This window comes from Mytilus californianus, unplaced genomic scaffold, assembly GCF_021869535.1.
Source record: "Mytilus californianus isolate M0D057914Y unplaced genomic scaffold, xbMytCali1.0.p SCAF_2, whole genome shotgun sequence".
In the NCBI taxonomy this organism is placed as follows: Eukaryota; Metazoa; Mollusca; class Bivalvia; order Mytilida; family Mytilidae; genus Mytilus; species Mytilus californianus.
Window position 1 is genome coordinate 82039122 of NW_026262668.1, and position 66949 is coordinate 82106070.

At 32.0% G+C, this 66949-nt stretch overlaps 1 protein-coding gene and 1 long non-coding RNA gene across 2 annotated transcripts; both read left to right on the plus strand.

Moving 5' to 3' along the window:
- Window positions 1-272: 272 nt before the first annotated feature.
- On the plus strand, window positions 273-26973 carry LOC127728329 (uncharacterized). Its single transcript, XM_052235677.1, has 6 exons — window positions 273-455; window positions 1138-1184; window positions 17208-17316; window positions 21491-21555; window positions 22866-22922; window positions 25089-26973. Exons 1-6 carry the CDS (start codon window positions 361-363, stop codon window positions 25535-25537), a joined length of 822 nt encoding a protein of 273 aa, XP_052091637.1. The 5' UTR covers window positions 273-360; the 3' UTR covers window positions 25538-26973.
- A 15828-nt stretch (window positions 26974-42801) lies between these two features.
- On the plus strand, window positions 42802-51636 carry LOC127728357 (uncharacterized). Its single transcript, XR_007994093.1, has 2 exons — window positions 42802-43167; window positions 50905-51636. It is a non-coding gene; the product is annotated as an uncharacterized LOC127728357 (long non-coding RNA).
- The last annotated feature ends 15313 nt before the right edge of the window (window positions 51637-66949 follow it).

Here is a 66949-nt window from a genome sequence, read left to right on the forward strand (position 1 = left end):
TTGCAATCAACGCTTTTATTGTCAACTTTCTTTTTTGCATGTTATATGATTTAAAAAATCATTAACGTGTAGGATTTCTACGAATTTAAATATTTTAAAATACCATTATTGTTATAATTCAGCAAAAAGGAAATAGTCTGAAACATTTCAATTCAACTCTTAGTGTTTGTTGAATGCGGACATCCGATGTATCTTTTTTGTTTTGTGTTTTGTTGTACGATCATGACAGTTGTATAATATAATTGATTATAATATATATTAGTTTCTAAATCTATAAATTCTTCCGGTTTCTTTGTAGATATAGGTTATACCTTCATTTGTTCGAATACTAATGGTTTTGATGGTATTTTCATTTGTGAAATGATATCGCTACTCGTATTTGTAGTAGCATATGTTGTTGATGAATCTGCATGCTTAAAGGGACTAAAAGTATGCCGGAACATCCTGACTGAAAGGTATTGTATCATTCACTAGTCAATGTACGGAGAGTGCGAACCGAAAAAATGCTTGTTTGGTCTATTTGAAACAACTATATGATTGACTGCTGTTTTTCGGGGAGCCGATACAACGGTTAAATTCATGCTGATACAATTAACACCACATACACGTTTAATGGATGGGAAGGAACATCAATTATTAGATATAAGAAGATGTGGTATGAGTGCCAATGAGACAACTCTCCATCCAAGTCAAAATTTATAAAAGTAAACCATTATAGGCCAAAGTACGGTCTTCAACACGGAGCCTTGACTCACACCGAACAGCAAGCTATAAAGGGCCCCAAAAATTACTAGTGTAAAACCATTCAAACGGGAAAACCTGTTAATGAAACATTTCTAGGTTAGCATTTCCGTACATTGATTGTAGTAATTTTTCAGTGAAATAAATGTCTGCAAAATAAAATTAATGATACTACTATATTTTGTTTTTAATAATTTTTGCTTTTAGTTCTTAAAATATGCTAGTGATAAACATAATTTTGATAACAATGTAAACAGCTTAAATCCTAGTTCAATTGCTAAGTACATTTTGGATGTGCTTTTTACACAAGTTTCATAATCAAATAGAAATAACACTGCTCTTTTTACTGTTTCTTTCATGAACATTATTTGATTCTTAATTATTTTTAATTTAAAGATATTATTGTTGCTCGGGCTATGAAGAAGTAAACAACGTATGCATAGGTGAGAATAGCTGTATATATATATTTTTTTAATTTGACCATTGTATAATCGAAGGTGAAACAGGTATGGATAATGGACGTTATTGTTACATTTTATGAAATTTAATTATGTAACTCAGAATATAAAATATCTGCATTTTTTTTACAAATTTTCTTTTCATTGGAATATATATATATATTACATTTATATCTGCCGATTAGTTTATATAATGGCAGATATGTTGACTATTTGTCTTCCTAAAACGGAGAATCCTTCTCTGGGAAAATAGTGGGGTAAAACCAACTTCACCTGCATATGGGATATACATTTTCCAACTCATTCGGTATTCAAGAGCTTGCAGCTGCTACTCAGACTACATAAAACGTCACTAGCGTCTGAGCAGAAAGTTGATGAACCAGGGTTATGTCAAAGAACATTTCGTCCTTTTTCTAAAAAAGTTCATCGGAAGATACCAAGACCTTGTTGATAAATATTCCGTATCAACTTCACAAATAATGCATGATGGTCTTGATGTATAGGTTCTAGGTACTGACGTTGTTTATCATCAAAATAACGTGCTATAGTGTTCTTTTATTTTTTTTTGTAAATTATTGGCCTTTATTGTATGGTCCATTTTTGGTAATGTCCTCTTGACGTGGCTCGGTACTTATACATCCCTCCATTGTGTGATAGTGCTATGGTCATGTTTTGTATTCTTATCTTTCATTTTTTGCGTATGTGCTTTGTCTATATGCCATTTCGTTTTTCTTTGTTGACATATTTGTTTGTTTTATAGTGATTACGATTATAACACAATGTTGACTGCTGTACCCCTATTTTTGACATTTTACCTTTTATGTCTGTGTTGTTCACACATTGTTGTCAATATAATGGAATTGTATGCGACTGTCATACAAATGAGAGGTAAATTTAGAGATTACAAAACGGCAATCGCTTAAAATTGAAATAAATTGAACTAGATAATTTAAGAAGCAAAATTGTCGATACATAAATGTTATATATTAGTCTGTTGCTTATTTGATACTAATTCTCCTTTTATCCACTGAACTTATGAAAATGATAAATCGCATAAAATAAATTAAATATTATTCTTAATTTGTCTCCGTCTTTCGAACGTGTCTGTCGCGAAAAACATTAATTTTTTTATTTGAACATTTATATAAAATTTGTGTTAATAAGGACACTTATTTTAATTATTTTTCTGTTAATGTAAAGTGCATTACTTAACATGATTATACATGTATTTGCAGAATTTCAAATTAATCTAATTAATAAGATAATCGGTATTGTAAAATTTTAGAATCCTACTTGAAAACAGATGTCTGCGGGGTTTATTCCTTGAATGCCAACATCCCTTGATCTACCGACAATTCACCTGTAAAATTATGTTGGCGTTCGAGGAATTAGTCTTGTTCCTCCCACTTTTAAGATTATAATAAACAATTAATTTCCCCATAGGCGACAATGATAGCCTTTTTCGAGATACAGACTTTAGAAAGCTGATTTTTTTAACGAAACCTTGCTAGAATTAAAGAAAAGTTATTAGGACAGTATTTTTTGGTCCAAAAAATATAGGTTCGCGTTGCTTTTCTTAGCGTAATTTGTACTTATCTCCCATGCCTATCAATTTTGCACTTAAAAATACGTGTCTCATCCTAGCGTTTAAAAGACATCTCAGTTCCGTTAGGGCTAAGGAAAATAATTTATTTGGCCTTTGGTATAATGCAGAATGCACGAAGTCTCTAATTACAAAAAATAACGGGCGCACATATCAACCAATCAGGATTAGCTATACTCTTAATTCTGAATACCATGTTATGCTCATAAAATGGCTGCGCCCATAAAATCTAATGGTGTATTGTAACCTATACGCTATTTAATACTTTCTAGAATCATGCAATTCATAGTTCGTTAGATGCATAAATATATATGCCACACAAAAATCATCTTCAAAACGTTCTGGCATTACTCTCTGAATTTTCACAATTTTTTATCAGAGGTAACCCCAGTCAAAAAATGTGAAAAAAAAATTTCTGATTTTTTTAGTAAATGCGGTACTGCTAAAAAGGGCCTGAAGATAATGTCCACTTTCTCCAATGATTCTTTATATGTCATCAAGTACTGATTATATTGATACCAAAACCGATCCAATATGTAACTACTACGGTGAATTTTGAACAACAGTTTTAAATGAAACCATTTTCGTATAAAAGTACATTTTTGAAACAGACTATAGCATTACAAAATATGAAAAATGTGTAAATATTTGTGTTGAAACATCGAAAACTATTCGTTAACAACGAAATGTCATGCCTATTCTAATTTTTATAGTCTGCCATTCGAGTGAACATTTCAATGTTCGAAGGGGATCGTTTCTGTACATTTTCACTGAATTTGGTAATTTCGATAACAGCACTTGGATCGAGATTGTCATGTTTAAAAATCGATTTGTATATCCAAACTCTAGACGTGTATGTGCTTTTTACAAACAAATCAGCAGAAGTTCAGAAAATGACATATTCTCTCCACAGTAAGTCAAAAGTCGAACACACCCTTGTTTCTAAGATAAAACGCTATACAAATATGAAACAGACTATAGCTTAAAAACTAGTTAATCAATAATTCATTTGTCACCAAAAAATACGGTTTCACATCAAATATCAAGTAAAATTACTGTTTTTGACACTTTTTGAGCACTATGATAAAGAAATGTCGACGCTGTATAGATTATAATAAACAATTAATTTCCCCATAGGCGACAATGATAGCCTTTTTCGAGATACAGACTTTAGAAAGCTGATTTTTTTAACGAAACCTTGCTAGAATTAAAGAAAAGTTATTAGGACAGTATTTTTTGGTCCAAAAAATATAGGTTCGCGTTGCTTTTCTTAGCGTAATTTGTACTTATCTCCCATGCCTATCAATTTTGCACTTAAAAATACGTGTCTCATCCTAGCGTTTAAAAGACATCTCAGTTCCGTTAGGGCTAAGGAAAATAATTTATTTGGCCTTTGGTATAATGCAGAATGCACGAAGTCTCTAATTACAAAAAATAACGGGCGCACATATCAACCAATCAGGATTAGCTATACTCTTAATTCTGAATACCATGTTATGCTCATAAAATGGCTGCGCCCATAAAATCTAATGGTGTATTGTAACCTTAATCACCCTAATTGTCAAACAGTTAAATAAGCAAAAAAGGCAATGGACTTACTGACCTTAAAATAATATAGTCTGTTCCAAATATATTTCAACATGTTGGTGTATCAATGAATAAAATTTATGCAATCTACATGGGACAACGTAATTGTTTATATGGGGTTTTTTCGTGGAAAGAAAACGTATTTTAATGTGTTTTTTATTATATAAAAAGTGAATTAATTTCTTATTTGATTGTTCTTTTTTCATAATATTAGGCAATTTGGTGTGTTTTTTTATATACTTTATGTAAATATTTTCCACTTCTTGTTCTTTGTTGGAATAACATTAAGGCTAAAAATATATATGATATTTGTTTTGTTAAAGTCATATATATTACTTAAAATCATAACATACATTGCATTGACAAAATTCAAATTACAGCACATCATCATTCACAGTAAACGTTATAATGAAATAAATTATCAGTCTTTTAAGGGCAGATTTTTATAATTATCTATCAATTTATTGACTTGGATGCAGATTTAAGCTCGCTTCATGTCACATATTATTTTTAATTAATCATAAATCTTAATTTTTGGTTATATATAATGATAAAAAAATATCAAATGGTATTATTCAACAAGAAGATAAATATAACAGAATCCTTATTTTATTATTAAAACATTTCACTAATGTATTTTATCAAATATTTTAAGCATATGTATTTAATAACTTCTATACTTTCTTAAAAAAAAAATCATTTTTAATATTATGACATAGAGATTAAGCTAAAAGTCTTTGCATTTTTTCTTTAGGTATTATTCCACAAGAAAATGGATATAACAGAATTATTAGTTTATTATTAAAACATTTCACAAATGTGTTTTACTAAATTGTTTAAGCACATGTATTTTATTCTTTCTTAAAAAAAAATATTTTTAATATTATAACAAAAAGACATAAAGACATAAAGACAATATTTCAAAGTTTACAGGTGAATTACAGGTAAACATTGTCAGAACAATTCAGAAACAAACTTTAATTACTAAAACAACAAATACCCTTATCTTTGTATAGGCATCAGATTAAAAGTTGGACAAGACAAGACAAGACAAGACAATTTATTACAACTTAGGCACACGTATGGTGCTACAAGAGGATAACATTTATACATTAACAATTACATAATTATACATTTGAAAGCAAGACACACAATAAATAAATTAGAGATATCATACAGTAGAATTGAAATATACCATATTTGAATGATTTTTTTGCAATATTTTGAATTGCAACGTGAATAAAACTTTATTTTAACACTACATTGTAACATGGTATAAATTATGAAAATATCTTTTCTAAATGTCTTAAAAACGTGCACAGTTTTGTTAGAACTGGCACATTACACTGTGACAATAGACCTATGAATTTTAATTGGGAAGGATTTTTTGTGCAATTTGTAGGTATATACATTTCTCTTAATGACATAATTTGTTCATTGGTACATGTTAAAAAATAATGATATTCGTCACCAATTGTATTTGAATTGCAGTGACAGCATATACGATCCTCTTTTGGTGTATTTTCCTCCGACCAACTTCAAGAGGGATTTTGATATTTGAACATCTAAATCTACTGTAGATATAACGATCTGCCACTTTAAGATTGAGTAAATATTGCTCTAAACAAAACATAGTTTTGTATGACGCATAAAAAACACCTCTAGACGAGTTTGTCATATCAGCAAATAGACGCTGTCCGAATAGGTCAACTAATCTCTGTTTTATTTCTTTTTTAATATCCGAACTTTTGATAACACCCTGTGCATTCCACACAAAGGAAAATCCTGTATCATCTAATATTTGTTTCAGAGAGGATAACCATTTAAATGAGTATTGACCTTAATTATGTAAGTTATACATTAACCGATACAAAATCCCGGATAATTTGCTACTACCGCTTTGCACTAACCTTGACCAAAAGCAAAGTAATTTAGTTTTGATATTAATTATTAACGGAAATCTGTCAGTTTCCCCATAGACCACATAATTTGGTGTTGTTGATCTTACATTCAAGACCCTCTTCAGGAAACTTAAGTGCACCTTTTCAATCATTTCAACATTCTCATGACCCCATATTTCCCAGCCATAAAGTAAAATTGGAGAGACTGCAGATCTGAAGGAATGTTTACATTTCTTAACTTGTAGTATAATGCGTATAATGCGTACAACCAGTTTTTTCTTTGATACATTAAAATTACAATTGTATCTCATTAATAATCCCAGATAATTATAACTGTCCGTGAGCTGTAACACCTCGCCTCTTAATATAAATCTCAGATTTCTTTGACGCTTCGCCTTCTCAAACACCATTACTTTTGTCTTATCAATTTTAACATTTAGTTTCAAGTTAGCAAAGTATTCATCAAACTTATTTAACATTCTTTGTAAATCGTCAGCTGATTCTGCCAGTAATATTGTATCATCAGCATATAATAATAAAAACAATTCTAATATACATGCCAAGTTCACTTAGACAGTATTCATTTACCTTTTCTAAACATGTTATATCATGCTGAATAAAATAGCTTTCAAGGTCATTAATGAAAAGAGCAAACAGAAAGGGCATTTTGAAAGTAATTCAATTTCTTGTGCAAACTTGTCTAGTCTATTATTAAGTATAGCTGTAAATACTTTACCTAAATATGATACCAGTGTTATACCTCGATACGAGTCTGGATCTTTAAGATCTCCCTTATTCTTATAAATGGAATTAATTATTCCCATTGACCAGATTTCGGGTATAATCCCTGTGTCGAATACGAAATTGAACAACTTGACGTAAAGAGGTAAACATACAGACACAGAACTTTTAATATACTCGTTTCTTATCCCATCATTTCCAGCGGCTTTATAATTTTTTAAAGTCTTAATGACTTTGATAACTTTTTACTCGGTAATAGCCCATTTAAAATTTCATCAAACTCATTAGACTGTAGGTTAGGTAATTGAAACACTCCCTCTTCATTTACCTCACTTTCATTTAGCTTCTTAAATTGAACTGAAATTAAAGTGAAATTGAACTCTCCCTTTTTGTTTCAGAGAAAATCTATTTAGAACTTTCCAAAATTCTGTCGGGTTATTTTTTGATATATTACGAAGCTCCTTTTCTGTCTTAAACTGATATTTTTGAAGACAATTATTTATTTATTTTTTATATTCCTTACGTGCTCTTTCCAGTGACTTCTTATTATTTATACTTTTATGTTTATTATATTTTATATTTTGCCGAGTGAAATTGTTTTCTTTTCAATTTACATGACTTACCAAACCATGGTGTATTACCCTTTTTGACCCCATGAGCTTTTTTCATCGGACTTTTATTAACAAAAGTTCCAAAAGAATCGTTAGCTGCCTGCGAGTAAAAATTTGTTAAACTAGTTATAAATCCGTTTATATCATGATCATCTTTTTTGAAGGATTCCAATTCATTACACAAATCAAGTATTTTTCTTCGTTCTTTCTTATATTTTCGATGAATTTGTGTTTATCCTGTTCAATTCATTTTATTGACGTCTTTTTATGTGAACTCTTTTCCTCTACTACTAAATTGGCCTCTGTTATTAGTTTGACATGTATGCGGTTGTGTACATCAGATGATAATGCATCAAACGGAAAAACCTCAAACTCTTCTATATTCTTAAAAAGATTTGACGAAACTATAAAATAGTCAATTAAAATGTTGTCTTTCATTGTATCCTTACCTATACCCTTATCTGCCCCAGTCCTTCCCGCTGTAATATTCAAATTATTTCTCTTACACAAGTCTACTAATTTATAACCCTGAGAATTTGGACGCATTTTATCTGCTGAAAATCTTTTTAGTGGAATTTTTAATCAAATCAGATTTTGGTAATCATATAAAAAATCGATAAATCTATCGTTTAAGTTTTCATCTAAAACCTCTACCAAATTTTCATCTGGACGACAAAATTCAAAAGGGTTCCAGTTCTGGCATTAAAATCGCCAATAAATGAACACAATCGTTCATCATCTCTAAGTGTTACCATCTCCCTTTCTATTTCCTCGAAAGCATCTTTTGATGCATATCTGCTATTTTCCGGTGGTATATAAACACATCTGATAAACATGTTTGATTGATTTGAAATATTATTAAGTTGAATCCATTGAACAAATTCACTGTCGGTTTTGATGAACTTGATATTTCTTTCTATTAATTTACTATAAATGACTGAAATGCCACCAGATTTTTTTCTTGTATTTTTTTTTTTACATTTTGAAAAAGAAAGATACCCATCGGGCAAATACAGCATATCAAATTCATCAATTTTTGATTCAATACATACTAGAATATCGTATTTTTTAATAGTTTCAATGAATTTGGGAATAATTAATTTAGATTTTAAGCCACATACATTTATACAAGACACTTTTAACCCCCCAGATTCATAGTTTAAAAGTTCAGTAGAAAACTAATCTCTTGTAGCGGCGTCGTCCTACATATATCTATTGTCTTCATTGTTCGTATCCGATGACTCGGTTCGCGTTAGTTTAAACGGTATAGGTGGTATTGGAGGACTTCTATTAATTTGCTGTTGACTGTTTTTAACAGGGCACCTCTGTACTCAGATGCTGTATTCTATTCTGATCCTGTATTTTGATACTGTTTACCATTGATAAATAGTTTGTCTCGGATCATTTTAACTTGCTTCCCTTCTTGTCAAGCTTTTTTAAGAACCGGGTAAAATTTTTTCCGCCGATTTTCGATCTCTTCAGGGAATTGTTCATTTACGCCAAAACTCTTTCCTTTTAATCTTTTTGTATTTCTTAGCACCGCTTCTAAATCTTTTCTGTATAGAAACCTTGCAATAATAGGCTTTGTACCATTAAGTCCTGGCTTGCCAAATCTGTGGACATTTCCAAGTTCTACGTGGAATTCTATTCCAAGTTCGTTGTACATAAAGCTTCGAAGCTTTTCTTCACAGTTTTCATTTTGGTGAAAACCTAGCCCGGAGAAAATAAGATTGTTGGGAGAAACAGGATTCCGGTTACATCCTTGTTTGCCCACTTTTAATTACCGCAATTATCAAATGGTTATATAAACCAAAAAGACAAAAGATTTACTGATTGGAAAATGGTATAGTCTTTTCCAGTTTACTTATGTGGCATTTTTATACTGTAAAATTCTATAGGTTAAGTTTGTATGCAATTGATGCATATTAAAACGTATTTTTTCTTCATACATTTGGTTGTGAAAAAAATAAAATAACAAAAAACCGAACTCCAAGGAAAATAAAATCGAAAAGTCCCTTATCAAATGACAAAATCAAAAGCTCAAACACATCAAACGAACGGAAAACAACTGTCATATTCCTGACTTGATACAGGCATTTCCTTATGTAGAAAATGGTGGATTAAACCGGGTTTTATAGCTAGATAAACCTCTCACTTGTATGACAGTCACATTAAATTCCATTATATTGACACCAATGTGTGGACAAAACAAACAGACATAATATGTAAAAATGTAAAAAAATAAATAAATAATAAATTGATTTTGATATATATTTTTAATAGCACTAAAACAATTAACATTGTCAATATTACATAAATATCATTAGCACTTAAATTTATCATTTAGAATGTATTTAAAGCATCAAATCTGATATGCAAACATAACATTGGAAACAATTGCAATTTTCATGTACAAGAATGTCTTTAATTTAAGTGCAGAACTATAACCTAAAAATGTGTTATAATAAATTAAGATAAAGATGAATAGATAGAAATCTGAAATTTTTATTAGTTTATAAATATATTTAAAATTCTTATGACATTTATCTCTTTTTAGCTCACCGGTGCCCCATTTGAGCTTATGCCATCACTTGGCGTCCGTCGTCTGTCGTCGTCGTAAACTATTTCAAGAATCGTCTCCTCTGAAACTACTGGGCGAAATACCTTCAAACTTTAAATGAATGTTCCTTAGTGTATGTAGTTTATAAATTGTATCCGAAGTTTTGATCCATCAACAAACGTGGCCGCCATGGCTAAAAATAGAACATAGGGGTCAAATGCAGTTTTTGGCTCATATAGCAAAAACTAAAGCATTTAGAGCAAATCTGAATGAGGTAAAAATGTTCAATAGTCCAAGATCTATCAGCCCTGAAATTTTCAGACGAATCGAACAACCCATTGTTGGGTTGCTGCCACTAAATTGGTAATTTTAAGGAATTTTGCAGTTTTTGGTTATTATCTTGAATATTATTGAAGATAAAGATAAACTGTAAACAGCAAAAATGTTCAGCAAAGTAAGATCTACAAAAAAGTTTTTATATGATAAAAATTGTCAATTGATCTTTTAAGGAGTTATTGCCCTTTAAAGACTATTTTTCACAATTTGTTCATCATGTTTGCTAACATTTAAAAATCTTCTCCTCTGAAACTACTGGGACTAATACTTCTAAGCTTTAACTGAATGTTTCTTACGGTAACTGGTTTATAAATTGTATCCGAAGTTTTGATCCATTAACAAACATGGCCGCCATGGCTAAAAATAGAACATAGGGGTCAAATGCAGTTTTTGGCTTTTATCTCAAAAACTATAGCAGTTAAGAGCAAAAGTGACATGGAGTTAAAGTAATGAATAAGTCAAGATCTATTTTCTATGAGATTTTCAGACCAATTGGACCACCCATTGTAGGGTGACTGTCCGAAATAGTATATTTTTATGAAATTTTACTGTTTTTGGTTTTTATCTTCAATATTATAATAGATAGAGAGAAAGTATAAACGGCAAAAATGTTCAGCTAAGTAAGATCTACATATAAGTCAAATGATCAAAATAGTCAATTGCCTCTTAAGGAGTTATTGCCCTTGAAACGTTATTTTATTTTACATTTTCTCGTGCAAGTCTATTACTTTTTCATAAATCTTCTTCTCTGAAACTACTAAGCTAAATACTTCCAAACTTTAACTGAATGTTCCTTAGGGTATCTAGTTTATAAATTATAACCGAAGTTTTGTTCCATCAAAAACCATCGCCGCTATGGCTAAAGATAGAACATAGGGGACAAAAGCAGTTTTTGGCTTATATTTCAAAAACTACAGCAGTTAGAGCAAAAGTGAAAGAGAGTTAAAGTGATAAATGGGTCAGGATCTATCTGTTATGAAATTTTCAGACGAGTTCGACAACCCATTGTTGGGTTACTGTTGGAAATAGTTTATTTTTATTAAATTTTACTTGTTTTGGTTATTTTCTTTAATATTATAATAGATAGAGATAAATGGCAATAAATGTTCATCTAAGTAAGATCTACAAATAAGTCAACATGATAAAAATATTCAATTGACCCCTTGAGGAGTTATAACCCTTAAAACGTTTTTTTTCACATTTTTTGTGGAAGTCCAATTACTTTTTAAAAAATCTTCTTCTTTGAAACTACTTTGCCAAATACTTAAAAACTTTAATTGAATGTTCCTTAGGGTATCTAGTTTATAGATTGTATTCGGGGATTTGATTCATTCATAAACATGGTGGCAGTTTCTAAAAATAGAACATAGGGGTCAAATGAAGTTTTTTGCTTTCATCTCAAAAACTAAAGCAGTAAGAGCAAAACTGACATAGGTAAAAGTGTTAAACAGGTTTAGATCTACTTGTCAAGTAATCTTCAGACCAATACTGTCCAGAAATAGTTAATTTTTAGGAAATTTTACAGTTTTGGGTTATGTATTATCTTTAATATTATTATAGAAAGAGAGAAAGTGTAAATGACAAAATTGTTCAGCAAAGTAAGATCTACAAATAAGTCAAATGCCTGAAACTGAAATTACAGCCAGGTGAGCGATATCAGGCTCTCATGAGCCTCTTGTTTAATTATATTTTTAGTTTTTATTATTATATTTTTTTCCTTTTTAAATCTCAATAATTTAATTTTGGATGTAACGCGTCTTCTGATTGGCTGACGTTGTTGTGTTTATCAGCTCATAGACATAATTTTGTCATATGACTGTGACGTCATCAACGTTTTTTCATGGTTTAAAATGGAATTTATAATTAAATTATAAGAAATGACTGTAATATTTTTTCTATCTATTCGAAATAACATAAAAATTGTGGTGCACACTTTAAAATAACACGCTACGCGGGTTATTCAGTGTGCACCACATTTTTGATGTTATTTCTTCATAGACCGAAAAAATATTACAGTCATTCCTTAATTATTAATATTTTAATAACTTTTATCTTTTTTTTTTAATTACAAAAATGTTAAAGTGTTCTTTTATTTGTCTTTATTAATATTACTTTTACTGTTTGGTCTGTTTTTGGTGATATACATTTGACGTGGCTCTGTATTTATGCATCCCGTCATTGTGTTGTTTGTAATATTTTTCATTTTTATTTGTGTGCTTTGTCCGTGTGACTTTTTATGTTTCTTTGATACATATGACGTGTCTCTGTACTTTAAACATCCAGCCATTGTGTTATTGTTCTATTATAATATTTGCATACTTTGAACGACAAAATTATTTTATATCTTTACCTGTGTGACGTCTACATTATGACGTCAAACACGCGATTCTACGCCAGAGTTAATGTTAAAATTACGATTCGGTCCCAGTGCTTAAAATCCCTCGATCCTTTATGGGTTGATTTGGCATACATAAATAAAATACAAAAATAAGTAAGCAATGAACGGGGTTGTTAAATGTGATATATGCTATTTTGTGCTTCTTTGTTAAATATTTGTTTCTTTTTGTTGTGATTAAGATTGTGACACGGTGTTGACTGCTGTACTCCTATTTTGACATTTTTACCTATTATGTCTGTTTGTTTTATTCACGCATCGTTGTCAATATAATGGAACTTGATGCGACTGTCATACAAGTGAGAGGTTTAGCGCTATAAAACCAGGTTCAATCCACCATTTTCTACATAAGAAAATGCCTGTACCAAGTCAGGAATATGACAGTTGTTGTCTATTCGTTTGATGTGTTTGTGCTTTTGATTTTGCCATTTGATGAGGGACTTTCCGTTTTGAATTTTCCTCGGAGTTCAGTATTTTTGTGATTTAACTTTTTATAGTTTTTGTTATAATATTTTTCCTTTGTCAAATCTCAATATTGAATCAATTTTCAATAATAAATATGTATTCTTCATAAGATTTTACAGGTAAATTTCAGGTCAATAATATGCCTAAATTAAGAAACAGACTTTAATTGTTAAAACAACAATTCCCCCCTATGTTTATATATATGCATGTTATTAAAAGTGACATCCATTCATAAAATGTTGGCATTCGAGGAAGACACCGTCTGTGACCCCTGCTGTTTCGACTAGCATGTTTTCTAAAGATATCCGCAAATTTCAACATGTGTTTGGTCACCTGCAGGTGTGAATATCAGATAAAGTTGTCTAGTTCAAATTCGTTGTTAAAACTTTCCTTTAGTATATCATTGCATATCAGTAATAGTGTTTTCCGGGCAGCGTCCTCTCCCCCTTTTTTTATTATACCCGGAACATTATTGTAAAATTGCTTCTGTGGAACATTTTTGTGTTTTTAGTCGGTATGCAATGAAATTTTGGAAAAATATGCTGATTAGTTTAAGAAAATCATTATATAAATTCATTAGTAAGAGCTTTGATCTATTGACTTCTATCTAATAACTTTCAAGTAATCTAGGACTATATCATTATTGATAGTGTAATCGTCCCAAAAGTAATGTATAGAGTTCTTAGTGGCGGAGCATCAATCAGCGGGTGGCGGTCAGTTTAAGTTCTTATGCTCTTTTAATATAAAAAAATGCCCCTGATTGAGTCGATTTCATAACTTCCCGAAATGGAGTCCAAACGTATGGATATAGCTTTCGTGTACCTAATCTTCATATCTTCATTTTTTCGCATAGCAAAAGCTCTTCTAGGACAATAAGTGTAGCGTGTTTTATGATTTTTAAACAAAATGCACCATCGCGGGGCGAAGGTAGCATTAAGGGTTGAAGGCCTTTTTGAGAAAAATGTCTCAAAGAAATCGTGGCTGAAAAGTTAGTGAAATTGATAAAATTCAACATACAATTCTTGGAGATAAAACAAGAAAAAAAGCAGACTAAATTTGTTTTTTTTTAAGAAAAATCGCTAACTAACTGAAGAAAATCTAAACAGAACTGACAAGGCTACTGTCGCATTCAATCTTCAATCATTAATTACAAAATACTGTATAACCATCTTTAACTGCTTATTGGCATCATTTTGTGGAATAATTTGTTTTACATTGGTGAAGAGGAGACTATTTGCTTTGGCATAATCGAAATATATACAAAATTCTTAGTAAAACATATTGTGTTCGTTATTGATTTTAGCAGCTTCATTTCTGTGGTAATACAATGTACGATGCATTTTTTTTTGGTGAGAATGACTGATTTAAAGCACAGTCAAGCTAATCTGATCTTTACCAATGTCGTGTGGGTGTCCTTTTTGTCGTGTAGGATATATAAATACGCCGTCACAGCGTTTCAGAATTGGAACGATAAATCAGTAGTATTGTGCTTAAGAGTGTCACGCTCTTTACCCGTGAAAGAGCATATGAGGGGTCGGTAGGTGTCCTATTGTAAGGCAAAATGTCTGTCACTACCAAAAATTCCCCTTGTGTCTGTTCAAATTTCTCTCCCTTTCCCTGGGTAAACCACTTTGCAAAATCTTCTTAACTAGTATCTGGACAATAATTACATGGAGCCTTTTTGTCGTTTGTTGCTGTATATTATATTTGTTTTTCTTTTATTGTTTTGTAAATAAATCCGGCCATATGTTTTCTCGTTAGAATTGTTTTATATTTGTCATTTCGGGCCTTTCATAGCTTACTTTGCGGTATGGGTTTGCTCATTGTTGAGAAAAATAATATTAGAATTTAAACCATTCAGGTGTCCTTATTTCCAATTTGATGACAGGGAGAATAGCACTAAATGTTATGTTGAAGTATATAAATTTGAATTTAAGACATTAAACTCATACATTTTTAAAAATAAACTTTTTTCACCTGGTGTCAAAAAACTTATAACAATTATAATTTGTACAAACTTACATCTTGTACGCAACATATATATAGTTATTAACGTCTACGTCATTTGATCTATGGTGGAGAGTTGTCACATTGGCAATCATACGACATCTTCTTTTTTTTCTATATATTAAAAACATTGGGGATATATATATTTATATAGAACTTTCGGAAAAATTACGCCTGTATATATATTTTTATGCTTTTTTACCGTAAAATGTAATACATAAGATCAAAATAACACCAATGACAGTAGAAAATACTAAAACCAACTTAATGAATATTCCATAAAATAAAACGAGAATTAATCTGTTTGGTTTTTACTGTACGAGATTACCGGGATCGACTAACTAAAAGTACATCAATATTTGTTTAGTTATGAATTAAAGTATGAAAAAAGTACATGCAAGTAACAACAAAGACATTAAATCTATACTGTTAACTTAATAACCTTTATCAATTACTTTATTCAAAAGACCAATAATTCGACTTGGAGGGTATCTAAATTTACGAGCTATATGGCAAAAAAAAAGTCATCGTCAAAAACAGGAAATTTTGGAAAAATCTCCATTATAGTGAATCTAAAACTAGAGTTTTCCTGGTATTTTCGACAGTAAAATTGCCAATTTGACTTTATTCAAACGCTCTGATAAAATTGAATTAGGGAAAATAAAATTACAAATCAGCAGTAATGTTTTATTTAAAATCTTGATTATGAGGGCCCCGCCGAATGGCGGACGCCATATAGTGATCAGTCTGTCCGTCCGTCTGTCCGTCCGTCTGTTCGTCCGTCCGTCCGTCCGTAACAAATTGTGTCCGCTCTATATCTAGAGAACCGTTATGATTTCAAAGTTTATACTTGACATGTATATTAACCAACACCAGAGGGTGTGTCATAATGTATGTACAACTTCCTAGGTCAAAGGTCAAGGTCAAAAACTTTGGTTTTAGTTGACAACCCCATGTCCTATGGTAAAGACCGTGTCCGCTCTATATCTTGAGAACCATTATGATTTCAAAGTTTATACTTGAAATGTATATAAACCAACACCAGAGGGTGTGTCATAATTTATGTACAACTTCCTAGGTCAAAGGTCAAGGTAAAAAAACTTTGGTTTCAGTTGACAACCCCATTTCCAATGATAAAGATACAAATTTTTTACCACACATTATTCACAGCGGGGCCCACAGAGATGGCTCCCATCTCAATGATATCTAGTTGTATTTGATATAAATTGAAGGGAGGGTGTGTGGTATAATTTACAATGAGACACCTATCCACCAAAGACAATTGGACAAGGTTGTGAACAGTAACAGGGCGTAGGACGCCCTTCGACAATCGGAAAAACCAATATCATTCAAAAATCTATAAGAGGTCCCGGGATGACAAATTGAGAAACAACCCAAAAGAGAAAACCAACTGTCTGATTTAAAAAAATACTTTATCACAAAATAGTATTATAAGTTCTATAGTAGCAGTCAATTCAATTTTAAATACAATCCAGATTACAGATCTGTATTTATTATAGCGACAAAGTTTTATATACTGTCGAAATGTGCATCTGGTGCAGTAAAATTGGTACCGTAAATGTTATTATATTGATTGATTCTTGGTTGCTTAATGTTATTATAGATATATTAGTTATTTCATTTTGGATTATTTTGCTTATATATTATATTAGGGGGGACCTTGTTTTCTTTTCTTTTTATTTATTCTAGATTGAGGAGTTGGTTTGTTTTTGTTTTATTTATTTGCTTTTCATTGCATGTGTATCCTTTTGTATGTGCTTAATGGTCAAGTATTTTTGCAGAATGTAAAATTGGTTATGCGTCAATTGAAGGTCAATCGTGCATGCCCTGTAATGAAGACAGATTTGGTAAGCGATGCCTAAATCGTTGCGAATGTGTCAGTTGGCAAAGGTAAGTACTTAAAAATAACCGATTATTTCTAAATTATAAACGTATTTATAAGATATTGTTAATGGGTGCTTGCTGCTAAAATTCAAATAACATTTTCACAAGTTAGGTCATGTTTTAAACAACATTTACAAAATCGGGTCACTCCATTTTGACATGACCCATTTCTGTCTTTCCATGCATAGTAGTATTCAAATACAAAAGTGAACAATATAGCAAACATTTTCCGCCTGGGTAGTTTGGACAATACAATACATGTACTTACATTTTTTTTTATATTTTGATCATTTTCCTATTTGAAAATGACCATGACCTACGGTAATGTCAATATTTAGGCCTTAAAAGTGTACAAAACAATTGCAATATTGTTAAAAGGAAACAGTAAATATAAGTATCAATAAATATTTCGGATAATCCTTCATCAGTGTGATCACGATGATGTAAATGAATCATATTAATCTATTTTTATTTCACTAAAACAATCTCTAACGTAATATAAATTAAAAACCGAACCACGCTTGTATAATTCGACATGCATCCAAAATGCATAGTAATGTGCGATTTGAACCGGTATAATTCTAACATTTCACAATTTACGATGGTTATGTAATTCCAACAGAAACTGCGTATATATACATCCCCAATGAATAGCGCACTGTCCGATTTGAATTGGTATAATTGTAAATTTTCAAAGTTGACGAAGGTAAAGACATTACGCACGGTATTGATACCACTGAGCGTTACACGGCGTTCTGAATAAAACAAGAATGTTAACGTTGTTCCAAAGAACGTTTCAAACATGCAAGCTTTTGACTTATGTGAAAATCCCGCCCAATGCAACCGGGGTATGACATTTGCGCCGATTTTAAAAAGTTTCAATCTTTCATTTGCGCCGATTAAGCACAGGTTAATTACAGGTGAATGTTATTTTTTAGTTATCAATATAAAAACCTCTTCCGTTAGCCAGTTGTACATATGTTATAAATTGTCAATTATAACATGTATATAACTGTTGTCCCCTGCAAATAGATTGTTGTCGTTTTCATCTGGCACATACACTGGTGGAGGAAAATCCAGTCTGTTGGTTTAAGTATACATTTTTAAACAGAGTATAAAGACAAATCAAGTGACACTGGTAAATGACTATCTCAATTTTTGGGCTATCATTCCTTCCCCCAGATGAAATCGAGGACTGCTTCACGTTTGACATTAGGTCTGAAGCTCCTTCTGGTGACAGATGTCATGCATTCTTAGACTACGTATTATTAAAGTATTTATAAATGCTTAAATTCACGTTATTCACCTTATTTCTGGGCAGCTACACCCCTTGAAAATTGTAAGAGGACGAATAACAGTCCTGTATCGTTTCATTCGCATAAATTGACTTCTATTGCTTGAAATCCTTATTTCACCTCCCCGTGGTGAGCAGGGGATAACAGCTATATACATGTTATAACTGTCAACAGAAGAGATTTATAATGATAAATAAGAAATAAGAAATAACATTCACCTGTAATCTACCTGTACACAATCGGCGCAAAAGAAAGAAAAAATCGGCGCAATTGAAATAAAAAATCGGCGCAAATGCAAAACGCCGATGTAACCATATAATTTACATTCTTTAATAAGTATTCATTTTGCAGAGATATTCGAAGTTACTTCATTATCTTTTTTCGTTTTTTTCCAAGCCGGGGTTGGCATCAATAAATGCAAACATTGCTGATATCCAAATTTCCATAGAATTTAAAAAAGGAATTAAAACTGTGTCAAAATTGTTCCCATCAGCAATGTTTAACACAAAATAACAGTTTAATGTCTTGAATGTATGTAACATGATTTAAAATATGTTTGTATATCATTTAGCGTCTTTCAGTTTCAAAATACTGAATGTTTTGAAACTTTTAAAACTGATTTTGAAACTATGAATGACACAAATTCAGGGCCGGAAAATTGACACTACCTCTGTACTCTTATGACGAGCGTGATTCCAAAATATCACATTGAATGTCTTCATTTATAAACTTCGATGTCTTATTTTCTTAATTTACTTTTACTGTTTGTGTATTATCAGTTTCTCCTTTTTCTTAAAATTAAGCAATGTTCTCTTTGCCGCAAGACTTATTCAATCTTGGCTAGTAAAATTTTTAATACTTTGTTTTTTTTCCTGTCTATTTCTTCTATTATATGTTTCTTTTTGTTTGTTGGTATTTGGTAATTTATCTCCCTCAATGTGAACCAAAAGGAACAAGTATTGGTAAAACAATCTTAGGAGAGCTGATTCATTTCACCCAAAGGAAGAGCGGAATATTGTTTTTACATAATCCTCCATCCGCCAAATAAAATGACGTGCAAATCATTACAAGTTTCAGGAAATTTTGAATATTTTATGTTGAAAAACGAAGACAGAAATGGAGAATATGTTTGCGTTGAAATCGTCATTTTCGTGGGTTTTTTTGCCGTTTAAATATGTTCATCCAATGTAATTTGTGTTCATCCAATGAAATCTTGGTGCATACGAAATCAACTAAGTAAAACGAAATAAAAAATAATATGCATTTCGTCTTGTAGGAGCCTTTGATAGTTCACTATATGACATTAGCCTTACTAATTGTTGAAAGCGGTACTGTGCCCTACTAGTATCTGTACGTACATTATAGATCGTGCTTTGATCTCTGGTAGATAGTGGAGACCACTATCTACCAGAGATCAAAGCACGATCTATAATGTACGTACAGATACTAGTTTTGGCATATTTTATATAAATTTCATTGCCGAAAAATCCGGGATTAAAAACTTATCATCAAAATCTTCCAATTGGTACTCCGCTACAAAAAAAAAAAAAAAATCCCTAGGTCGCCTCATTACAGAAAAAAGTACAATGGAGTTCAAATCTACTGTTGGAGGTTGGATTTCAATTTCCACAATACCAGAATATATATTCTATATGAAAAAAAACGTTTCCTGTTTTAAGAGATTAAGAACGAAATCGGGACTATACCATAACAATATGGTTTTAACCTATTTAAAAAAAGTGACTGTCTATTTAGCCAAAACGAAAGATTTGAAGGACACTTTCTGAACTTGTCCTCTTATGTTTTATTGTAAAAAGTTATTGATGACATACCTTTTTATGATTAAATTACTGTATATACTTCCTAAATAAAACTCCAGATTAGAGATACATACTCGGGGCCCTTTATAGTTTGCTTTGCGGTATGAGTTTGCTCATTGTTAAAGACTGTACGGTGACCTATAGTTGCTAACCTTCTCGTAATTAGGTCTCTGGTGGAGACTTGTTTTCGTTGGCATTCATTGAAATCTGAAACCTGTCTCCAAACATGTACATATATATATATGAATATAGTTATTTTCACCACCTAAACGCTGTTACAACAGCTATATGAGTATTGAAAATTTGTATACCAGCTGAGAGATGCAAATTCTATAAGAAGACAACGGAACCCCACCTTCAAGGGAAAGCAAATTAACTATAGAAAGTAATAGTCGTCAAGTTTGTCACTCCTTTCTGTATGGATATAGTTATTATAGAAATTCTAATATCAAGGTCTAAAGAAAGACATTGATCACCATCATAGTCAGAAAATGTAAGAGTAAGATACATTTGTTTATTTCGAATAATCAGGATCCTGCAAGTTTTGTTCGGTGTTTTAGGGCTGGACATATTTTATAAACACTCGCCTATTGCTCAAAACCGTATGCTTACCTCTACATGTATCTTTTATATCCCCGCTCCGAAGCGGATGGTATAAAGTAATGGGCATGCCTGTTCATTCGTATGCCCTTCCGTCCGTGCGTCCTTCAGTCCCATTTTGTATCCACTACTCATATGAATCAACCCTAACAGAATGTTTTTGAAGCTTTCACAGAATCTTACTCCCAAGATGTACTATTGCACCTCACATATGATTTCTTAATACAAATTATTTTGGGGTTAAACTTTAATGTGGCATAACATTGATGTTTTCATAATGTCACACCACAGATCACATTTGTATCAGCTTAACCCCTGATCTAATTAGAATATTATATATGATGAAAAATGGTCTTCCAAATCAACAGCAAGTAATATAAACTTGTAAATTGTTTAAATGAAACATGTATATGTATTGGTTCTCTGTTGCCGCAAGTGACTTGATTTACCATTTTATTTCTCTAGATGTGATAATGTTAAAGGTTGTGTACCAGGAGTTGGAACTGCTTTTAATACAACAGCTGGCAATGGTATATATATATATATGCGTATATACAATTTTAACTTTTACATAACCATTAAATATTCTATCATAAACGACCAATCGTAACTCATCAGCATGTTAAATAATGTTCATGACTCAAGTTGATAGAAGATTGTTTGAACTTTTTCAAAGTTGCGTCGCTTCGTAAGAAGTATTCCACAGTATTTTAATCAATATAGGGATGGTGATTGTTTTTGCGCAATGTTGAAGCTTAAGATTAACAATTATATTTATAAGTAAACAGCAAATCATTGGTAGCTTAAATATTAATCTTTAAATTTAAAGCCACAGACTTCAAAAAGTAAAAAAAATAATGAAAGTATATTGTTAATAAGTATCAACATTATTTTTTTATACCATTTTTCACACAAATTTTGTTTAACATTCCCAATTTCCCAGTGGCAGTCCAAATTTTCCCGTCCTTCATCCCGGTTGACTTTCCTCGCATAAACTACGTACATGTATTGTACTTATTTTCTCGTTCTGAAAGGCTTGGAATATTTGCCGTTGGACGTTAAGCAAGCAAGCAACAATCAATCAATCAATGTTTCACACTATTTACTGCTCTTGTTATTGAACACGACGTACAGAAAAGTGGATTTTAAGTATCAAAACTATATCGAACATTTATGTGAGCAATTATCCACATTGATAAATGGAGAGAGTTTGAGATTTGATTTGTTCATTTGTTTGCCATACTATAATAGCGAATAATGACTCATTGAAGTTTTACTCCTTGATTTATTCATTTTTCAGTATTTTTTGGTGACAGCTGTGAAGTGTAAATCACGTTAAATTTAATTGCATTTGATAGGGAAATATGAAAAACATTCAAATTGAAATATCTTTTTACTCAGAATATAACATAATAAGATAAAAATCTCTATTTGTTAGCAGTCTAAATTCCGATTTTGCTACTGTAATTCTACAAAAAATCTTAGACAGTTGGATGATAAGGGATGTCCACAATGAATCAGATAAGCAATGATATATACCTTATGTAAAGATCTCCATGGGTTTATCCCTCTTTTACTATGGCTGTGGCGCGTCAGGCTTTAATGTTACTAACCACATATCTGCAGTATGTCCGGTATTGGCCAATGTGAGTTATGCATGTGTTATAAATCTTAGTTGATAAATAAAAAAAAATGTACACGTCTTATTTTCGGCAAAATTATCCGAGGACTGTTCATCTATCATGTAACTGTGTTAACTTTCCTGACTTCTTCTATACTTCAGCAGATTTTTTTTATTTATTTCCTTGAATGAATGATAATATTGTTATCTTGTTTGCAGAAAACATCGCAAATGTTACAGACGTTTCTATTGAAAGCTCTATGGAGACAACCACAGGTAAAATGAATCCATTTTGTATGCTATGGGAAAATTTTTCGAAAATACTTACAATTTTCCGTGTAAAATATCTTCTTGGTAAGGCTGTTGTTCATATCTATGTTGTTAAAAAAAATCTATACATGTGTAAAATGACAATTTTTGGGCAAATGTGTCAATTTCGACAGTTTTATGACGCCATATTAACAACTATTAAATGTGATATATTTGCACCAAAGTGTCCAGATTATATTACATTACACAATTTTCCAAAAGACAAAACGTCTGGAATAAGTTTATAATTTCTGCATTTTCAGGGGCCAAATCGTACCTCTTGCATTACAACCCGAGTTTTTGAAGTTCCTAATATACGATCTTTTGGAGACGAAGCGCCCGTCTGGCGTACACAATGTTAAGCCTGGTATCTATGATAAGTTTATTTCCTCTATTGTGAAATCACCGAATGCAACTTATTAACTTTTTGCAATAGTATTAAAACCACTATCAACTTTTTGCAAAAGTATTAAAACCTTTGACTTCTTTCACATAAGTATTCCTTTGTATTAGCTACGACCCCATCATCTTTTCATTGATTGTGACTATACCGAATTAGACTTTTTTTATCACCTAGTTTGCACTTACCATAAGCAACACGACGGGTGCCAAATGTGAAGTAGGATATGCCTACCTTTCCAGAGCACCTGAGATCACTCTTAGGTTTTGGCTGGTTCATGTTGCTCAGTCTTTAGTTTTCTATGACGTGTATTGTCGACTGTTATTCAAATTTTATCATTTTTCTTTTTGTCATGGTTTTGTCGATTTTGTCTTTGACTTGTGAATGGTACATTGGTATCTTCCGCTTCCTTCTTATTACCGAACGGTATATTTTATGTCATGGGCAAATCGACAGCTGCCACTAGTGGAGCAGAAACCGCTTATTATGAGCAACTCGTTTAACCTTTATTTTGGTGGGGTTCGTATTACTCAATGTTTAGTTTTCTGTGTATTATTTTGTTATGTTGACAGCTTTTTTTTTTATTCGTCTTTAACTTTATGCCAAAGTGTAGTCTGTTTTTGTCGATTTTGTCCAACAGTGAGTATTCTTTTCTTATTCATGAGGATAAGACCGATTTTTCATCTTTTAGACGTTTGACCATATCAATAAGTCCATTTAAATTTCTTGGTTTGTTTTGTGGTTTTAAAAGGATCTTAGTAAACGAGGGCTGTAAAAGTTTAATTTCACACTTTGTTGTAGAACCTCGTGTCATCCTGTAACGCAGAGAATCACCAGCTCAGTAGTCGCCACTTCTGTGATGACATGAATTATCATTGATTTGTAAATAAGCTGTTTACAAAACTTTGAATTTTTCGAAATACTAAGGATGTTCTACCCCAGGAAGAGATCACCTTACTTGTATTTGACAAAAGCTTTTGGGATTTTGAGTCCTCAAAGCTCTTCAACTTCGTACTTTATTTGGCCTTCTTAATTTTTTTTGATTAGATCAAAAACTTTATCCTGGTATCTGTGATGAGTTTGTTTGTAGTTTATGAAATGCAGGAACAGTTTACATGATATCTCTTTAGCTTGAACATCGTGTACTTAATTTAATAAATGTTTAAATTTGACGTCTAAGATATTTTTATTTTAGTTCTTTAAATATACACAAAAACAGTTGAAAGATTGGAACTGGGACACTTTTTTTGTCTCATCTTGTATTTTGCATCTTTTAATCAACATTCACAAAATTTAACTTGAATCACCCTAAGCAAGAACAGGATACCTGTAATATGCAAAAAAGAATGTTCCATACAGAAACCAAAGTTCTTATCAAAGTAAATCTATGTAGTGAATAATATTTAATTTCAAGAATGTACGTTAAGTTGATTAAACATCTTTTAAATATTTTATTATATTATTAAAAACTTTAAAGTGTTCAAATTCCATTAGGATTTGTCAAATATCTATTTTGAGAGTGAATTATATATAGTAAAATTGATCATACCTATTTGGATATAATTCTTACGATATTGGATTGTGGATTTCCGGCTTGGGTCGCAATTGATTGATTTCCCGTCTTCCTGTTTTTGTTTACCTACCAAAAAATTGATATCAAAATATACTTCATATACATCGTATTCATTATTTTATTAAAGCTTTTTCACATTTCTATGTTTGATCTTCGGTAGGTTTTTCAAAAGAACATTTGCTGATATATTCACTGGTAGCAACAAGCATGATCTTCGCCGTTGGGACGTGTTTTGTCTGTCGTAGATTACAGAAAAAGAGAGCAAGAAGAGAAGAGACTGCAAATGAGACAAATTCAACTCCTATTCAAATAACAAAGTCTGGGAATAATACATTTATTAGCATAGAGGAGAACTATTTGATGAAAAACACTTTCACACATGAATCAATGAATCCCGTTATTGAAACAGAAGAATCAAAGTCTCCAGACAAACAGGAGACAGACACTGACGAAGACAGTAACCTCCATCCTTACAACAGCATTCTAAAACCAGAAACCAACGTTGGACAAGGAGAGCGTTCTCAAAAACCGTTTCAAACGTTCAGAGAAAGTTTGGCGGAATCAACAGAAAATATAACAAACCACTTGGATCATTATACAGAGGACTGACAGCTTCAAGACAGGTTTCTGTGAGGATGGAAATAGTAATGCGAACAAGCTATCGAGAATGAAAATGTTATGCTTGATTTATCATCTTATTGTCATTTTATTTTGCCTTTTTGTATTACTATTTTTTTTAAATTTCAATGGAATCTGCATTCTCAGAAAGGGGTATATGTTGTGTAACTAGGTATCTTGGTATAACTTAAACATATTCTATTCAGAAAATAACTGAAAGCTAAAACCTATATACGTCATTTTAAGCAACATGACAATAAATGTGTACCAAGACAACTTCTATTCTAAGAGAAATAACCCAAATTATATATCAATACCATCTCACACAACCATATTAAAAAAAAGGTCATAATATAGTAATGATGGATAAATACAAGTGTTGTGGCGATAACTATGACGAAAACTGACAGAACTTCAATTATTAGGTGTGAGATATATATATATAACTTGTATCGAAATCAGTTGCTGAATATCATTAATATTGTTATATTGTATCAACCAAAGAACAAATTTAACCAATTGCGATTTATACTGTTTGATAGTCCAATTACCTTGGATAAACAAAATCTAGGTTTTTACCTTATTTTCATATAAATAATTACATATGAAGTGAAAAAGAAATACAAATAAACATAATAAATTAATATATAAGATGGGTTGTCAATAAGAGTGATCATCTGATGTAATATACACATGGCAATACTGTTTATGTTGTCTCAAAATCTTTTGCACTACCATAACGAAGATTTTTCACATCAAAATTGACAGCAATTTCTTTAGTTATGAATACCATAAACTGGGCTTAAATAAAAAAAAGTGACTTGAATGTTCAAATTGGTCACCGCATTGGGGGCAATGTGATCTGTCAGACTATTGGCTATGTTGAACTATTCATGTGTCTTTTGTTAGTCTGTATATAATTTCCTTTAAAATGTATTAACAGATGTACTCGATTTTGCAGGTGGGGTAAAGCCTTCTATAAGCGTATAATACTAGGTAAAAAGCTCTTTTCATCAGATACGGTATTACAAAAAATTATTCGCAGATGTTTGTTGCATTATGTTATATGTATATACGTTTTCCACATGAGGTTGAATAATTTCATACAAATATTCCGGAGCATGCCCATTTACTATATTTGCATTTTGGTATCTTCTTCGCCTTTTAAGTTGATACTCGATCAGGCAATGACAGGTAAGGCGACGTTATGACTTGTGTTGACTTCAGTCGTAAACAACATATATTGAAGTGTACGATATGATACTGCTAAAAAAAATAGAAAGTCGTTTAATTAAGAAAATAAATAAATGATTGCATTTTTCATAGACTCTTCCATCTGTATCAATATCTAGATAAAGATCTAGATGAAACAAACTTTTCTTGTCTGTAGTATCTTATACACACATTTAATAAAACAATAATCAAGATCACAGGCTTATAATTTAGTACACCAGACTCGCCTTTTGTCTTAACAAGACTCCTCAGTGGCGCTTGAACCAAAACAGTTTGAAAGTCTAAATTAATAAGTTGAATAGCACTGAAATTCAGGCGTCACGCCAACAATTCACCCCTCGAATTTAGAACATATGTAATAGAAGCCTTACTCTGACAAACAATAGTGTTTTAGATGTTCTTGTTTACTTTAACTAGCAAAAGAATTTACGTGAATTAAACTTTTCCTTAATTAGACATTTTGACATTCATGTAGAATTAAGGATAAACATGGTTTTCTCCAAGTTAAACTTAAAGTGAAATATTTAGAGAGTTGTATAAAAAATTTAAAAACAATTTGGTAAGAAATGTAGGGACTTTTATGGTTGTTTTGACACCTGAAAACCAATAATTACCAAAAGTAATGCCAAATATTGTTAAGCCATCATGGCCTGTGGGTAAAAAAAAACCTCCGTGTTTTCAAATGATTTTAACATCTTGTGAACAGTTAAAAGATAAATGTAATATACGTCAATGATACAGCAACCCAACGACACAAATAACCAAAAGACAAGTTTCTGGACACTCAAAAATATGAGTAGTAACCACGAATAAGATTAAGATTATTGAATGAAATGAATCATCAATATATATAAAAATGAAAGAACTTGACATTCTTGACTTTATGGAGTATTTGTACAAATTTTTCTCAATATGAGGACAAGATTTAGTCGGCTAGTAAGACCAATTAGAACATCGATGGTTTTTTGAAACTTCTGTGTACCAAACTTTCAGTTGTCGGTTGAAACGTATTCGATTGAATGTTGGAACAGTCGATTAACAAAGTCAAGTTAAAATGATGTCTTCTTCGATGCTCAATGTATAAGCTATTATAACGAGTGTGAGGTTTAACAAACTATACGTTAAAGTACAAATTTTAATTCATTAGGGTCCAGAATCCTCCTAATACAAATTGGAATTCCAGTATCTACTGTTAGAAATCGGGATACCCAGATTTGTACTAGGAGGATCTTGGATTGTACTAGATGATTACATAAAAACACACCATAATAACAAAATGAAATAAACTTATGATCAAAACTTCCTAATACAAAAAGAAAAATAGGGTAGTTGCGAATTTCCCCTGAATTTATTCTCCCCAGCAGAATTTTTTTTTATTCAATCTTTACTAAAATCCACAGTACCATATGTTCAAATTTGTATTCTAAGGATTTAACAACTATTTCGTGTATTTCAAAACATTTGATAAAACTATAGATACTCAAAGGTGGTTCAAAACTTCAATATTGATAGATTTGGCAAATTTTGAATAATAATCAAAAGAATATATATATATATAAGAAGGACATTCTTAATCAATACCAAAATTTTATTGCAATTACATGTATTTCTGTATATTGTCTTTCAGACAAAAATCAGTTCATTAAGTTTAATGATGTCCTTTTATAAAAAAAATTGACAAAACATGTAAAATTTCCAATATTGTCTTGAACGGCTGTATGTAGCGTTGAATTTCATTCTTATTCTAAGGAAATATGTAAAATTGTTGGTGATTTTTTTAGTATGATATTATTGTATACACTCTTTATTATTGAATTCCGTCAGTTTTAAACAACTTTCTGATTTTGACACTTTATGTGAAACAAATATTTGCCCTACCTCTATTTTGTTACAATTTATCCCTTATTTTGTCATTTTGATTTGCTGATTTCATTTCACTATTATATTTACTTCGATTCCTAAACTTTTCAGTAAAATAAATAACAAATCATCATGATATTAAAACAATGCATCTTCATTAATGAATTTTTACGTTTTTCGTCATACAAACTACAATAAATAATTTAATGTCAACTCAAGTTTTTTTTGTATTCACAACCATTTATGAATGAACTAATATAGTGATAATCACTCAATATAACACAAACCAACCAAGCTATAAAAGTATATTGCAATCTAAACACGGGTTTATTCTTTACTTCTAGTGTTGCGAATGCCATCATGTCTCGTGCAATTTTTCAGATTTCCGTTTTTTAACTGAAGCGTTGCTGCTGGAATATGTCATCACTTGAAAATAATGCATCCACATTTCCTGGTAGGAGTAGGTTCGTCCTTTCCTGATTACTAAAATATATAAACAACATTAACCATACTTTCCATTTGACATTTTGTCATTTTGTTCATGTTGGGTGAGAGTACTTTGACTGTTTCTTTATAGTGCAGATAGGTATAAAGCCATTTTACATCATGAATATAGATGGAGTAAAAACAATTATTTGTATCCTGATCAAAGTATACCAATGAAAACTGATATTTATTTGTCTCGTGGGAACTGTGTAGATTTAATTAAGTACATATTGATCTCCCACATCAGTTAGACTCGGTAGTTATAGTACTTCGGAACTGACATGATTTTTGACATTCTCAATTTTATTTTATTATCTAAATTCTCCGTTAATAAATTAATCAATTATAATGATTATACTGAGGTTCCAACTACCTCATGCAAAGTTGACCTTAGATTATGGTCATGTGTTTAGGTCTTAAACATTCTTGGCGTTCAAAAGTTTGGGGTTCAGAGTTTCTGATGGAGATAAATCCAGAAAAGCGCTTTGATTAAGTATTGTTTTCATTTAGACACAACTTGTTCGTATTACACGTTATTTATTTTGATTCTACGATAACGAAATATTGTTCAAAATATTAGAAAATTTCAAGTGAAAGTCAACATTTTTGACAAATATGAAAGTATAATTGAGACAGCTATCCATTCTGTTAAAAAGACTTATTTTTGCAGCACAGATTATGATACTATAGTAAGCTAAATAATTTGTAATAACAAATGACAATAATTTATACATATATACTTTTTCTAAATTCAAGAGTCTATCCTAAATTGAGGTAAATTATATGGCCTTCCAAATAAGTTTCGATTCCTAACATCACTGAAGAGACATTAATTGTCAAAATGCGGATATGGTGTACAAATGTTTGCACCTCATGTTTGCGATATACCATCATTTCCGCAAGCTTATTGTTTTCTTTTTGGTAATAAATTATTATAAGATCCATTTTGATACATCTGATGATCCTTTATTTGGCAATCGCCAATGGCAATCAGCAGGATTTAAGAACATCAGTTGTTCAACCTGCTAGTCAACTGTGTTTTGTTAAAATATACTTTTTCACTTTTTTGGTCTTTTGGAAAATGTTGTATGTGCTGTATTTAGATCCCTCTACCAAGAAATGTGTTTTGCTTGCACACGTATAAAAAATGCGGTTTTTATCCAACGCAATCATAGGTTTGAACGTTGTTTTCAATATAGACTTGTTTATATTTTTTCGTTTGGGCTTGTATTATATTTGCCTTCGGGTTTATATGATCCGTTCATCCTATTTCGACTCTTTCAAAATTCAAGAGTCTATCCTAAATTGAGGTAAATTATATGGCCTTCCAAATACCGTTTCGATTCCTAACATCACTGAAGAGACATTAATTGTCGAAATGCGGATATGGTATACAAATTTTTGCACCTCATGTTTGCGATATACCATCTTTTCCGCAAGTTTATTGTTTTCTGTTTGGTAATAAATTATTATAAGATCCATTTTGATACATCTGATGATCCTTTATTTGGCAATCTTCAAAGGCAGTCAGCAGGATTTAAGAACATCAGTTGTTCAACCTGCTAGTCAAATGCGTTTTGTTAAAATATACTTTTTCACTTTTTTTGGTCTTTTGGAAAATGTTGTTTGTGCTGTATTTAGACCCCTCTACCAAGAAATTTGTTTTGCATGCGCACGTATAAAAATTGCGGTTTTTATCCAACGCAATTATAGGTTTGAACGTTGTTTTCAATATAGACTTGTTTATTTGTTTCGTTTGGGCTTGTATTATATTTGGCTTCGGGTATATATGATCCGTTCATCTTATTTCGACTCTTTCAAAATTCAAGAGTCTATCCTAAATTGAGGTAAATTATATGGCCTTCCAAATAAGTTTCGATTCCTAACATCACTGAAGAGACATTAATTGTCGAAATCCGGATATGGTGTACAAATTTTTGCACCTCATGTTTGCGATATACCATCTTTTTCGCAAGTTTATTGTTTTCTTTTTGGTAATAAATTATTATAAGATCCATTTTGATACATCTGGTGATCCTTTTATTTGGCAATCTTCAATGGCAGTCAGCAGGATTTTAGAACATCAGTTGTTCGACCTGCTAGTCAAATGCGTTACGTTAAAATATACTTTTTCACTCTTTTGGTCTTTTGGAAAATGTTGTTTGTGCAGTATTTAGACCCCTCTACCAAGAAATTTATTTTGCATGCACACGTATAAAAATTGCGGTTGTTATCCAACGCAATCATAGGTTTGAACGTTGTTTTCAATATAGACTTGTATATATACTTTTTCCTACACATATCACATTTTTGATTTTGAGTATCCTTGAAAGGTGTATTCAAGGGTTTGAATATGCATGAATACTAGTACGTAAAAATATACGTCAGTATAAGAATTTTTTATAAACAACCTGATGAGTTGGTTGGCACAACATGCATCTAAATAAAAATTACACTGTATGGTACATGGAAATATTTATTCATCAATTATTCAATTCAACTAAATGATAATCATATAATACATTGGTGATCATAATAAATCAGATTGAAAACTAACACACAAATTGATAAAAAAAATAGTAATTAGAATACAAAGGAAACTGTAAAAATTCTGTTTAAGTTTTCGATTTTATTTTTTATCGTTTTGTTTGCTTTTGACTTGTTTATTTATTTTTAATTATTTGATTGGTTGGTGTTTTTTTTTTATTATTGTAATGCTAATTCAAACAAATATATAACGGATGAATTTATAATAAACAATTTCACTTTCCAAATAATTATGAAATTATGTTTATTTATCTTCTAGTATTAGAATAAGAATCTTAATGTTATGTTGTATAACAAATTGTACCGATCCACATCCTTAATCTTTGATATTGATTCAATTCATTTATTATTTTGTGTGTTTTGTTTTTATTTATAAGCATCATTATTAATGATTTTTGTGTTATTTGAAAATAAAAACATGCATTTCAATAAATCTATGCATCACCAACAAAGCTTTTTAACTGATGGCGCATCACATTTGAAAGCTTTACTATGTATATAAACTCATCATAGATACCAGGTTAAAATTTTGCACACCAGACGCGTATTTCGTCTACAAAAAACTCACCAGTGACGCGCAAATCAAAAAAGTATTCTAGGGTGACAAAAATCATTGCATTTCAGTACAGTTTTTTTTTATCATTTCCGCACAATGCTTTTACGGTGTGTAGGGGTAAAATGTTAGTGAAGTTGAAAAGTTTGGAAGAGTTGATTTTCAAATTCAGTTAATGTATATACTTCAAAAATCATATATGCGAAGGGAATTATTTCGTATTGCTCTAAATAAGCTATCAGGCATTTTGTTTTTGTACGCTCAGTCATTTATCGTCCCGAAAAAGCTTCATATTTGAGCTGCAACTGATGTTTTACAATATATTTTTATATATTGTACTAACTCTTAAATGTTTTATATTCTAAAAATTGTTTAGTTTATTTTTCCCGTTTTTATGATGAATTAAATTGCTCAAATACAGTACAAACTATAGCTAAAAAGGGCTCATCCTTCTGGTCCGAATTTTTTAGGCAAATAGAATTTAAAGATTTTTGTTTTAATATAAATATTTTGATATACAGTTGAATGGTGCATAAAATTTCAGTCTGTGTTAAGTAATATTTGCACAATATCGTTTTCATACATTCATGGAAACACACGACATACTACGACTATACTTTTCAATGTTATCATGATTTTCTTTACAGTTATGCACCAACAAATTCATCATTAACCGTTTATGTACCAGTCTCTTATCTGGACGTACATTTATAAATTAAAAAAGGATAGGTTGAGAACTAGACTTTACTACAATAGTGATTATTTCCACTTTCCTATCGCAAACTTTCCATTTCTATGTAGACACATTCCAACAGCGCCTTCATATGGCGTATATATCTCCCAGTTGCTATTACGTTCCAGACCTTGTGTTTTCTATCATCATTTCCTTGATAGAGTGTTGCAGCTTACAAGGAAGCTTTTGAAGCAAAAGTTTCTCTATTAGGAAAGTTGAAGTCATCCCTTCGAAAGTGTACGGACGCCACCATGATTTGGTTGACTGTAAAGGTTTATCTGTATCACAAATGACCACATCTTTACGTGGAAGTCACAATTCCATCCTGTATTCCGCGATCGTGACATCACCGAATGAGACTTTGCACCGAATTTATACTTGTCATGAGCAACACGACAGTTACCACACGATGAGCAGGGTCGTTTTCAACAAAACTGGCGTTCAGATATATGTAATTCGTCAAAAGGCTTATCATACAGATTATATAAGGATAAGTTTGAATTCGAAAAATATTTAGATATATTACCAGATAGAGATAGGGTTATATTTTGTAAATTTAGAACTGGTAATCATAGATGGATAGGTTTAGATAGACAAACAAGATATTGTAATTTATATCAATGTCAAGAATTAGGTGATGAATTTCACTTTCTTGTATTGAAGATCCCTAGACTCAAGAAAGCTGTTTTTGGATAATTGTTATTGTAACAGAATAAATGTAATCAAATTTTGTAAATTATTGCAAACAACACATAGAAATAAGTTAAAAAATATATGTAAGTTTATAAAGGTTATAAATTCACTAGCAGGTCTTCCTGGTTAGCCTTCGTCTATCTGTTTTTCTATTATAATGATTGTATAATAATTGTAACATTCTTATCTTGTAATGTGCACAATTTATTTTGTATACTATGTATTATTATTTCATTCTTTGTACCAATGTGTATACAATGGTTCTAAAAGAATAAAATTGTCTTGTCTTTTCTTGGATCTGCATTACACTTACGGGGCACCTGAAATCTACTCAGTTTTTCGTGTTGGGTATTGTAATGTTAATACCCGATCCAAGTTTTGGATTGAAAGAGGGATACACGTTTGTAGTTGCTGGCTTTATATCTGCTTCCTTTCTTAAATATAGCTGCAACATTTTCTTGTTTCCAGTCTTCTGTTACTGGCCGGATCTATAACATTAAAAACTATGCATAATAAAGGTGATCAGTACTTTCGTCTGCACATTCCTTCAGAATCATCGGAAGGTATTTATTTGGACCGCACGCTTTGCAGGAGTTGCATATGTTTTTAAAATATTTTTTCTATTATCTCTGGCATTGGTGGATATGATTTGCTTTGGTATATTATTGTTATCTTCTTCAATAAAGGCTGATTGATATTGTCTGTTCAATGTGTTAGCTATGTCTATGGCAGTATTGTATAAACTTCCGTTGCCTTTAAAAGTAGATATATCCGTATTTTTTCAATGATTTTATGTGGAGGATCATGCTGTTTACCTCCTACTTCTAATATATAGAAATAAGAAGATGTGGTATGAGTGCCAATGAGACAACTCTCCATCCAAGTCACAATGTGTAAAAAGTAAACAATTATAGGTCAAAGTATGGCCTTCAACACGGACCCTTGGCTCACACCGAACAGCAACCTATAAAGGGCCCCAAAATGACTAGTGCAAAACAATTCAAACAGGAAAACCAGCGGTCTAATCTATATAGAAAACGGGAAACGAGAAACACTTAAGAACCACATCAACAAACGAAAACTACTGACAAAAGTTCCTGACTTAGGACGGGTGCAAACAAATGCAGCGGGTTTAAACGTTTTAACAGGCGCCAACCTTCACCCTAACCTGAAATAGTAGTGTAACATTACAACATAGAAAGACGTTGTTAATATAGTTTCAGTAGGAATTACGTTTAGTCTTGAGTACCATTTTGTCGTCTAACCCCTATATTTCACCAGTTTTATCTTCTTCTTTCGGTTGCATAGTATACTCTTCCTCCTTATTCAAGCTTTGTCTTTTATTCTACCCATGGTTTTCAGGTAACGTTGACTCTAGTTATCTTTTTTTGGTATGTTCATCTCTATTAGTTTTATAAGGCTTATTTTAAATTTTGCCTTTTTCCAGTTCGATAAATTCCTTTTCTATGTCTCAAAGTTTTGTTTTCATTGCATCATAAATCACTTTCTCGATGTCTAGACTTCTCTTATTGGAAGTTTTGCTTTGCTTTAATATCACTCACTAGACAATGATTGACCAATTAATTCTTGATGGCAACAATAAAAAAAATTTTTTTGAATGATACAAGTTACATCATACTTTTCTCATAAAGAATAAAAAGTAGCTAGTATCATTCATTAACTTCACGTTCCGCTATATAAATTATATCCTCTCACTAAATAATTCAGAGTTTGGTGACTATGTTCAACACATCTATCCCATCGAACTTGAAATAAAGGATACCACATTCACACTTAATATTACGGACACTTCCAGGAGTTGGTTGACCGTTATGGAAAATCTGTGTCACAGATGACCACGAATACGTCCCAATTGTCGTAGTTCCAGGAAATCCTGTCCTTTTTTCCTAGATTATGAAATTACCAAATGAGACTTGTCACTGATTTGTACTTACCATGAGCAACATGACGGGTGTCGCATGTGGAGCAGGATCTGCTTACACTTCATGAGTTCCTGAGATCACTCGGGGTTTTGGCAGGGTTTCGTGTTGATCAATCTTTAGTTTTGCTATGTAGTAATTTGTTGACTTGTTAGTCTTTTGTTCGTTTTTCATTTTTTTCCATGGCGTTGTCAGTTTCCTTTTGACTTATGAGTTTCGAATCGCCTTTTTTTTTTACATAGTACGGTATACAGTTTAAGTTAGTTATTTTCGTTTGCCACCGTATTGGAGTTCAACTTGCGCAAATTCCTTCATATATCAACCAAGTTCTAATTGATACACTTACCGCTACACTTTAGAAAAATATGTTGATAAATAATCTAAAGCATCGTGATTTTTTTTAATTCTTCAATCTAGTAAGGATATCTGATCAGACTCCATCACGTGTTTTAGTTAGGCTAGCTAAAAAAGATCATCAACTAGTTTGTTCTCCAACTTTGCGGCCAAGGAAAAAAGTCTAACTCAAACTACGTAAGCAGAAAACTATCTGTAATTGACTTGTTTATTTATTTTTATTTTCCTATCTTTAACATGAATATTTACAAGTTACAATTTTGATCCTTCAAGTGATTTTCGTAATTTTTTTTTTTTTTTCAATTTTGGATGGAGTCTTTTGTGTATTTGTTCTGTGCAATTTATAATAAATAATTGTCTTGCTCGAAGAAAAAACCTGCAAATCATTATTATCTGTGAAAAATGCTGCTATGGACTGAAATATATTTTATCAATTTATCCTAAATTTACTTCAATAATTATAATTTGTTTTTCTTACTCAAATGAGATAGTTTTAATCAAGTTGTATAGAAACACCATGGCACAAAAGATGTTTGCCATACTTCCTTGTAGAATGTTTTCAGAGCTTGATATCATCCAATCGTACGGTAAATAAAAAAAATTACCTCTTTAATTTCCCAACAACAGCCACGTCGTTAACCATCGGCACTTAATATTTCCTTCAGACGAAAATCATGACGTTTTATTTGGCAGTTAAAATAAAACATGGAAACCGAATGTCATAAGAAATTTTTTACTAAAAAAAAGTTGCAAAAATTAAAGGTCTTAGTCTTTAATTTTTTGTTATTTCAGAATGAATGATTCTTTTTAAATATAAATACTTCGAATCATTAAATAAATCTATTAGGTTTTGCTATTTCTGTTTTTATGGCATTTTTCCTCGTGTTTTATATTTGGTACATGTACATGAAATACAGTATATTACAATTTTAAACATACGCATATAGTCAATAAACATATATATTAATACCAAACAGCCTTTAGAGGCTTATGATGCACTGTACATGTACTAAATAATGTAAAAGTCAGTCAAAGATTTTATTGATATAAAATCCAAAATCTGGAATGTCATCAACACACAAACAAAGAACAAACATTAATCATTACAATCAATTATATGTACATAAAATGGTAGTATATATGTTTAATATATCAATACAAAACTTAAAAAAATATATATATATGAAAAGATATATAGAATTTTGTAATTTTTCCTCTTCTTTCTATTTGACTAAGAAGGTACAGTTTTACTTAATAGTAATACAATTTATTTAATATATAATTAAGGAATGACTGTAATATTTTTTCTGTCTATGAAGAAATAACATGAAAAATGTAGTGCACACTGAATAACTCGCGTAGCGGGTTATTTTAAAGTGTGCGCCACATTTTTTATGATATTTCGAATACACAGAAAAAATATTACAGTCATTTCTTATAATTTAATTCTTAATTCCATTTTAAACCGGAGTAAATCATGAAAAAACGTTGATGACGTCAAGGTCACATGACAAAATTATGTCTATGAGCTGATAAACAAAACAACGTCAGACAATCAGAAGACGCGTTACATCCAAAATTAAATTATCGTAAAATAACTTAACCGTTATTGAACGTCTAAACTTGCACATCTCATTGATACCTTTTATGCAACATTTACTGACATCATAATATTTACTTCGAAATATGAGATGGAATTTTTCCAATTCTTAAAAATTGAAAAATGGTAAAATATCTGAAATATTTTGAAAAAAATATTCCGCAACTCATTGAGTTTGGTACATTTTATGGTGAAGTATAATTCATCTTCAACTTCAAATTTACATAGGGGGCATAATCTGTTTTCTAAATCAATCTTTCTATGTCTGCCTTTTTCAATCATAAGGGTACTATTACTTATCCTGATTCTTACAAAGTTTGAAATATCAGTTTTGTCTGTATCTAAATTTAAAAAGTTCTCCATTTCAAATTTCTTCTTCAAATCCTTGTAGGTTCTTAATTTGTTTCCTCTTTTATCAATATTTTTTAATGAAATGGAATGGTCCCAGAATTTTATTTTTATATAATAGCAAAAGTTAAACGATTTTTACCAAATGAATTTTATTTTTCCCATGGTTAAATCCAACTTTTTCAAATAACAATTTCAATTTTATTCCATACCAGTCTGAGTTATTATTAACATGCACTAAGTCTTGATGAATAAATCTAATTTAGAATCATGTGCAAAACAGTGTAGCCGAGACCATTGATTGGCGCGCTAAAATATCCCATTGACTGGGTCAGATTAGGTGAACGTTCGTCTGTAACTCCCACAACTCACGACGTATTTATTATAAACATTTAAACTGTGGGGTTGCCAAAGGGTCTCAGTATATATATACGAACTACAGTGCACGGTATATTATATACATATTTTATTTGCGATCATAAAATGTACGAAGTCGTCCATTACTATGTAAATTGGGTCGATTAAAAAAAAAGCTGAATATGTTTCTGTTGCCAAGGGTTTTTCACAAGTATAGTAGTTAGCAGAAAAGATCATCAAACTATACATTGTATACTGAACTGCGGTCAAGCTTAGCGAAAGGTCGTGCAACATAATCAGTCAAACAAACTTTATTAGATTAACTCGTTAAGGAACGATCGTTTTCATTTGTCAATTCAAACATTCGACCTCACACCTGCGAAAATAGAACACGCGAACTATAAAGCTGAATGGACTGATCAGTATTCACGTAGCCGGTCAAGGTCGTTAAAAACTTCCATCGTCGTATTCACGTACATGATTGTGTTCTTGATTATCCCATGGCAATTCTAGCTTTTATACATGTGCATGTAAAATTTTAAACTTTAATCTTAACAGTCACGTCGAAATATTTAATTCAACTGTCTCCTCTCAATTGGTTCTGGATTAAGGGAGCTACCATTTTATTTTGATTGGGGTGGGGGACTTGGATGAAACATTTTGTCCTGATTTTTTTAGTTGTTATCTCTGTCCTGTCTTTCTATTTTTCAGTCTGTTAGGTCCTGACTATATTTATTAGTTTATCCTGATTTTTTTTACATAAATCGTCATCCTGCCTTTTTTTGTCAAGTTGCTCACCCTGCCTTATCTTTTATTCAATGGACTTGATGAATTAACGTTGTACTTGAAGTGAAACCGTACTTAACTACAAAAATAACCAAATTACATACTAAAGATATTGCTCGATTTTTATAGTAAATGGGTTTGTGTTATAAACTGTTATGTTCATTATTCATATTCTTTCATAAGTTTTAGGATAGTGTGATTTTTTTTCTGATTTAGTTAACTTGATTTTGAAAAAAAAATCCCGAAATTCTAAGTAAATTCAGAACATGTAACCAGCCATGCTTTGTTTAGAGAAAAAATGGAGATGGCAAACCATGGCACAGTGGAAGGAAATGTACTTTATAAACTCCAGCGATATACTTTCTTAATTTATAATTAACTGTTTTGCTATCCTCGGTTGAAAATTATATATTGTAAATATTTAAATAGTTGCATAGAAAACAATCATTTTTAAACAGTGTGGTTATTCACTAAATGTATTGATAAAAGGTGACTCCATTTTTGTACATACTTTTACAGTAGTCATCCTTAATTTCTTAATATTTCGTTTATAAGTTTATCATACATGTATGATTTTGTATTTCATTTTAATACGCACGCATGCCACACGTTACTTTGGCGGATAGTTCAACAATGTTATGCAAAGCTCTATTCTTACGGTATGAAATTAAAGGATAAATTTTCAACCAATTAAAATCGAAAACAGTACATTTATATAGTTCCTTATAAACTACGACATTTCTTACAAGTATTTATTTATTTTTTAGTTCCACACATGCAAAAATAAAATCTTCGCCGATGAAACATTTCAAACCTTTTTACACCAACATGCCTTAACTGAATTCATTTGAATTTCGTGGTGACCATGATAGTACATTGCATAGTACATCTATATTCACGTGCACACATGATACGATCTTTCGGGGACAATTTGCTCGTTTATGACACGTCATTTCTGAATGACCAAACGCTTAGCTACTTTATTTTCGTTTTATAGCATGAAAACAATAAAAGAGGAATGTGCAACCCATCATAAATTTGAAATGGATCAGTATTATGAGATCCTTATTATAAGTAACTACGACATTGTCAGAATAATAACCTAGCGTCAATATGAAAGAAATTAAAGTGGTTCATACATTCATCCGTATAAAAGCGGCACATGTATTTTATTTTATCCTTATATTTTTCATAGTGCGGTACAAGTGCTGCATGCATAAAGAATATTACTTAACACAAATTATTAGTATAATATTTCGACCCCACTATTTGAAATTCACAAAATACTTATTTAATTATTTCGACCAAAAATCATTGTTTTTTACGTTCGTAGTAACGTAGTACATTCCATTGTCGGTCACCTGTGTCAATTCATGTGCACACTACAATTGTTGTTGTATTTAAATCTTTCGGCCAATGAAATGAGACGTTACAAGTTGTTTGTTTGTGATACGCCAGAATGTTATCAATGAATTATCAATCGCTAAACTTGACTGTACCTATTCAAAAACGTAAATGCAAATTTCACAAGGCTTGATCCAAATAGCCTTTTTACTGTCTAATAACTTGCAAGTACGAAAAAGACAGGAAAGAAGTATATTTTGTCTATATGTTTTGTGTTTGCACACTTTTTAAAGTTGATCATGCATTCGTTCTAAAATAAAATTTTGACCAGATAAAAGTTAAAAGATGACATAATTGGACAACCGCAATTGTTAAATCGCTTTGACGTCCGAAAAAAAGATAATAATCAACACATCCATTGTAACTTTTAAAGCCAGTTAAATCCTTTTTTGCTGAAAGAACGTCCGATATCATAAAAATTCATTATCAAAACATAACAAAAACACAAGTAAAGAACGTTTAAGTATTCAATATAAATCAAAACACAAAGGTTATTCCTGATTAGTATTTCGAATTATTTTATTTAGGCGTTGAGACCCTTTGGTGACCCCACAGTTTAAATGTCTATAATAAATACGTCGTGAGTTGTGGGCGTTACAGACGAACGTTCACCTAATCTGACCCAGTCAATGGGATATTTTAGCGCGCCAATCAATGGTCTCGGCTACACTGTTTTGCACATGATTCTATAAACTATCTGGATTTGAATTGATTACATGATGCCAGTAACCTACACAAAGTTTGGTAGCATCAACAGGACATGGGATCATACCCAATTCTCCCAAAACTGCCAAATTTGATGCAGTTTTGTTAACTCCTAAGATGTATTTAGCAAAGGAGTAGGCCCAGTAAGACCCTTTTTTGGCCCCAAAATATAGCAGTTTTACAAAATTGTTAAAATGTAAGTTTTTAGCTATTTATTGGAAAGAAGAATACTTCTGTTACATAAATATGGGCTGTTTTTGACAATACAATGCACATGTATCGGGTACTAGCATCATTAAGTCATGCTAAATTACTGAAATCTTCGAAATTTTAGCATTTTGGTTAATTTTTAGACGGTTTCCGTCTGAAATGGAAGTGGCCGCATTTGTGTTCATTCTTAATATTCAAATTTAAGTTGTATTTGATAATATTGCATAACATATATAAAGGTTGAGAATGAACACGGATGCGGCCACTTTCATTTTTGACAAAAACCATCTGAAAATTCACATATTATGGCATATTTGATAGATTTTTCATATTTAAGCTTGAACTTGAGCGTCTTAAATGACTAAATCAGTACAAATCTTTCACATAAACTAATTGAATCGACTGAAGTAGACACTTAAGTGTTTACAAAGTGTCCAAAATATTACATTAGATGAACCTGAATTTTGAGGCCAAAATCGGCCCTTACCGGACCTACTCCTTTAATTTTTACAGGTTGATATGAAAGATATCTAGACTCCATGGAAGCATTATTTTTTCATCAAAGTATCTGAACATAGAACTTCACTACAGTAAAGCAGTATAGGTTTTACACATAATGTTTGCCCTATTAAAATATATGTTAAAATGTACAATTGTTCCAGTTAAAGAATATTTTAACCAATTGCGTCATTAGTGATATATTTGTGACGTCTTCAATGTTTGTGACTATCGATAAAATGTTATTTTTTTATATACTTAAACAAAATTTATGACAGTTTTCTGAAAAATATTCAGTAGCGCCCACAAATATGTTTGCTGAAATATTCTTTATATACCATATTCTTTACTTTTCAATCAACATTTCAATGGGCAAGGGGTGGTGCCACATACAAAATCATGAAATAAGGTCGACAAAGGTGGCGAATTTCTAGAAAACTAAAATGAAATATATTCCTATTTCAGGCTAATATATTAATGATACACAAAGCAGACATACAATTTTTTTTATTATACTTTCACAAATAATAATTTGTGTACTTGCTTCTCATTATATCTGAGGCTTAAATCATCTAGATAGTTTCAATATATCAGTTGTGTTTAATAATGTGAAAATAAACGTGAAAGTATCTAAATAATTATTGGTTTAATAACCTATAAAGTCCAAAAAGAATAATCTTTAACAAGTTTACAGGAAATAAAGTTGTATAAATCTGTACAAAAGTTAAACAACTTGATTATTATAACATAATCTTTTTAGAAGTTCCTTATTTATAGGATTGGTATATTACGACATGAAAATCATGTACCGTGTATTTAATAGTAGAAAGGTCAGAACGGTTAATTGTTATACAAGTCATTAACTAAAATAATTTAGATCTTGTGTGGTCATTTTACTTGTGGTGTTTTCCCCTTATAAGAACATACGGAATGTTCATTGGATACGCACCCATTTACTTATTTGTTTATCTCTGCTTGATACGTAACAATTACAGAATTGTTTTCTAACAACAATCGTGGTATTGGGAATTAAGCGGGATTTTCTAATGAATGGTTAAGATGTGAAACGAACGCCTTCGCAACCAACATATAAACTAATGACGAATGAGCTAAACCATATATAAATGTCTGACATTGTAAAAAAAAATTGTATGACCTTAATAGATATGTATATAATATAGCAAGTTCGCTATGTCTATATGAAGACCTTCTTAATCTGAAATTGAATAATGTCTAGGAAAATAGCTTTAAATATACATATATTAATTTTGGCAACATTAATTTGCTGGCATGTAGAAGGAAGGCATATATCAGGTAAGACTTATAGAGACATTGTAATTACTATTTGAAGTTTTAGGATTTGATAACAGTTATTGGGGGGTTCAGAAAAGTTGACATTTTAATAATTTTCATTAAATAATATGAACTCTTCAGAAAATGGGTTCTCTTTTGGGATATTGGATACTCATGAAACGATTCGACGAGCAAGGTTAACTTTTGGTGGGGGAAGGTTACTCATGAAGGATTCGATATAGACGGTTAACGTTTTGAGGTGATTTCGTATTAAATATTTTTAAATAACCGTAAACAAATTCTCATTTAACTTTGCTGTAATAAAGTCTCCCAGACAAATTTGGCTTCTCTGATTAGGCACTTCATTGTTTTTATACTCCAAAACGTTGAGTGTATTTTTCCCCCAAAACCTTCGAACCGTTATTCCACAATCACGTGTTATACGTACTGAAATCAGAATCATACATTTCTTTTGCAAAGTCGTTTCTTTTTTCTGATTTTTTCCCTTTTTTAGGTTGCTATTTCTATGCTGTTTTTATTTTCCTTTTCAGATTTTGATTTTTGAATTTCATAATCTTAATCATAATAAAAATAAAAATTTATAAAAACTTTAAAAATAAAATTCATTCAATCGGGTTTTATCTTTATTTTTCTTTTGTGTTCCAAAATTAATCTAAACTAATATTACTAGTATTAAAAAAAACGAAATGGATTCAACATAAAACACGAAACTAATGGTTTTTGTTATTTCTTTTTTGAATCTATCTGATTCTTTTATAATAGTTCAAAAATATAAATTTCTCATTTTCTTTGTATTCTACTTTGAAGCCGCTTCTACTGAGAGTCAGATGTTACGGATGCTATCCGGTACGGTTTTAATCTAGAATCCACAATATTAAAAGTTTCTTTCATTTCTTCGAAGTCCTTTGACTTTTCTTTTGCTTTTGATACTTTGTATACTTTATCCAAACCAAATAGCTTTGAGGTATTTTTGTTTGTTTCAAATTGTTTGTCCGCTTGCTTGCATGCTTTAGTTATCAGTAACTAATTGAACAAGTTTTATTCGAAATATTTTGAATTGATTGGAAATATTTATTTCAGAAGAAAATATTATTAGAACTGACTTTTAGATTTATTTCATTGATTTTATTCAAGTTTTTTTAAAATAATTTGGCGATTCACGCCTAAAAAGGAAGGTTAACTTCTATTTCAAGCAACATCAAACGGAATATGCGTGATGGTTTTATGTTATATAGATCACACTTACGTATAATGATAACTGAATTAACTGGTAATTTAAAATTATAGCTTCCCCTTAACATTAAAAAAATAGAAGGAGGTTTTAATGCGTGTGGGGTGTAATATTTGGAGATGCAAAGGAACCGCTTGAATCAAACAAAATTTTCATTAAACTTTCGGAAAATTTTCCGTTTAGTTGTATTTAAGCTTCAGGAACGAATTGTTAAAATACTAAGTTCGGTCGAATAACGTACACCACTACCAACACCTTCTTAATAAATGATATCGCGGCACTCTATGTTCATAAACATCTGTTCAAATTATACTTTTCATCATTCTATTCTTATCATCATTCTGTAGATGATTTTCCCGCCAATGTGACAATTGAGAGAAAGCTCATGCTATTCTCATTTTCTAGCACCGGGTCGATACCGCTGCTTGTGGACTGCTAGTCTCCGAGGGAATCACCAGCGCAATAGTCAGAGCTTTAGTGATGACATAAATAATTCCATATCTTTCTTCGTTTCTTCTCTTATATCAAGAAATTATTAACGACGTAGACTCCAACACTCTCATGCAAAGTTTACTAAAATGTAGACTCCAACACTCTCATGCAAAGTTTACCAAAACGTAGATTCCAACACTCTCATGCAAAGTTTACCAAAACGTAGACTCCAACACTCTCATGCAAAGTTTACCAAAACGTAGACTCCAACACTCTCATGCAAAGTTTACCAAAACGTAGACTCCAATACTCTCATGCAAAGTTTACTAAAACGTAGACTCCATCACTCTCATGCAAAGTTTACCAAAACGTAGACTCCAACACTCTCATGCAAAGTTTACTAAATCGTAGACTCCAACACTATCATGCAAAGTTTACCAAAACGTAGACTCCAACACTCTCATGCAAAGTTACATAACACGTAGACTCCAACGCTCTGATGCAAAGTTAACCAAAACGTAGACTCCAACACTCTCATTCAAAGTTTACTAAATCGTAGACTCCAACACTCTCATGCAAAGTTTACCAAAACGTAGACTCCAACACTCTCATGCAAAGTTTACCGAAACGTAGACTCCATCACTCTCATGCAAAGTTTACCAAAACGTAGACTCCAACACTCTCATGCAAAGTTTACCAAATCGTAGACTCCAACACTCTCATGCAAAGTTTACCAAAACGTAGACTCCAACTCTCTCATGCAAAGTTTAACAAAACGTAGACTCTTTCACTCTCATGCAAAGTTTACTAAAACGTAGACTCCAACACTCTCATGCAAAGTTTACTAAAACGTAGACTCCAACAATATCATGTAAAGTTTACCACATGTGGATTTGCTATTCTTTATACATATTTTTTTGTTATAACGCTCCTTAAGTATTAAAGTATTTGTACTTCCTTGAGTTTCCAATTTTGGTTGGGAGTTCCTAATAAAGGTTAATCCAGAAAGCGCTTTTGCGCAACAAATTTATAAAGTGTCATTTTCATTTTCATTAGATTATTGCAATAAATGTAGTAGTATGAAATCAGTGTTTAAAGCACGGGGGGGGTCTCTTCCTATATGAAGGTATATACATATGTGCCGCTGGAATGGGTCCCTTTTTGATACGTCAAATATATCAATGGGGTGCAATTTTACCGAGGAAATTTATCAATAGGTAGTAATTGACCAATTGTGATATATTTAGGTACTATTTGAGCTGATAAATATATGAATGGGTTATGATTTCGCTGTGAAATATATGTATAGGTAGGGATTTCACAATTATTCAATATATGAATGGGGGGTATTTTGGAAATCCCAGCTGCACAAATGTACCCAAAATCCCATGTTAAGAACCCCCGTGGTTTAAAGCCTTTATTAACTTTCATTTCTCAACTATGAAATTTTGACAAAACAAATAAAAGTGACAAATGACCAGTTAGCAGCTTAAATCACTAAATTTTGATGTCCCGAACTCCCGACAATAATGCCAGGTGCTCATAAGGTAAGCACAGTACCCTGCTTCGCATGTAACACCAAAAGTATTCTCATGTACTAAAATTTAGAAATGCATTATCACATTATAGTTACAAGTACAAGCTGAATGTCTTTTGTATGTTTCTAAACAGTACCAAGTTTTTTTCCCTTGTGATAAACATTTGTCATGTGTAAATGTACATTAAACAATGTAATGCAAAAGTCATAAGGCATGTTGGTTAATTGTGTCATTTTGTCATGGGGTGTGGGGGAGATTTAATAACTGACTACTAGTATATGATATTGGTTGAGATCATTGTCAGAGGCCAAATGACGTAGAAGTTAGCAACTATAGGTCACCGTATTGCCTTCAGCAATGAGCGAAACCAATATCGCATGGCAATCGATTACCTACAAGACAAATATAATACAATTCAAACGAGAAAACGAACTGCCTGATTTGTGTACAAAACATTAAACAAAAACGAATATGATATACAGCAAGGCTTCGGAGTTGGGACAGGCACATACAGAATATGGCGTTATTTATTTATTTATAAAAGTTAGTCATTTTTCAAAATGTCTTTTTTGTTTGCTATACAATTTTTTTTAAGGAAATGCGTTTATCATCAAACTTTCTCATTTAACGTTTAAAATGGGCACGATTTAATTTTTTCATCTACAATATATGAAAATTCCAACTATATTTGGATCAAAATTTGCTTATTTTCATAATACTTCTATTATAGGCGTTAATACTTTTCCTCCTTATAATTATGGTTTACATTTAATTCTGTCAATTAGGAAGTTAGTGACATTTGTTTATAGAACTACAATCTTTATATCAAAGATATGAATTGGGATTGTATTTCAAATGATATTATTCAATTGTTTCCTTTGTAATAGTAATGAGGACTAAACTGTTTTAGACGGATTTAATCAAACTGTAATATCAGTTAATATTATTTTCATAATTCTCGGCAGATTTATACTTTCCCCGACAGGTTGATTATTTTTGTATTATAAATGTGTGGTTTGTTTGATCCCAGTTCTTCATTTGTCAAAATTCAATTATGACGTCAAATGTTATTGCTTTCCACTGATTTGCTTTTGTGACTTCACGGAAAAGACAACCATGCCATATAACGCCACAAAAAAAAAATATATATATTTCAGTAGAAAAAGTAAGTTTGAGCTAGTCTACAAATTGTGAAATATCATCAGAGAAACAGATTCTTCCATCTCATCTCGCACATACGATATTTCTCCAATCTCCACAGTTAAATTTTGAATATCTCGAGTAGAAAAATTTCGTATAACACTCGATGCAGTGGTAGATTCTCTATGTATACAGTAATTTCATTAAAAATAGTTTAACCGTATATATGAATGTGTGGTTTTTAATCTAAAGATTTAAACGGTCGATCAATTGTTATTTTAAGAAGGTATTATTCGTCCGTTAATAAGCTTGAATAAAAGGAGATTTGTTTTATACCAGCAACAAGCAGCTTAAAAAAAAGAACATAAAGTTCTTCCCCACCCACCACCCCCCCCCCCCCCCCCCCAATAAAAAAAACCTAATGACTAAAGGAGAAGGTATGAATAAGGTTACTTTTTTGGTACCTTGAATTAAAAAATCACACTATTAACAAATCAAAAGAAAGTATAATTATCTTATATATTAGGAAGAATATTTCTTTGTAAATCACATGTTGATCAATATAAAACAAATTAATTTTGTCTCAGCCTCTGCACACACCTGGATACGCCCTCATCCGGAGCGCCCAAAGCTGAAAGTTTAGAAAGTCAAAGATTAATAAATACATATAGAGCCATAAAAGCCGACAGATTCTAACAAAATTAAAAATCCATTCCTTTATACATAGTATTATAACATAAAAAGTCCCTACTCGTTTTACAGTCATTTTCTTTCGCAAGTTATAGGAATGACTTAAAAGTAGCTTCATTTAAAAATGATCAGGGTAGGTACCGGCATTATTTTTATACGTAGGAATAAATTTTAGGGGTGGGATCTACAACATGATTCATACTTTGACCTTTACAGAAAATGCTTGAGGACCGGTTGAGTGGGACGAAGAAATAATTATTCAATTTTTCAATAGTGCACTGTGCACTTATTCCATACAACATTTAAGCATCACATGCTGCATTCAAAATGAAAAACTATCAGAAGTTTGTAGGCGTCGACAGTGCAGGTGATAAATGTATTTCTATTTCAATGAATGAAATTTTTTTTAATCAAATAATTTATATTACTTCCATGGGTATTCTTTTAAATTATGAGGTTTAATTTCAAAATAGAGCACTCTTTTATTAAACCATGTAAAACAACTAGAAATCTCATTTGAAAGAAAATTAATTGACAATCCTTATTTTGGTCATCAAAAGAATTTTTATCTTGATCACACATCCTATATAGAAAAAAAATGATGTACTTTTTTGTCGTAAAATATTTAACTGACTCTATGTTATTTTGATTACATATTAATTTGTTTGTTAATTGTTTACCACATCAATCATGGTTAATGTTAAAAACATTGACGTCTCCTATAAATACGCAAACAATTATACATGTATACATTTTGAAAATCTACATTTGCACCTAGTGAACCTAGTACTTCTGATGTTATTCCTTATGATAACTATACATTATATAAATATATTTATATAATAATAATCAAATTACTTTTTCGTTTATATAAAAGTATATAGTCAACAAAATAAATTATGTAAGGCGATATAAGACCATGCATTTAGCATATAACACGATACCGAGCTGAACATGAGGCTGTAAAATGACAGCAAACAGTTACTGTTTACTGGTCATATATTTATCAGTGACATTGTTTAAGCAACCAAGAATCAAAAACTCTCGAACGTCAAAAGTGAAAATCATAATTTGTCATGAGAAACGACATACTAAAACTTGAAAAGTATTCGATTAAGCATTCTTAAATTATCACAAGGAATTAACATAAAGTGTCATTATCCAATCAATAACGGCAAAAGTGAAAATCATCAATATCGAATTTGATCTCCAATTTGTCACCAGTAAAATCATCTTTAATTAAATAATCGATGGAAAAACGGTTATCGCATAATTGTACGGAAACAACTGCAGCCGTTCGCCTACCCACCCATCCACCCAACCGCCGTTCTATCACAAATTGATATCCTGATTTTCCGGTCAGAAAAGCCGCAACAAATTGTCTATTCATCAAAATCATTGAGATCACAAACGCAAAATATTCTATTCGCTATATAGTTGATTTCATTAATCTTCTTTTTCCCAAAAATATTTAAAGAAACACAATTGAACTTAAAATTAGGTAATAAAACATGGCCTTATTAAAACTCTAAATTCCTTCTAAGATATTTGTATGATACATTCTCATCTTCGAATTGGGTGCCGATTTTTTCATTTTCCGTAAAAAAATTACCTTCTTCTCAATAACAATGTATTTTCTCACTTCCCAAATAGGAATGATTTTATGAATTATGTGCACTCGCTTTGAAAAATATTTGTTTTTCAATTTATGTACATAAGCACTTTTCCATTATATATTTTTAGATTTTATGATAATTTTAAATTCAATCTTGTTTGTCATTAATTTGGTTGACTAGTACAATGTATATATATGTTGTGTACAAATTGTAATGTTGTACAAATTATAATTTGTACAGATTTTTTGTACAAGTTATCAGTGATTTATGAATCGCTTAACACAAATGAATGATGCAAGTACACAGTCTTTTGTTTTGCTTATTTCTGTCATATTTCCATGAGTACATGATACAGTCTAAATTGAACATTGATACATCAGAGACATATAATACAATATGTCTCTGGATACATAAAACATTATAAGAACACGAAAAGACTTTTTATGGATATGATTTTGGTATAAGGAGAAAAATGAAAATATAATTTAAACCATTCAGGTGTCCTTATTTCTAGTCTGAGGACAAGGAGAATAGCACTAAATGTTAGGTCGAAGTATATTAATTTGAATTTAAGAAATTAAACTGAGACATTTTAGAAGATAAACTTTTATCACCTGGTGCAAACAGGTATGTGTCAAAAAACTTATAACTTGTACAAAAACCCTGTACAAATTATAATTTGTACAAACTTACATCTTGTACACAACATATATATAAGCACTTTCTTGAGAACATGGTAACATTTTGGAAAGCAAAAGAAAAAGATTGCAGTAAAATAAAATATGCCGGGAGGGAACGTTTATCAAAGATATCTAACAGTTCCATGCTGCATCAGTTAATACGATTTTGAAAGGATCTATATCATATATACGGAGGCTGTGTTAATGTGATATTTTCAAATTGTAAAATTCATTAACGTGCCTCTATCTGGCCGATTGGGATCAACATTTCCATTATTGAAGACCATTAAGTGACCTATCAATGCATTTTGTTATCGTGGTAATGGGATTTCTAACTCATGATATTTTTTTCATATCTTCTTTTACTCAGTACTCAATATATATTTTACACTGCTTTTTTTTCTTTTCAGATGTAATTACTTTACATAAAAGACAAATACATGGAACGAAATTCCCTTTCAGATGTCCACAGGGTGTTAGTCACCATGACTGTTACGAAAGTATGCAAAATCTGATGTCTGTTTGGATACGTAGGCTTATGACTCACCCAGAGAGTTAAGCTGACAATAGAACTTAAAAAGGATTATCAAACAAAGATATTGTCGCTTAGAACCGACCTAAACAAAGTGATTTTGATTAAATCATTCTTTACAGCTTTGTCTTGGAGTTTTTGGGATTCCAGCAGTATTACAGAAGTTTAATTAAATCGTACAAACATGTGCTTATAAGCACTTATACAACTGATGTATAGCGAGAAGTATGAAAAATACGACCGCACGTGTAAATTATAAAATTACGACCACACGTGTAAATTATTATAGTACGATCACACGTGTTATATATTTACTAATGATATAGCATGGCTGTGATATATGATTTGTTTCTTGCTAATCAATTTTCAGATAGATCTCTGGCAACGTCTGAACATGATTATTGGTAGAATTATTGTAGAAAATTTTATAGAAAACATTTTCAAAATGACTTTGAAATAAGCTTAACAAGCATTAACTGAGATTGTATTTTCAGAACTAATTTTAATTGTTAATACTGTTGATACATGAAGAAGACTTCATAAGTATGATTTACTTGTGTCTCATCTACTTTGCTTCAATTTAGCTAATAAAATATGTTTAAACTACTAGTATTGATAATATTCACTTGTCACTAGAAATAAATCTAATTGGTAAAACGGACATTTTTTGTTCAGAAACCATACTTTTGGAATTCTGAAATCAATGAACTAAGAATAAAAAGTTATTACTTAATGAACCATGCATGCATTGTTTTTTGGAATATAAAATTAGATTGATTGGTTGTTCTTTGCTTAACGTCGAGTGGCAAACGTGCATGTTCGGGACGATATTATTTAAAATTAGAGGATATGATATGAATGCAAATTAGACAACTGATATTCTCTACCAGAGACACAAATGACGCATAAGTTAGTAACTATAGGTCACCGTATGGCCTTCAACAATGGACAAAATTCATACCACATAGCAAGCTATAAAGTTTTATGAACAAGGGAAACATAAATTTACATTTCTTTTCTTATTGTCTGTTCATATCTAGATTTCCCCCACAATAATAGATCTAGACAACTACAAGAACACTGGTGTTAAACTGATAATCGTAACTGGAATTACGACAATCCCAATATGGCGACGGCAGAAATATGATATTCATATGATGAAGACATAATCTTTCAATCAGTTTAATTGAGGTCTAGAGCTGGCATGTTAGTAACTGCTAGTAGTCTGTTGCTATTTATGTATTATTGTCATTTTGTTTATTTTCTTATGTTTCCTATTCTGACATCGGACTCGGACTTCTCTTAAACTGAGTTTTACTGTGCGTACTGTTGTGCGTTTGTTTTTTCTAGATTGGCTAGAGGTATAGGGGGAGGGTTGAGATCTCAAAAAACATGTTTAACCCCGCCGCATTTTTGCGCCTGTCCCAAGTCAGGAGCCTCTGGCCTTTGTTAGTCTTGTATCATTTTTAATTTTAGTTTCTTGTGTATAATTTGGAGTTTAGTATGACGTCCATTATCACTGAACTAGTATACATATTTGTTTAGGGGCCAACTGAAGGACGCCTCCGGGTGCGGGAGTTTCTCGCTGCATTGAAGACCCATTGGTGGCCTTCGGCTGTTGTCTGCTCTACATTCCCCATTTCCATTCTCAATTTTAAAATCTTTTCAGTCATTTTTCTCAAATGTAGCCCGTTGTTGTCAAGAGTTACTCAGCAGTGCACCGTTACGATTCAAATATGATGTAATGGTATAGAAAAACCTTGCAGCTGAGTAACTCTTGACAACAACGGGCTACATTTGAGAAAATGACTGAAAAGATTTTACCTATTTCTGCCGTCGCCATATTGGGATCGTCGTAATTCCAGTTACGATTATCAGTTTAACACCAGTGAAGAAAAACAACACTCATATTAATATGCCGACAAGGTGAATAGTTTACACTGTTTGGTACCCTCAAGATGTCACTCTGGTCTTACTTTTGTTGTTGGATTGCTGTCTAATTGATTTGTTACCCACAACTCCTTGTATAAATAAAAAAAAAATGTGAATGATATCACGGAACAGAAGAAACATTATAATAGCGTCGCCTTTATGAATATCTATGTGCACTACATAACAATCTCTAATATATATTCAATGTCAAACTTCAAATGTGTACTAATTATGTAATTATGAATATAAAAAGAGGGATGTGATATGCTAACCAATGAGACAACTATCCACTATAGACCAAATGACGAAGATGAAAACAAATATAGGTCACTGTACGACCTTCAACAGTAAGCAAACGCCATATATAAAAATAGGAAGATGTGGTATGATTGATAATGAAACGACTTTCCACAAGAGACCACATGACATAGAAGTTTTAAACAACTATAGGTTGCCGCACGACCTTCAACAATGAGCAAAACCCATACCGCATAGTCAGCTAAAAAAGGTCCCAAAATGAAAAATGTAAAAACAACTCAAACGAGAAAACTATAACGGCCTGATTTATGTACAAAATAATGAACGAAAAACAAATATGAAATACAGCAACAAACGACAACCACTGAATTACAGGCGCCGGACAGGGGACAGGCACATACAGAATGTGGTGGGGTTAAACTAGTTTGAAGGCGCCAACCCTCTCCCTAACTTGGGACAGTGGTGTAACAGTACAACATAAGAACAAACTATTAAAATCAGTTGAAAAGGGCTTAAATCATCAGATCGATACAAAGCAGACATACATCTAATAAAAACACAGACCGGATGTGGCAGGGTACTTATATATCCCCACAACTAAAAAGACGCTAAGGACAGATCTGAGAGTACCTGCAGTTACTGACAGCTAGTTCAAATCCAATAACAACTAATAAAAAAAAAGGAATCTACGATTAAAACATCAATCAGTACACATGCAACATCTAATGGATTTAGTGTAAAGATGCCATTAACAGTCAGAGAAAAACATGACCTTGTGTATAGTAAGCTATAAAAGGCCCATGCATGACAAAATGTGAAATAAATCAAAAGAGAAAACCAATGCTAAATGCTAATGCTAAAGTCAATCAACGAAAACAAATATGATGAACAGCAACCAATAATCATTGAATTACATGCTTCTGATTTTAGACAAGCATATATATAATGTGGTTGTTAACCATGTTTTTGAGTGCTTGATCATCCACTTAACATAGGACAGTGGTGAAACAGCACAACATAAAAAAAACTATAAAAAATCAGCTGGAAAGGGCTTGACTCTTCTGATCGACACAAAGCACAGAAAAAAAACTATCAATTAAACAAAACAAGGGTACCAATTCAACATTATTCGCAGTAACTGGAAGCTAGTTCAAAGCAAATTTCAATTATATTAATAAAACCATGTTTTTCCACACATCCCATAGGTTTAATGTAAAGACCCCTAAGCATTCAGAGAAAAAAACATGACCTAGTGTAATGCCAAAATATAAATATCGACAGGATGTAAAACTGTATAAAGTGTTCAGACCTATTTATAACAAAAGCCAGATTTTGTTTGTTTGTTTGAGCACATGAGTTCACCCCCGGATTTTAGTAAGGTTTGTGTTGCTCAATCGTCCCTTTTGTCGTTAATTTTTATACAGTATTCCAATTTGAAACTGAAATATCTAAATATATGGAAGGACAGTTATTGCAGTTTTAAACTAATGTGAAGCTATCCCTAGTAATACCAATCATGATATATTGAACCTGCAGTGTAATGGTTATCTTCAGAACGCAAGCCCCTAAGTGTAACTGTCATATGTGTTTAGATCTGTTAATGATGTATTTCGGAAGTAATTTTTATCATAACTTAAATTTCAAAACAAAATGAATATATCATTACTAAAAAAATAAAAAGCAAAAAATATTACATTATTCTAATCATAAAAAGAACATCCATGTCCAGCGCACAATGTAAAAACAATAATATTGTCGACATCGCGATATCTACAATCTTAACACGATATCGTGTCAACATTGTTACATTGTATGAACTCTTATTTATTGTTTAGTTTAAACATATTTTATTTGCTAAATATCAGCAAAATGGATGAGACACAAGTAAATCATACTTATGAAGTCTTCTCCATATTACAATACAAGTATATATACAATAATAACATTATGAGCATGCATGTAAAGCTAACAAATTCATTAAATATTATACGAACTATAAATAAAAAGAAAAAAGAACAAGAAGAATGGAAAAGGAGGAAAAGAAAAAGAAGCAAATTATATTTTCTGTGATGTTGACTTAGGTTTGATGGTGATGATCATCCGTGCCGGTAGCAATAATATTTTATGAAGGTACTAGAAATCTGTTAGACCTTTTAATAAAATCTTGAACATGTTTGAAAATTAGGAGATTTTGTTCATTCGAAAGTTCAAGATCTCCGCAAGTTAATAGTTTAGTATCAATAATATATAGTTTTCAGTAAGCCAATTAAGATTGTTAAGTAAAATTTCTCTACATGTAGTGTATTTTGGGCAAACTAAAAGAAAATGATGAACATCCTCAATATCAGACCCACACTGACACGAAGGATCCAGTATAATGTTAGCTTTGAAAAGGTCAGAGTTCAAAAATGAAGCGGAACATCGCAATTGAGTCAAAATAATATTCAGTTTCCTCGGACCGTACATATAATACGGCGCAACTCTACTCTGAACACTTTCATTTTTCAATTCTCTCTTAAATTTAGATATAGAGTCGGTGTTTCGAATTTTTAAGTCAAGCTTATTCCATTCTCGTATTGTGGATGGAATAAAAGATTCAGTGGTAAGGGAAAGTCTACAAAATGGAACAATGATATTTTGACCGTTTCGCAACGGATAGTTGGTTGTACTTTGTATACATGGGGGGACAAGATTACACAGGTACTGAGGTGCATGTTTTTTATTTATATTATAAAACATCTGTAATTTTCTTCTTCTTCGTCTTTCGTATAAAGATTCCCAGCCAACCTCAGAGTACAGAGTATCAGTTTTAGTGAAGATTGGTAGACCTGTTACAATTCTTGCGGCTTCCAATTGCAAATTTTCTAATTTATTTGAATAACATATCCCACAATTATCCCACACTTCCGTGGCATTTATTGTTTACATCTTTGACAACGTTAACATCGCGATGTATACAATGTAGTAACGATATCGTGTTTACATCGCGATATCAACAATGTTTACGCCGTTTACATTGTAAGAACTATTATATACTGTTTAGATCATTGACATTGTTAACAATGAAGTAACAATATCGTGTCAACATCGTTTACATTGTAACAACTCTTATATACTGTGTACATCGTTTATATCGTTAACTTCGTGATATTTTCAATGAACTAACAATTATGACTAATCATAGGAGTTATTGCCAATTAAAGGCGACTTTCCCGTTAATTTTTCAATTATTTCTTATCAAAGAATTATATCAAAATGTTGACAATATCGATAAAACATCGTGCACTGCACATACTTCAAAAAGGAACTACAAAAATAGAAGTCGCGAATTATTCCATATAACTGAATGTGCATTTTGTATCACTCAATATTCATTTCATTTCACAGACTATGCATTTCATATCATTGAATATGTATTTGGAATTTCTTGAAGTAAGAAATAATTAAAGTTGGAATAATACAAAAACAAAAAAAAACAAAAAAGTTACACTGAACAGACCGAGATTTAATGAGCTAAACGACAAAAAAGGACACAACAAATAATAGCCAAATCCATCTAAGGTCAACTTTGCCTGAGGGAGTTGAAACATTAGTTTCTTAATAATTCATAAATTTATAAACGGACCATTTAAGAATGGTTTGTTATAAATCATGTCCGTACCGAAGTACTGACTATTGAGCTGATGATAATCAGATAGTCCACCAGCAGCGGTGTCGAGCCAGTGCTGTACAAACAGCACTTTATAAATTCCATGCGTCCGAAGCGTTTTTCTTGATTTACCTTCATAAGAAACGCTCAAAGCCGAATATTTGAAAGCCAAGGATGTATAAGAACCGAAACAGTTGAAGAGCTATATGACCAAAAGGATAAAAAATAATAGCCAAATCCAAATGTCAACTAAGTCATTGAAAATGTCAAATAGATATATAAGGACAGGTGTAAATGAAACGAACATATCACTTCTATTAAACGCTATTTCTATATTGTATCTTAAAAAGATGTTTTAAGCCGGGTATGTTTGTTATTAACTCCTTAATATACGATATTTTTTAGATAGTCCTCATTCCCAAGGACAAATCTGACCTAGATTATCCAATTCAACCCAAATGCTTTCGGAAAAGAAAATGTAAGAAAACGCATACGACAAAGGACAAATATTGGACGATGGTGTAGATAAGGTTAATATGTTGACTTTGGGACCAAGAAAGAAAGTTTTGAGAGCTGGAATGTGAACTATCTGAATAGGAATAGAAGGAGAATTGATATATAGGAAAATGAGACTGCATGATAAGGATACAACAAAAACAAAATAAAGACATATCGAAGCCAGCATTTGGTCTTTAAGAATAGACATCAAGGTCAACCAAAGTCTAGACAGGCAGCACGACTGTCATTCGGTATATCGAGAAAAATGATCGTGAAAGAATAAATAACGGTAGTCAAGTACTGCGATTGGATCGTGAAAGATCTGTTATAGGATCGTGAAGGAAATCTTATCGAGAAGACACATGCAACGTCAATAAATAATTTGATTTAATCCATTATGATGACAAATACTGGAAAAATTAAATTGTCTGTCAAAATGGTTCAATATTATGATCAGTATCCGAGAAAAACCAAAGGCCTAAAAATACACCGTTTTTACAAAACTACAAAAGGCAGATTGCCCTTCGAAATTTCAGAGAAAAAAAAATGTAAACAGACATGATTTTTTTCAAATTTTCAATGCATAAACTACATTTCTCTTAAAAATATCGTTCAATATTATGCTGAAAATAGTTCTTTTGATTTAGTTTAATCAGAAACTTTACAAAAACGGTAATATTTGTAAAAATTTGATATTCAAATCGTGAAAGATCGGGTACTGCATTTTGATGATCAAACAAAGACGCCAACAAAAAAGTTTTTGAAGTTGATAATACAGTCAGTGTGGTAATGCATAATTACGGAGCCCCGGGCCCTTTAGTGTCATGTAAATAAAAATGTTTTCGTTTGTCGTATATTTAATCTGGTGCGCACCAGTTTGAAAAATCGTGCACACGACTTTGAAACTCGTTTGCAAGACTTTCAAACTCGTGCGCACGACTTTCAAACTTGTGAGCATTACTTTCAAACTTGCGCGCATGACTTTCAAAATGATGTGCACGACTTTCAAACTAATGCTCACGACTTTCAAATATAGTGCGCACGACTTTAAAAATGTCGTGCGCATGACTTTCAAACTCGTGCGCATAACTTTCAAACTGGTGCGCATGACTTTCAAAATGGCGCGCACGACTTTCAAAATGGTGTGCACGATTTTCAAACTCGTGCTCACGATTTTCATGAACTGGTACGTACGACTTTGAAACTGGTGCGCGCACTAGTTTGAAAGTCGTGAGCACCAGTTTGAAAGTTGTGCGCACCAGTTTTAAAGTCGTGCGCACCAGTTTTTGAAAGTTGGGCGCACCAGTTTGAAAGTTGTGCGTACCAGTTTATGAAAGTTGTGCGCACCAGTTTTCAAATGTCGTGCGCACGAGATTCAAACTCGTGCTCATGACTTTTCAGCTCGTGTGCACGACTTTCAAACTGGTGCGCATGACTTTTAAACTTGCGCGCACGACTTTCAAAATAATTTGCATGACTTTCATGAACTGGTACACACGACATTTAAACTGGTGCGCGCTCCAGTTTGAAAGTCGTGAGCACCAGTTTAAAAGTCGTGCGCACCAGTTTTTGAAAGTTTTGCCGCCCGTTTGAAAGTCGTGCGCACCAGTTTTGGAAAGTTGTGCGCACAAGTTTTCAAATGTCGTTCGCACGAGATTCAAACTCGTACCACGACTATTCAGCTCGTGTGCACGACTTTCAAACTGGTGCGCATGACTTTCAAACTTGCGCGCACGACTTTCAAAATGGTTCGCACGACTTTCAAACTCGTGCTCACGACTTTAAATCTCGTGCTAACGACATTTGATAACTGGTGCGCACAACTTTCAAAAATGGTGCACATGACTTTCAAAATGGTGCTCATGACTTTCAAGAACCGGTACGCACTACTTTGAAATTTGTGCGCGCACTAGTTTGAAAGTCGTGAGCACCAGTGTGAAAGTCGGGTGCACCAGTGTAAAAGTCGTGAGCATCAGTTTTCAAATGTCGTGCGCACGAGATTTAAAGTCGTGCGAACGAGTTTCAAAGTCGTGCGCATGATTTTTCAAACTAGTGCGCACCAGATTAAATCTCCATCACACGAAAATCTTCTGTTTACTTGGCACTTAAGGGACTCCTTACATAACGACATATACATTTTCACGATAAAATACAGAAAAATCAAAATAGAAATACAAGGGTTTACAAAATGTAATAACACTATATAAAAACCTCATGTGTCCGAATCGCATCTCTGGACCTACCCACATAAGGAACACCAAAAGCCAAAAACCTGAAAGCTGGATGCACATATACCGAACCACGTCAAGAGGCAAACGATCAAATGGAACATAATAGTACAAAGACAAATAAAGGTAAAACTGTAAAGTAAACAAAATGCTACACAGAGTTAGCACATAAAATCTATAACTCAAGATTATCCTGCAGTATTTGTTAAGTATAGACACTGAAAATTATTTTATTAGGTCTTGGTACTTTCCAATGAATTTTTTAAGAAAAATGTTCTTTCACAAAACCCTGACTCATTATTTTTTGGCTCAGGCACTGATAATATTTTTCAAACTCTGAGTAGAGCAGCAAGCTCCTGAAAATCGTACGAGTTGAGAAATGTATACTTCATCCGCGGATGAAGTTGGTAAATCGCTGCTAAGGTGAGGAAAATTTATAATTTTTAAAATTGAAATCATCTCGTTTGTCATAGACTCTGGTATTGAGATGACCGTTGTAGTCAAATTTGGGGTATATGTCTAAAAATGAGGCCAAGAATGCTGTATTTGTGGTGTCTGAAATCTTTAATTCATGACTATTAATGGCACCCAATCAGAAAAGACAAAAGAACATCTTCAATACACCTGCACGTAAAATTAAATGATATAGCTTCTTTGTTCTAACCCTCATGAAAACAAAAGCGTACACATTAAGACATTTTTCATGGGAAGACCATCAGACCCCCTCTCAATTCAATCATTTGTGGATGCATTACGCATTATATATACACAGATATTTACTTTTTGACAATTTACGCTCCTGGAGCGTGTGGAGGTCTTGTTATCTTGGATGCCTAGTTACATATCATGATATATTGGAATGTTACCTTTATAGATACAAAACGTGATTTTTTTTCTTAATGATTCTCATGGGATTGTGTGTTGCTTTTTGTGTTTTCTTAAAAAGTGCTGCATTTTTTCTTTAACTAATTGCACAGTTTTATTAAGGAAGTTGAATCATTTTGACAGACATAATTTTTTTCTGGTTTGTTTTAATTGCGTTCACGATCTAATGCCAGATCTTACACTATCAGATCGCAATGCTAGACCACCGTTAGTTATTCTTTCACGATCATTTCTCTCGATATACCAAATGACATCCGTGGGCAGTGGATATCTAATAGAGATTGTTACAGATCTGTCAACGACACCAAATAAGTCCATTATTGTATCTTACATGAACAAGATAGATATATTTAAAAATAAGGAGATGTGGTATGGTTGCGAATGAGAAATCTATCCGCCAAAGTTCAAATGAAGTAGATGTAAGTAATTATAGACAACCGTACCAGGCATTCAACAATGAGCAAAACCGAAATCGTATAGTCGGCTATAAAAGCCCCGACATGAAAAATATGAAACTATTCAATAGAGAAAACTAACGGCCTAATTCAAACAAAACACTTTACGAAAAACCAATATGACAGACATAAACCAACGACAACCACTGAACTACAGGCTCCTGACTTGGGACAGGCAAATATAGAATGTGGCGGGGTTAAACTAGTTTGCTGGCGCCAAACCATCCCCTTAACCAGGGACAATGGTGTAACAGTACAACATAAGAACAAACTATAAAGAAACAGTTGAAAAAGGGCTTAACTCATCAGATCGACACAAGCAGAAAATATTTTACGAAAACACAGACCGGACGTGGCAGCGTATTTTTATATCCCACAACAAAAAAGGCACAAAGTAAAAATCTGAGAATATAGCATATTAATGATGTTGACATTCATTCTATTTTGTGTAGGTGTAGAAATGAATAACTGATTTTTCCATACTGAAAAACTATTGAAAATTTAAATTGAAAATCCTAATTAGATTTTACATTAAAATGTTGTCTATTTTCTGTATTGCTAAAGGCTTCCGCTTTTCAGCTTAAAGTTTATTCAGATAATCTTTAAAATTTGTCATTCTATCTACTCTTGTAAAAAAAAGTGTCAGTCCTTAGAGCAAGTCTACATTAAGAGCAACTGAAGTTAATGTTCATGTTAAAAAAATACATTTCCTAAGATAAGGTAATTTATTCGTACAGTTTATAGCCTTGATATACAAATTATCTAAATTATCGTAAGTACGACTGCAGGCTGCAAGCTAGTCAAAATGAAATCATGGAAAATAAATCGCAAATTAATTGAGACGGAGGCCTTCAAAAGTCTGTTTGTAATCAGTACTTCGGTACTGACATGGTTTATAACAAACCATTCTAAAATTTTCCGTTTATAAATTTATGAATTATTAAGACAAGAGTGCACACGCTGAAATGTCTCGCCTACTATACTGACCATTGATTTTATTTTGATAGTCCTACATATAAAGTTTTACCACAAGTATCACATTAACATTTATGATCCAAGAAAATGAGGTCAAGGTCAGATAACCCAAGGCGGAAATACATGTACACATTTACTACAATCATTCCATACACAGAATATAGATGACCTGTTGCTTATAGCATAAAAAAAAACATACCAAACCATGGAAATTCTATATTGACCAATGAATCATCAAAAATGAGGTGAAGTTCAGATGATACCTGCCAGACAGACATATACACCTTACAATCATAAAAACTTAACATTGAGCAATGAACTGTGAAAATGAGGTCAAGGTCAAATAAAACCTGCCAGACTGACATGTACATTGTAAAATATTTCCATACACCAAATATAGTTGACCTATTGCATACAGTATTAGAAAAACAGACCAAAACACAAAAGCTAAACTATTACCACTGAACCATGAAAATGAGGTCAAGGTCAAATGACACCTACCAGTTGGACATGTACACCTTACAATCATTACATACACCAAATATAGTAGACCTATTGCTTATAGTATCTGAGATATGGACTTGACCACGAAAACTTAACCTTGTTCACTGATCCATGAAATGAGGTCGAGGTCAAGGGAAAACTATTTGACAGACATGAAGACCTTGCAAGGTACGCACATACCAAATATAGTTATCCTATTACTCAAGATAAGAGAGAAATTAACATTACAAAAAATCTTAACTTTTTTTCAAGTAGTCACTGAACCATGAAAATGAGGTCAAGGACAATGGACATACGAAAGACGGAAACCTATATCATAAGGCACCTATATACAAAGTACGAAGCATCCAGGTCTTCTACCTTCTGAAATATAAAGCTTTTAAAAAGTTAGCTAACGCCGCCGCCGATGCCGCCGTATCACTATCCCTATGTCGAGCTTTCTGCAAAAGTCGCAGGCTCGACAAAAATTAAGCTAGGTTTCAACACCTTCAGACAAAGTTGACCTTAAATGGATTTGGCTATTATTTTAGGTTCTTTTTAGTAATCTATCTCATCAACTGTTTTTTTGGGTCACATACATCCTTGGTTTTCAAATATTCGGCTTTGAGCGTTCCTGAAGGCGAGTCCAGAAAAGTGATTCGGACGCACGAAATTTATAATGTGTTGTTTTCGTGTTTTTTTTTTGGTTTTTTTTTTTTTGTATTCTTCAACAAATATTATGAATTGTAAAATTTAAACCGTACACGTTTTATGTTAAGGTGGAAATCTTGAAGATACCCTTAGATAACTAGTATCTGTATATATTAATGGAGTCTTCTGGGAAACGCATAATAGAATTTGGCATTCGAAATATAATGTACTGTGGTAATGTGTATTCATTAAAATATTAGCACTGTTGAGGTTAAGCTTAAACAAGTCTTATTTTCTGTACTGTAATGATTAAAGCTTAAAACTGCAAGCAGACATCTTATACGTTCGGGTATTTCACATCCAATCTTTTATAGTAATATTCTTTACAAAGCACAAAAATGTCAGTATTCACCTTTAACCTTTAAACAGACTTATTAAGAAGGGATATAGTTACGATACTGTTGTCAGGTCATTAAAGATTGCACATTTTGGCTTTAATATTGCTTCACTTATAGGGTCTTTGCAATGGAATTAAACATATTTATTCTAAAACCAGTTTTTGGCATGACACGGGTTATGTTCTTCTCATATATTTTATGATGGTATAATACTAAACCCCTAACAGGAGGGATGGTGCCTGATATTCATATGATGAAGACATAATCTTTCAATCAGTTTAATTGAGGTCTGGAGCTGGCATGTCAGTAACTGCTAGTAGTCTGTTGTTATTTATGTATTATTGTCATTTTGTTTATTTTCTTTTGTTTCCTATTCTGGCATCGGACTCGGACTTCTCTTAAACTGAGTTTTACTGTGCGTACTGTTGTACGTTTGTTTTTTTCTACATTGGCTAGAGGTATAGGGGGAGGGTTGAGATCTCAAAAAACATGTTTAACCCCGCCGCATTTTTTGCGCCTGTCCCAAGTCAGGAGCCTCTGGCCTTTGTTAGTCTTGTATCATTTTTAATTTTAGTTTCTTGTGTATAATTTGGAGTTTAGTATGACGTCCATTATCACTGAACTAGTATACATATTTGTTTAGGGGCCAGCTGAAGGACGCCTCCGGGTGCGGGAGTTTCTCGCTGCATTGAAGACCCATTGGTGGCCTTCGGCTGTTTTCTGCTCTATGGTCGGGTTGTTGTCTCTTTGACACATTCCCCATTTCCATTCTCAATTTTATTTATACACTTAATCAAATAAATCTTACGAATACATTTTTCAGAAAATATTGAAGAAAGCTTTAAGTGAGTCATCGTAGAAGCAAATAAAAGTGTACATTGGTCAGTAACTATGCTCCTCTCCTTGCCGAATGTTGCTAGGATCGTATAATTATGTACGAGACAGCCTTCAAAGAGTGGCTCCTCATCTAGCATATCATTTAACTTCGCGTTCCGCTATAAAGAAGATGTACTTTTACTGGAAAAAGCCCTAGTTAAATGCAATGTCATTGAACATGAGGTAAATGATATCACATGAACTGTAAAGAGAGACGAAAGTTACGAAAAGGACATTCAAAGTCATAAGTCGAAAATAAATTGACAACGCTATGGCTAAAAAAGAAAAAGACCAACAGACAAACAACAGTACACAAAACATAACATTGAAAACTCAAGACTGAGCAACACAAACCCCATCAAAAACAGGGGGTGATCTTATGTGTTCCAGAAAGGTAAGCAGATCCAGCTCCAAATGTGGCACCCGTTGTGTTGCTTATGTAAGTACAAATCTGGTGATAAGTCTAATTCAGTAGGTCACATTCGGGGAAAGGGGAAAGGATTATAATTACGACAGTTGGAACATATCCGTCGTCATCTGTGAAACAGATATTCCATAACGGTAAACCAACTCGTGATGGCGTCCGTAAAATTTACGAAGGGATGATTTCAACTTGGAAGACTTTGAATACAAGCCCTGGAATATCGTACCAAATGGAAGATATATACTCCGTATGCAGGCGCTGCTGGAATGTTGCTACATAGAAATGAAAAGTTCACAATTGGGAAGCTTAAATAATCTCTTTTGTCGTAAAATTTGGTTTTCAACCGACCCTCATTGTCAATTTCTAGATGTAAGTCAAGATATGAGGCAGACTTAACTGTATCTGGTGTATCCTTTATCTCAAGTTCGATGGGATAGATGCGTTCAACATAGTCACCAAATTTTGAACTATTTAGTGAGAGAACATCATCTATATAGCGGAAAGTAAAGGATAATGCTAGCTTCTTTTCTTCCTTCCTATGAAGTTCCTGTATGAAGTCAGCCTCATATGAATAAAGGAACAAGTCGGCATAGCTGGTTCCCATGGGAATGCCGATTGTTTGTTGAAAAACACGTCCTCCAAACGAAACAAAATGTTGTCAATCAGGAAATTAAGCATCTTGATAAAGTCAGTTTCAGAAAATGTTTTGTTGGAATCAGAGTGAGATTTTACAAAGTAGGATTTATCCCTCAGTAAGACAAGATACTTGTAATGTCTGGTTTATAACATCTATAAATTGACAGGTTGGAAAAAACAAAAGGAGACGATATGATTATTGCACTGTTTTGTTTCCTTGGATTTTAATTAAAAAAGGATGGTATATTCGTCAAGTTAAGCACAATGCAAATAATAAGTAAATGAACTCTTTAGTATTCAGATCATGTATCGAAGGTCACGCTCACCTGATAGACGTACAAACTATTTGGCTTGCCTTTTGCATCCAGTCTTTCCGACTTTTTGAAGATGAAATAAATATAAAATCATAGGTCGATATAACCAGTTAACTAATGGAAAATACACTCGTGAACATTACACATGTATTCCATGTAAGAGATGTCCGCCTCATCCCCCTTTCTCCGAATATGACCTACATATTTAGACTTATTACCGGGTTTGTACTATCACGAGCAACACGACATGTGCCACATGTGGAGCAGGATCTACTTACCCTTCCGGAGCACCTGAGATCATCCCCTGTTTTTTGGTGGGGTTCATCTTGCTCAGTCTTTCTGTGTTGTGTTTTGTGTACTGTTGTTTGTCTGTTTGTCTTTTTTCATTTTTTAGTCAAGGCGTTGTCATTTTATTTTTGACTTATGAGTTTGAATGTCCCTTTGGTATCTTTCGCCCTTATTTTAGTTTAGATTAGTCCCGAGGTAAATGTTTCTCAATTATTTGTCTAGTCTATAAATGAGTATTTATTTTCAAACCATTCCCTTTCCTGAAATCGACAAAATTCCATTTCCATGATAGATAAAACCCACACCTATATACTGATAAGAAAACCATTTTAAAAGAAACATCTCAAGTTAAATGTTAGTACGAAATCCGCGATGTGATAGTTCGTTTCCCAGTTGTTCCTTGTGATTTATATACTGCTTCTCAACTTTTTGAAATGAATGTTTCAATTATCAAAATATATCGAAAATGGAAAACCATCAAAAGTTAACCTACATTTAACGTTAAGCAATTTCTTGAACATGGAAATTATACACTGTTAATTGTTTTACTGCATTATCTACTATGAAATGGTAGATGTACCGCTAGAAATAAATGACTGGTCAAATAATTAACATTCGGTGTCATTTAACTCTGATGATATGTTTATAATTTCATAAAACTATTAACCTCGCGCCATTTACTTCCGCTCGAAAATAGAAATAAGCTAATTGACCACTCCAAGTTCTATTCTAACAACTAATGGTCTTAATACAATTAAATGTTTTTATTTTTACAATGTCATTTCCGAGTTAAGGAACGTGTGTACTGTTAAATTGTGTCTGTGTTTCTTTGATCTTTAAGGATTGATATTTACAAATTCCTAAAAACACAAAATAACACGTATGTTTATAATTTGAAGAAAAATTATGATAGACAGATGCCGTTTTGCAATGGGTGTGATAAGCATAAGACTCATTACTTAAACAAATATTC

Bases quoted from the DNA above. Each gene is read 5' to 3' on its own strand.
- LOC127728329 (XM_052235677.1), top strand. From the start codon at position 361: ATGATATCGCTACTCGTATTTGTAGTAGCATATGTTGTTGATGAATCT. The intron at 456-1,137 runs GTATTGTATCAT...TTTAATTTAAAG, and splicing joins CGGAACATCCTGACTGAAAG to ATATTATTGTTGCTCGGGCT. The intron at 22,923-25,088 runs GTAAAATGAATC...GATCTTCGGTAG, and splicing joins CTCTATGGAGACAACCACAG to GTTTTTCAAAAGAACATTTG.